Below are 72,089 nucleotides of genomic sequence, written 5' to 3'. Positions count from 1 at the left end.
TACCACAAAAGTCCACCCACTAAAGTGAGAGTTCTGAGCCCCACGTCAGGCTTCCCAACCTGGGGGTCTGGCAATGGGAGGAGGAATCCCCAGAGAATCAGACTTTGAAAGCCAGTGGGATTGATTGCAGGACCTCCATAGGACTGGGGAAAACAGAGACTCCACACTTGGAGGGCACACAAAAAATAGTGTTCTCACCAAGACCCAGGCGGAAGGAGCAGTGACCTCACTGGAGACAGAACCAGACCTACCTGCTGCTGTTGGAGGGTTGCCTGCAGAGGTGGAGGGCAACTGTGGCTAACTGAGGAGACAGGGACACTGGCAGCAGGGGTTCTGAGAAGTGCTCATTGGCGTGAGCCCTCCCAGAGTCCACCATTAGCCCCACCAAAGAGCCTGTAAGCTCCAGTGCTGGGTAGCCTCAGGCCAAACAATGAACAGGGTGGGAACACAGCCCCACCCATTGGCAGAGAAGCAGATTAAAGTTTTACTGAGCTCCACCCACCAAATGAGATTAAAGTCTTAATGAGCTCTGCCCACCCAGCCCTACCCACCATCAGTCCCTCCCATCAGGAAGCACACATGAGCCTCCTAGATAGCTTCCTCCATAAGAGGGCAGACAGCAATATCAAGCAGTATCAGCAGTATTTTGTTCTGTGGAACTGAAAACCACAGCCACAGAAAGATAGAGAAAATGAAAAGGCAGAATTTGTACCAGATAAAGGGACAGGATAAAACCCCAGAAAAACAACTAAATGAAGAGGAGATAGGCACCCTTCCAGAAAAAGAATTCAGAATAATGATGGTGAAGATAATCCGGGATGTTGAAAAAAGACTGGGAGCAAAGATCGAAAAGTTGCAAGAAAAGTTTACCAAAGACCTAGAAGAATTAAAGAACAAACAAACAGAGGTATGCAACCCAATAACGGAAATGAAAAATACACTAGAAGGAACCAATAGTAGATTAACTGAGGCAGAAGGATGAATAAGTGACCTGGAAGACAGAATGGTGAAAATCACTGATGCGGAAAAGAATAAAGAAAAAAGAATGAAAAGAACTGAAGACAGCCTACGATACCTCTGGGACAATGTTAAACACACCAACATTCACATTATAGGGGTCTCAGAAGGAGAAGAGAGAGAGAAAGAACCCAAGAAAATATTGGAAGAAATTATAGTTGAAAGCTTCCCTAACATGGGAAAGAAAAGAGCCACCCAAGTCCAGGAAGCTCAGAGAGTCCCAGGAAGGGTAAACCTAAGGAGAAACATGCCAAGACATTTAGTAGTCAAATTGACAAAAACCAAAGACAGAGAAAAGTTATTGAAAGCAACAAGGGAAAAATGACAAATAACATAGAAGGGAACTCCCATCATGTTAACAGCTGATTTCTCATCAGAAACTCTGCAAGCCAGAAGGGAGTGGCATGATATATTTCAAGTGATGAAAGGGAAGAACCTACAACCAAGAATACTCTACCCAGCAAGGATCTCATTCAGAGTCAACAGAGAAATGAAAAGTTTCACAGACAAGCAACAGCTAAGAGAATTCAGCACCACCAAACCAGCCTTACAACAAATGCTAAAGGAACTTCTCTAAGTGGGAAACATAAGAGAAGAAAAGGACCTACAAAAACAAACCAATTAAGAAAATGATAATAGAAACATACATATCGATAATTACCTTGAATGTAAATGGACTAAATGCACCAACCAAAAGACACAGACTGGCTGAATGGATACAAAAATGAGACCCATATATATGCTGTCTACAAGAGACCCACTTCAGCCCTAGGGACACATACAGACTGAAAGTGAGGGGATGGAAAAAGATATTCTATGCAAATGGAAATCAAAAGAAAGCTGAGTAGTGATACTATATCAGGTAAAATAGACTTTAAAATAAAAAATGTCACAATAGACAAGAAAAGACACTACATAAAGATCAAAGAATCAATCCAAGAAAAACAAATAACAATTATAAATATATATGCACCCAATACAGGAGCACCTCAATACATAAGGCAAATGCTGACAACTATGAAAGAGGAAATCGACAGTAACACAATCGTAGTGGGGGACTTTAACACCCCAGTTACAACAATGGACAGATCATCCAGACAGAAAATTAATAAGGAAACACAAGCTTTAAATGACACAATAAATCAGCTTGATTTAATAGATATCTATAGGACATTGCATCCAAAAACAGCAGATTACACGTTCTTCTCCGTGCACATGAACATGCTCCAGGATAGATCACATTTTAGGTAATAAATCAAGCCTTGGTAAATTCAAGAAAATTGAAATTGTATCCAGCATCTTTTTTGACCACAACGCTATGAGATTAGAAATCAATTACAGGGAAAAAAAACTGTAAAATACACAAACACATGGTAGCTAAACAATACACTACTAAATAACCAAGAGATCACTGAAGAAATCCAACAGGAAATCAAAAAATACCTAGAGACAAATGACAATGAAAACACAATGATCCAATACCTATGGGATGCAGCAAAGGCAGTTCTAAGAGGGAAGTTTATAGTGATACAATCCTACCTCAAGCAACAAGAAAAATCCCAAATAAACATCTAACCTTACACCTAAAGAAACTAGATAAAGAAACAAAACCCCAAGTTAGTAGACGGAGAGAAATCATAGAGATCAGAGCAGAGATAAATGAAATAGAAACAAAGAAAACAATAGCAAAAATCAATAAAACAAAAAGCTAATTCTTTGAGAAGATAAATAAAATTGATGAACCTCTAGCAAGACTCATCAAGAAAAAGAGGGAGAGGACTCAAATCAATAAAATTAGAAAGGAAACAGGAGAAGTTACAACAGACACCACAGAAATAAAAAGCACCATAAGAGACTACTACAAGCACCTATATGCCAATAAAATGCACAACCTGGCTAAAATGAACAGATTCTTAGAAAGGTATAACCTTCCAAGACTGAATCAGGAAGAAACAGAAAATATGAACAGACCAATCACAAGGAATGAACTTAAAACTGTGATTAAAAATCTCCCAACAAACAAAAGTCCAGGACCAGATGGCTTCACAGGTGAATTTTATCAAACATTTAGAGAAGAGCTAACACCCATCCCTCTCAAACTCTTCCAAAACATTGCAGAGGAAGGAACACTCCCAAACTCATTTTATGAGGCCACCATTACCCTGATACCAAAACCAGACAAAGACAGTATAAAAAAAGAAAATTACAGACCAATATCACTGATGAATTTAGATGAAAAATTCCTCAACAAAATACCAACGGCAGAATCCAACAACACATTAAAAGGATCATACACCATGATCAAGTGGGGTTTATTCCTGGAATGCAAGGATTCTTCAATACATGCAAATCAATCAATGTGATACACCATATTAACAAATTGAAGGATAAAAACCACATGATCCTCTCAATGGATGCAGAAAAAGCTTTTGACACAATTTAACACCTATTTATGATAAAAACTCTCCAGAAGGTGGGCAAAGAGGGAAGCTACCTCAACGTAATAAAGGCCATATTCAACAAACCCACAGCAAACATCATTCTGAGTGGTGAAAAACTGAAAGCATTCCCTCTAAGATCAGGAACAAGATAAGGATGTCCACTCTCACCACTACTATTTAATATAGTTTTGGAATCCTTGCCACAGCAATCAGAGAAGAAAAAGAAATAAAAGGAATCCACATTGGAAAAGAAGAAGTAAAACTGTCACTGTTCACAGATGATATGATACTATACATAGTAAATCCTAAAGATGCCACCATAAAACTACTTGAGCTAATCAATGAATTTGGTAAAGTTGCAGGATACAAAATTAACACACAGAAATCTCTTGCATTTCTATACACTAACAATGAAAGATCATAAAGAGAAATTAAGGCAACAATCCCATTCACCATTGCAACAAAAAGAATAAAATACCTAGAATAAACCTAACCAAGGAGGTAAAAGACCTGTACTCAGAAAACTGTAAGACACTAATGAAAGAAATCAAAGATGACACAAACAGTTGGAGAAATATACCATGTTCCTGGATTGGAAGAATCAACATTATGAAAATGACTATACCACCCAAAGCAATTTACGGATTCAATGTAATCCCAATCAAATTTCCAATGGCATTTTTCACAGAACTAGAACAAGAAAGTTTACAATTTGTATGGAAATGCAAAAGACCCCAAATAGCCAAAGCAATCTTGAGAAGGAAAGATGGAGTTGGTGGAATCAGGCTTCCAAACTTCAAACTATACTACAAGGCTACAGCGATCAAGACAAGATAGTATGGTTCTGGCACAAAAACAGAAATATAGATCAATGGAACAGAATAGAGAACCTAGAGATAAACTATGGTCAACTAATCTATGACAAAGGAGGCAAGGGTATACAATGGAGAAAAGGCAGCCTCTTCAATAAGTGCTCCTGGGAAAACTGGACAGCTACATGTCAAAGAATGAAATTAGAACACTCCCTATCACCATACACAAAAATAAACTCAAAATGGATTAAAGAGCTAAATGTAAGTCCATACACTATAAAACTCCTAGAAGAAAACATAGGAAGAACACTCTTTGACATAAATCACAGTAAGATCTTTTTTGATCCACACCCTAGAGTAATGGAAATAAAAACAAAAATAAATAAGTGGGACCTAATGAAACTTCATTGCTTCTGTACAGCAAAGGAAACTATAAGCAAGACGAAAAGACAACCCTCAGAATGGGAGAAAATATTTGCAAATGAATCAACAGACAAAGGATTAATCTCCAAAATATATAAACAGTTCATCCAACTCAATATGAAAAAACAACCCAATCAAAAAATGGGCAGAAGACCTAAATAGGCATTTCTCCAAAGAAGACATACAGTTGGCCAAGAGGCACATGAGAACCTGCTCAACATACTAATTATTAGAGAAATCCAAATCAAAACAACAGTGAGGTATCACCTCACACTGGTTAGAATGGGCATCATCAGAAAATCTACAAAGAGTAAATGCTGGGAGAGGGTGTGGAGAAAAGGGAATGCTCTTGCACTGTTGGTGGAAATGTAAATTGATGCAGCCACTATGGAGAACAGTATGGAAGTTCCTTGTAAAACTAAAAATAGAGTTACCATATGACCCAGCAATCCTACTACTGGCCATATACCCAAAGAACACCATAATTCAAAAAGACACATGCACTCCAATGTTCACTGCAGCACTATTTACAATAGCCAGGACATGGAAGCAACCTAAATGTCCATCAGCAGATGAATGGATAAAGAAGATGTGGTACATATATACAATGGAATATTACTCAGCCGTAAAAAGCAATGAAACTGGGACATTTTTAGAGACATGGATGGACCTAGAGGCTGTCATACAGAGTGAAGTGAGTCAGAAAGTGAAAAACAAATACTGTATATTAACACATATATGTAGACTATAGAAAAATGGTACAAATCAACTGGTTTGCAAGGCAGAAATAGAGACCCAGATGTAGAGAACAAACATATGGACACCAAGTGAGGAAAGCAGGGTGGGTTGGGGGGGAGTGAATTGGGAGATTGGGATACTAAATTTTGTGTTCAAAATATATGCAGTTTATTATGTTAACTATATCTCAATAAAAGTTCCTTAAAATAAAAGAGAAAATACTGTCCTTTTTCCATTTAATTGCCTTTGTGTCTTTGTCAAAAATAATTTGACAATATTTGTCCTAGTTTATTTCTGGGCACTATTCTGTTCCACAGATCTATGTTTCTGTTCTTTCACAAATAGCATACTATCTTGGTTACTGTAGATTGTAATAAGCCTTGAAATTGGATATTGTTTTGAAACTGTTCTTCAGTACTATGTTGACTATTCTAGGTCTGTTGGCTTTCCATGTGAAGTTTATTTTTTTAAGATTTTATTTTAATTTTAGTCAATTAATTAATTATTTGGCTGCATTGGGTCTTCATTGCTGCAAGTGGGCTTTCTATAGTTGCGGAGAATGGGGGCTACTCTTTGTTGTGGTACATGGGCTTCTCATTGCTATGGCTTCTATTGCTGTGGCTCACGAGCTCTAGAGCACAGGTTCAGTAGTTGTGGTGCACAGGCTTAGTTTTTCTGCAGCTATGGGATCTTCCCAGACCAGGGCTTGATTGGCAGGCAGATTCTTAACCACTGAGCCACTAGGGAAGCCCCCCCCCCCCCGCCCCCACCATGTGAACTTTAGAATTAATTTGTTGACATCTACAAAATAGCTTGCATAATTATGTTTTTTTTAAAGTCACAGGGCTTCTCAGAACCATTAGTATACTCATGTGAATTATGAGTATCTAGGAAGAATATATACTTTGCAGCATTTCTCAGATATATTTGGCTTCAATATTCTTTGTTTCTTCTGGACCTGTACTGCATGACCCCAGAGAGAATTCCTTTCTTTTAACCGAAGAAAGCACTGAAGTTCACAGAAGAGGAGGTATCTTGTTCTTGGCTAGGTTGATAATTTTATTAGGGTGGAGCCCTGGGCTAGAAACCTATTTATTTTGTGGCTATAAATATATCTTGGTCACTTTTGTACATGACATATATCTCCACTTTCCGATAATTTTATAGTTAGTATAAACACTCAGAGAAGCATAATGTAGAGATTCTCCATCTTGAAAGAATTCACTGATCATGGTAGATGAATGCCTTTTATCCAGTGTATTCTCTCAAATAATAATGAGTGATTTAATGGGATAATGTATTTGATATAATAATTTTTATTCATATTTTGATGTAAAATTGTACGACTTAATATTAGGGATAACAATAACATAATTATTAAATAGCATAATTATTATTATATTATTATATACTTCCAATGTCCATTGATACCCATTCAATAAACATTGTTGACAGCTAGAAATGACAGTGGGTTGAAAATACTCAAGTGGGTCTGAAGCTTATCAACCTTACTGAGACTTTGCTGGCTTTAAAATTCGTTCCCCTGACTCTTCTCACTCTCCTCTACATAATGGGGCTATGGTTTATTCCCCTCTTCACTTAAACAGAGCTCTACTAATGAGTGATTCTGAGAAGTTTTCCCTAAGAGGGTTAACATTATTGACCCCTCAATTAAATGCTGCTTTTCTGAAGCTCCTTCAGTTTATTTAAGCACTACTGATGGGCCACTGAAGTCATCCTCAAGGGCCTCGGGTTGAGTGGTTTTTATAGAAATGGTAAGGTGTGTGTCTCTCTAATACCTCAGCTCTCTGCTTGGGTTAGGTCTTTTTACTCAAGTTGGGGCGACTTGGGGGATAGTACTGAAGGTTGGTTCTCTTGGTGGACTTGCAGCTTTATTTATATAACCAAATTAACAGTACCTAAATATTTTATGAGCATGCTGTCTTTATTGGGTTGAATGGTAGCTCCCCCAGAAAGATGTGTCCAAGTCCAAACACTTGGTACATGTGAATGTGACCTTATTTAGAAAAAGGGTCTTTGCAGATGTAATTAAGTGAAGAATCTTAAGATGAGATCATCCTGGGTTTTCCAGGAAGGCCCTAAGTCCAATGACAAGTGTCCTTATAAGAGACAGAAGAGGAGAAGGCACAGGAAGAAGAGGAGAGAGCCATGTGAAGGTGAAGGCAGAGGTTGAACTTACATTGGCACAGACGGAGGAATGTCTGGAGCCAACAGAAACTGGAAGAGCCAAGGAAGGATTCTTCCCTTGAGACTTCAGACTTCACACCTTGCTGACACCTTGATTTGGACTCTGGTTTCTAGAACTGTGAGAAAATAGTTTTTTGCTGTTTTGTTTGTTTGTTTGTTTATTTTTTATTTTTTTGGGGGTACACCAGGTTCAATCATCTGTTTTTATACACATATCCCTGTATTCCCTCCCTTCCTTGACTCCCCCCCCCCCCCGAGTTCCCCCCACCCTCCCCGCCCCAGTCCTCTAAGGCATCTTCCATCCTGGAGTTGGACTCCCCTTTTTTTTTTTTGCTGTTTTAAACCACTAAATTTGTAACAATTTGTTACAGCAGTCACAGTAGACTACTATACTGTCTCTTGCAGGTTTTCCAACTTAAGCTTTGAAATACTCAGGTATCTTTCTGTCAATGTAAGGTTTGTCTATCCAGAAGGATAGTAAAATTAGACTCAGAGCTCTGTGAGGGCACCAACCACATCTGCTTTAACTCACCATCATGTCTACGTGCCTGGATAGCTACTTGGGTTAATCATAGGTGTCATACAAAATATATTTCTCACATACATTTAGTCTATCCAGAATTTCTGGCTTATATCTCCTGAAACTCTTGGAATTTCCTGTGATAAGAGAGATAAAGGTATCAGTTGTTATGTTAATGAGGTGACTTTTGGAAAGCCCTTAGGTAACCTAAGGATGGGGCTGGTTGCCAGGAGAACCAACCACTTGGAACTTTCTGTCCCACTGCCCCTCCCCTCCCCCTCTGGGAAGTGGGGGGTGGAGCTGGAGATTTTATTGGCCAATGATTTAGTTACTCATGGGTCTGTAATGAAGCCTACATTACAAACTGTAAAAGACAGGATTTGGAAAGCTTTTGGGTTAGTAAACATGTGAAACTGGTGGTAGAATGGCTAATGATATGTCTGGAAAAGGCACGGAAGCTGCTATCCCTTTCCCTATGCCTTCCTCTAAGTATCTCTTCTGTCTGGTTGCTCCCGAGTTATATCCTTTTACAACAGACCAGTGATCTAGTAACTAAAATGTTTCTTTGAGATCTGTGAGCTGCTCTAGTGAATCAGTCAGACCCAAGGAAGGGGTCTTGGAAATCTCTGATTTATAGCTAGTTGTGCAGAAGTATACAGGTAACAACCTGGGCTTGTGGCTGGCGTCTTAAGTGTGTTGGTGGTGGTGGGAGCAGTCCTGTAGGACTAAACCCTTAACCTGTGGAATCTGATGCTGCTTCTGGGTAGAGGGTGTCAGAATTGAGTTGAATTGTAGAATACCCAGCTGATGTGCTGAGAATTGCTTGTTGGTATGGGACCGCTCCTCCCTCCCCGCGTACACACATTGGCACTGGTACCAGAACCTATTTAATAGGTTCTCAGTAAGTATTTACTGAATGAATGGATACCATTGAATGGTTGAATTCTAGAATATCAGAGTTTAACATCTCTTAGGAGATTAATCTACCTATCATAATTAGCTGATGGGAAGAGAGAGAAAAGGGTAGTGACTTACCTATATGTTTTAAATTTATTCATGGTGCCCAATGCATGCATTTATTTATTTATTTTTAAAACTTGATCATTTTGGCAATGGAGAGCAATCCCTAGATCATAAAATACCCATGTCTGTAAATGGCTGATGATAGGTTTTTACTTATGTCAACTACCAATTGGCACTTGCCATGGGCACTTGCGATCTACCTCTACAAGGATTAAATCACACGTGCTGCTGCAGCTGCTGACCTTCCACATCCCCTGAAGGGAATGCAGGGTGGAGACCAGGAATGAGGCACTCTGTGCTTTGGAAAATGGGTGGAACAGGTCATCAGATAGTTAGATGTTTTCAGGAGCTGATTTTATGAGTCCAACCCTTGCATCTCCTCATATCTAGAAAAGCACTAAATCCCTACATGGTGATGTCTGCTCTTTGTGACTAGCAAAAACCCCTACAAAAATATGTGTTTGATTGCATGTACTTCTCCTTCACCAAGATTACATATACTAATTTCCCGCCCCTGCCTCTTTGGAACAGTTTCTCAGAGCTATCTGGGATGCTGTCTCCCAGGCTGTAGTCCTCATTTTGCCCCAAATAAAACTTAACTCATAACTCTCACATGTGCAGTTTTTTAAGTCAACACATATTTGTGAAATACATACACACACACATATAAATTTATATATATAACTATATATTATTACATATAATAATATGTAAAATTATATGTAAATATGTGGATATATTTCACATTTACAAGTAAAATATATATATATATGTATGTGTATATATATGTGTATGTGTGTGTGTGTGTATATATATATATATATATATATTACATATTGCTGTCATTTAAAATTTTTACCCCTAGCAATTTGGAAAGAGACTTAAAATCCCTTAGTTGATCTTCAGTGTCTCAGAGGCTGAAAACAAGCTCTAAAATCATAGGAAAATCTTGTGGTTTTTTTATGTGTGCCATTGAAATACAAAATAACATTAGGTTTGTTTTTTTTTTTAAGCTCTTTATTAGAATATATTTGCTTTACACTCTTGTACCAATTTTTGAGGTACACCAAAGTGAATAAACTGTATTTGTACATATATCCCCATATCCCCTCCCTCCTGCGACTCCTTCCCCTCCTCCCTGTCCTGGCCCTCTAAGGCATCTCCCATCATCAAGTTGATCTCCTTTTGTTATACAGCAACTTCCCACTAGCTATCTATTTTACAGTTGGTAGTGTAAATTGTCTATGCTACTCTCTCACTTCGTCCCAGCTTCCCCTTCGCCCCCGACCCCAGCCCCATGTCCTCAAGTCCATTCTCTACATCTGTATCTCCACTCTTGCCTTTCACTGGGTTCATCAGTACCATTTCTTCAGATTCCATATATATGTGTTAGCATATGGTATTTGTTTTTCTCTTTCTGGCTTACTTCACTCTGTATGACAGACTCTAGGTCTATCCACCTCATGACATATAGAACATTAGGTTTTATTCATTACTTTTTCTTTATTTTATCTTTGTGATACTGTAATGGGGAAGAGCTGAATCAGACTCCATGTTAGATCTGTTTCTTTGACTTTAACCTTTGCTTTCTGTTGCTTTTGTTATTATAATCATACATGATGGCCTGCCTCAGGGAACACTGCCCCTCTGCCTGAATGTTAAACTAAAGTGCCTCTGTTCAGCTCACTGGCAGACAATCTGTCCTCCCCACCTGTGTGAATGGCTGGAATTAACATATCTCCTCACCAAGGCTGGTCATTCCCGGATGTGTTTTGCAAGACTGATGGCCCTTTCACTTTACTTCCACACAGCCTCTCCCTCTCTGATTCTATAAAACAAACTGGCATCCAGACCCTGATAAGGTGGTTTTTAGGAGACACTAGTTTGCCATCTTCTCGGTCTGCTGGCTTTCCGAATAACGTTGTATTCCTTGCCTCAACACCTCGTCTCCAATTCATTAGCCTGTCTTGCAGTGAGCAGAATGAGCTTGGACTCAGCAACAATACCATTACCTGCATTGAGGCAATAGCCTAGTAACTGTCTCCCTTTTTCTAGTTACTTTCCACAATCTTTTCTACATATGGACAATTGAATCTTCCTAAATCTCAGCTTTGATTATGTGTTTCACCCACTTAAATGCTTTGTCCTGTCTTCAAATATCTACAAAGGGAAGCCCAAAGTGCTTAACTTGGTGCTAGCTAATCTTTACAGCTTTATTTCCACCTCCTGCTTATTAAAAGGATATGAATATCCTCCTGACCCCCTAGACCCGTGCTCCTCAAAATTTAATGAACATATGAATCACTTGGGGGATCTTGATACAATGTAGATTCTGATTCAATAAGCCTTTTTAACAAGTAAGGCTGACGAAGCTGGTCTAAGAACCATACTTTGATATTATGGCCTTCTCCTACATGCACTCATCACCCCTCATTGTTATGTGTTTAGGAACTGTCTTCCCGTCATTGGAGAGTTTGGCTTAGAGGACCATATCAGATCTGTCAGTTTCACTGTTAAATCTATTAGTACCTGTCAAAATGAATCTGAGGTTCTTAATACTCTAGCTTTGGACAGAACCTAGTTTGTCCCTCCCCTTCAAGCTTCAGGCAGTGAATTGAATCCAGAGAGGTAAAGTGACCTCTCCATGGTGACATGGTGAGTTAGTGGCAGAGCTGGGACTGGAAACTGGTCTCTGAAATAAATACCTACTTTTACACAAAACATCAAGTAAAATTCTTGGGACAAATGGCACTTTTTTCAGAACTTGCTCCCCAGGTGTTGGATACCTAACATAGAACTCCCTTTGCGAGCCCTTTGGCAAATTGCAAATATCTGAGAGAAGGCAAGAAATACCTCTGGGGTAATCCTCAAGAGTCCAGGGAGGCTCCACAATTAGACTAACGGCTTATAGGATAACTAGAGTGTGGCAAATTGAGAAGGATTGACCTAATTCTTCCTTTTTAATTACCTTAATTTTATGCATCATGTAATTAATTGAATGACTTAGTGATTATGGATGCTTTCTCTATATCTAGCCAGGAATGAGAACAAGTTGCATAAGAAGTATCAGTGGGAAGGGGAGGAGAGATTAGGGCAAGGACCACTTGATAGCCTACATGAACCCCATGCTCTGATACAAAAATCACCTTGGCCTTTTATATCTGAGCAATGTATTTGTCTGCCCAGTAGAAGAAAAATACAGGAAATGCCCCAAAACATCTTCTAGGACTAGAGTAGGGTTCCTCAACTTTGGCACTATTACATTTTGAGCCAGATAATTCTTTATTGTAGAGAGCCATCATGTCCATTATAGGATGTTTAACATCATCCTTGGCTGCTACTCACCAGTGGAATCCACACTCCTGAAGTTATGACAACCCAAAGTGTCTCCAGACACTGCCAATTATCCCCTGGGGAGAAAGGGAGCAAATCATCTTCAGATGATTCCTCAGTTAAGAACAATTTGACTAGACCATTTGTCAGGCTCAGTATATCCACATGGTTGTGCTATAGCTATAGAAGTTGTACATCAACAATTCCATGGAGTACCATTCTCGTAGATTTCAATAATGCTTGGGACAACTTATTTCAGATTTTGATAATATTTGCAACCCACAGCTTTGGTCTTTAATAATGAACTTTTGTAGGCTAAGAGCCTCCCCCACTTCAATATAAAGTGAAGAATTTGCAAAAACTTACTGCTTATCAATAAGAATATCTGGTGACTTCAATGTCTAAATGATCCATTGGTAACCTTCATCTCCACTAATGTTATTTTCTTTTCTTCCATCCCACCTCATCCTAGACCTTGATATCATCCTTCACTATCACTCTGAAATCTTCATTTCAAGTATCTTTCTCCCTGGTCACCAACCGCTGTGCTTCTGACTTGATTATTAATTTCTTCCTCCCCAAAATATTTTGATCCTGACTAGGTCATCAGTGCATTGACCTACCATTTTGTACCACTGACCACTCTTCCCTTATCTATATTTGCCTCTTCATCCAGTTCAGGGTCTCTTGTCCAGCATGAAAATCGTTCCCTTACAGAAACCCTCAATAACCTTGCCTTACTAACCCTATGATGTGTTTGCCTAGCAAAATCCAAGGCAGCAGATTGAATCTTATTATCTATCGTCCTTCACAGTAAATCCTGAAAGATTGGTCTACACTCCCTGGCTCTGGGTCCTTATCTTCCAGTATTTCTTTAATCTACTTCATTCTGGCTTTCACCACCATAACATCTCTAAAACCTTTCCTATCCATGTTAGCAAAACTAATGGACATGTCTTTGAAATTCTTATTCATCATTTACTGTTGACCACACTTTCCTTCTTAAAACTCTTGGTATCTGGGATACACCCTCTCATAATATTTTACTTGCTTCTTTATATCCTCCTTTATTCCCCTGATTTTTCCTTCTCAACCCTACCTTTAATTGTTTGAGTTCTCCACTAATTGGTCCCAGACTAGTTCTCTGTCTGCACATTTTTGTGCAGTGATCTCATCTGTCTCATGACTTTGAATACCAAATAGATGAAAATGGCTCCCAAATGTGTATCTGCATCCTGTACTCTTTCCTGTATTCCAGATTTATAGTATCCATTTGACTCTTTACTATTTATAATTGGATATATGATAGGCATGTCAAATTAGCATTTTCAAAACAGAATTTAAAAATTTTCCTTCCTCTTCTTACATACTCTCCACCCCTCCAAGACAATTTCATATCATTAAACGGCACCGTCATCTACCTAAGAACCCATTTAGAGATTATTCAGGCTGAAATTCCAGGAGTCAACCTTGGTCTGTTCCTTACATTCATTCCCTACTTGTATCCTTCATCATGATATTTAATTCTAGTTCTGAAATATATTTTCTCTGCCTGGTCGAAGAGTAGTAGCATCAAAAACTTGTTAAAGGTGGCACAACAGATTTTATTCAGACTGATGCAGTAAGGGAGAGAGACTAGTATAAATGGAACTCAACTCCAACTAAAACAAAGGTAACTGAGATTTTTAAAGGGAAAACAGAGATCACAAAGGCGCTATGGGGAAGTAAAAATCGGGGAGCAAAAAGGATTTGGGGGCTGTAGGAAAGTGGAAAACTACAGAAAAGAATAAATGGAGAATTACCGAAAATAGTTTGGCAGTGTGAATTGGAACAATGCACATTTTGCGGTTTGGCAGCATTGCATTTTCTTGAGCAAAGACTCAGCACAGGGCTGGGGTCACCTTTAGGGACATGGCCTAGTGCAAGTGGAAGCCAGTCTGTAGTTTAATCAAGTCCCTCAGCACAGTGTTTGTGCTGTGGGGGTTTACAGTTTATACTCTCCTCACTATTACCACCTTTCCCATGATTTATTACTGGACTTCTGAAAGGGCCTCTTTAGTGGTCTCCTTGCATAATTTCTTGCATGGTGTCAATTAAATCACGTGTTCATTAGTCATTAGGGAAATGCAGGTCCAAACCACAACATACCACTTCATACCCACTAGAATGGCTATAATTAAAAAGACAGACAGTAACAAGTGTCAGTGAGGGTGCAGAGGAATTGGAACCCTCATACACTGCTGTTAGAAATGCAAAATGGTACAGCCACTTTGAAAAACAGTTGGGCAGCTTCTTAAAATAGTAAATATTGAGTTATCATATGACCGAGCAATTTCATTCCTAGATATCTACCCAAGAGCAATGAAAACATATGTCCACACACAAAAAAATGAACCTAAATGCTATCATATGTTCATTATAGATCAGCAGAGGGGCTCTGCTTATTGCAGTTACTCAGGGACCTAGGATGATGAAGTGGCCACCATTCCTACCAACAATTGTTATTTGCTATCCCAGAGGGAAAACATAACTCTGGCAGATCTCACATCAGCAATTAAGTGATACATATTACTTCTGCTCACAATTTAGGGGTAGAATTAATCACAAGGCCTGATATAATAAGAAAATGCAATTCTGCATGTGCCTGGGAGGTGGAGAACCAGAAATGGCCAGCAAGCATACTAATGACTCCTTTGCCTGTGCCCTTGCTGTTTCCTTGGCCTGGTATGATTTTCCTCTATCTCTGTGTTAAGCCAGCTCCTTCTCACCCTTTAATTTCCAGGACTTCCCTGAGAGAACTTCTGTGCCAGGTCTGTCCCAAGCAGTGCCTCTGCACAATCCTTTTAAACTCTTTATCCCATCCTCCAGTATGGTATGACCCTGTTTATTTCATGGTCTGAAATTGGTATATTTCTTTGCTAATTTTCTTATTGACTAACTCTTCCCACTTGAACATAAACTTTTTGAGGCTGTAATTTGTATTCTTTTCTGCTTTATTCATTCCCAAATCCCTAGAATTTAGAACAGTGCTCTGCAAACTCACAATAGAAAATCAATAAATATTCATTAAACAAGTGAATGAATATCCTTTCTTACCTCCCTAGCACTTTTCATGCTATTCCTTATTCCTCTTCTTTCAAGCAAAACACTATGCATTCACTAACATTCAGCTTAATGTCATCTGCTCTGTAAAGTCTTCCCCTAATAAGAGGTAATGCCTAATCAACCATGCTTTTATAAAATTTCACTTATTCTTTTATTTATAGCTATAACTCTGCCTTGTATCTGTCCAGTTGTATGCATGATTCTCCATTGCTTCCTATTCCATACTTTGAATTAGATTTACAGAGCCTTTTTAAGGCCAAGTATTATAAGTATTTTATATCTCAGTGCCCAGCCCATTCAAAAGATATTTACTGAACATCTATATTCCAGGCAATATTTTAGGTGCTGTAAATCGAGTCATGAATAACATTGAGTCTCTGCTCTTATGGGGCTCATTTTCTATTGGGGCAGACAGACCAACCAAGAAATAAATACATGACGTGATTAAGATGTGATAAGTATTTCAAATAAAATTGAAGTAAGATAAGGAGGATAGACAGTGAAGAGGGAGAATTGGTCAGGGAAAGGTTTTCTTAGATGTGATATTTGAATAGAGATCTGCATGAAATAAGATGCAAGCCAGCAAAACATCTAGAAGAAATATGTTACAAGGAGATAGGACAACAAGTGTACAGGCCATGAGATGGGAATGAGCTGAAACAAGGCCATTGTCATTGTGGCTGGAGTGCGATTGGGAGAAAGTCAGAGAGCTTTTGGGACCACATTCTATGCAGGGCCTCTGTAGGCCATGCAGTAGTTTTGGGTTTTGTTCTAAGTGTACTGGCATGTTGTTAGTAGATTTTGAACAGGTCGAGACTTTTTAAAGCATTAAATCATCTATCACTCCATCTCTTGTGTAGAGAATAGTCTATGGGGGACAAAAGTGGAATCAAGAAAACTAAGAAGCTATTTGATAGATAAGGTAAGGGAGGAAGGTTTGGATTAGAGTGGTAGTGAAGAAATGTTTGAGAAGCAGCTGGAAAGTGAGTGTAGTGTCCAGGGAATCAAGTGAAGAAAGTATTTCAACAAGGAAGAGGATCAAATCAATCCTCCTCCTGTGCAGAGGATGAACAAAAAGAGGTTTGATTAACTGATACCTGGAGTCATTGGTGAGCATACAAAAATGTGGTTTCCCTGAAGTAGTGGGAAAAAAAAACTTGACTCAAGTGATTTCAATTAAAGGTGGAAGATGAGGAGGAGGTAGAAGCAGAGAATATAGACTCTGATGGAATTTTGCTATAAAAGAGAAGGAGATAAATGGAGACAAAGTGTGTACTGTCCATAAAAAGATTGTTTAATGGATCAAAATTTTCAAAAATAACACTCAAGGAAGGGAATGGATTTATTTATAATTATTGGTCGCTTACTCCAATCTTAAGTGGACCCTGAGACTGTCTTCTTTCTCTACTCTCTTAACCTCTTTCTATCCCCATGGAAGACAAAAACCTTCCCTGTGGATCAGGGATGAAATGGACTCCGAGGACCAGCCAGGCCACCTTGCTAATGGTAAAGTTTCTAGAGGAAAGCATAAAGGGAGAGACTGCAGCTATGTACTGGGCAAAGGCTCTCTTGTCCTGTTTAGGATCTGTCCCTCTTGTTTTCATCCTTTCTTGGCCATGATACTCTTTTCTCCCTATTTTGGGTTTCTGCCCAGTGCTTTTGAATTTCACTTTCCAGAAAGCCAGTTGTCCTGGCCAGAACTCTTAATTATATATTAAAAGAGAGAGAGAAATCAAAACAATAAAATTCAAAGCAAAAACTAAGTCTAATTGGTTTAGGTCAAAATGATGAATCAATTCTTTCTTTTTCTTCCAACATTTTTCCCTATCAAAGAAATATGACCTTAAAAAACAGGATTAGGTTGTGAACCTAGGAGAAAATGCAAAAAAAAAAGTCTTGACTTTTTTAAAGTCCAAACCAGGGGTCAGCAAACCATAATATATAGACCAAATCTGGCTTACTACTTGTTTTTTGTAAATAAAGTTTTATTGGAATACAGCCATGCTAATTAATTTACATATTGTCAATAGTTTCTTTTATGCTACAATGACAATATTAAGTAGTTGTGAAAGAGAGTGTATGGCTATAAAAACAGATATTTCTGCAGCCAGGATAGGTTTATTCGAGATCAGCAGAGAATCGAAATTTGAGATCTGCAACCATGGTGAGCCACATGCAAGTCCCCACACAGCAAGGGAAACAAGGGTAGGAGGGAGGAAAGGAATTTGGCAGGGCTATATACTAAATGACGAGTCCGTGGCTTTCCACTGGCTGAGTCCTTGCCAGAAAAGAAGAGGGGTCTTTTTTCTTCCTGTGGTCTCAGCTATCATCACAGAGCTTGAGAACTTTACCTTCTGGTCTCCCAACTGTATTTAATTAATGTTTCTGTGTGTTTTGGATTTTATACACCTCCTCCCCCCGCCCCGCCACCTGCCCCGTGTTTAGGTCAAGCTCTTTCTCTGAAAGCATCATTGATCAAGAGTCAGGCCTTTCCGTTTCAGTGACTTTTTGTCCCTCAATGGTAGAAAGAACTTTTCCTGGGTGTAGTGTTTGAGGGAAAGTATACAGATTGGAAACCTATTGAGGTCACATGTGAGTAACAAAAAGGGATAGGAGGGAGAATTTTCAGGTACTTTTTATCTAAAGTCCATATATTATTAATATCATAGATATTGGTGAATATCTAAAGCATTATGTCATCATCAGAGGTTTGGCAACAAACTTCCAACAGACTTAGTCTGGATATTTTGGGAAAGCTGTCTCATCAGGTGTTGTCTGATTCAATTCTGGGAAATCTCTGCTTTCAGATAACCAGATAATATGTAGATCCAGTTAGGGTTTGATGCCTTCTTTAGTTGTGAATCCAAGAGTCTATTCCCCGGAGTTTGGCTGCACAAAGGTTGGTTAGCAATACCTGATAGGGGCCTTTCCAACAAGGGTGAAGAGAGTGCTTCTGGAGATGTCTTTTCCAATAGATGAAATCTACAGGTTGCAGAGTGTGATGCTTCAGGTCTTTGTCTTCTGAGAGTGCACTGTGAAAAGATTTCTCTATCAAAATATGATTATTTTTAATAGAAGCAATCACTCCTTTTCATACTGAAGTATCTTTCCTTTTATCAGCTGTGGGTCAAAGAAGCAGGAGGCAAGTGTATTGGGCATCCTGTGACCATCTCAAAGGGTGGGAGGTTATGAATTCCAAAAGGGGCAGATGTGAGACTTAGAAGGACCAAGGGCAATGCTTTTGGCTAAGGTATTTGGAGGGTCTCTGCAAATTCTGCCAATTAAGTCTTAATTAGATGCTATTTTAATTAATAGCATATCTTAGTTAAATGCTTAATTAAATGCTATTAATGCATTTAACTAAGCCAGAGGATTGAGGGTAGTAAGCACAGTGAAAGTGTAAAACCAACCAAACAACACACACTTGTCAAAGTTCCTGACCAGTAAAATGGGCTCCCTGGTCACTGTGAAGTTTGACAGGAGTTCCCCAGCCCAAGGCAATCTTTCCCAAAAGGACTTTAGCCATAGAAGAGAGAGTAGCCCATCTGTAAGTGAAGGATTCAGTCCAGTGAGAAAACATGCAGTCCGTGACTAAAACTCATTTGTATCCATCAGATGGAAGAAGTTTTATGAAATCTATTCTCCATATCTCAAATGGTTCATGAGGCAGTTTTAAATGTCCAATACCAGTTCAAACAGACTTGCCTGGGTCGTAATTTAGACAAGTGGGCAGGTGAGGAAGGCACTTTTTTCTAGTCTTGCTCATATTTCCTCACCAATATCGATTCATGGATGCTATCGTTTTGTGAGTAGACCAATAGTTTAGTGCATGCACAGTGGTGAGGAGTGGAAATTTTAGAATTTACAGTAGGACTGGGTTGTTTTTTCATCCAAACCAGAGCTTTCTCTTCTTATCAAAATGACAATTATTGAATTTCCAATCTTGTTTTTCCTTTTCTGAGGCTAATTGTGGGTTTCTCTTGCCAGGTTTTCTAAATTATCATTTGGGGCAATATCCCTTTGGACCATGACAAAGGTTTGACTTCTATTGATCCCTTTAAGGGCAGATATTTATTTATTTTTTTTATTTTTTTTTTTTATTTTTTTTTTTTTTTATTTTTTTGGGGGTACACCAGGTTCAATCATCTGTTTTTATACACATATCCCCGTATTCCCTCCCTTCCTTGACTCCCCCTCCCCTCGAGTCCCCCCCACCCTCCCCGCCCCAGTCCTCTAAGGCATCTTCCATCCTCGAGTTGGACTCCCTTTGTTATACAACAACTTCCCACTAAGGGCAGATATTTGTTGCAGAAAAAGCAGCAAGATGATTTCGTTTAACTTACAGAAAGTCAAGTTGAGACTGTCCCAGAATCTAATAATATCTAAAGTGGCAGGTAAAAGTATTGCATCCAATAATTCCTGAACATAGGGGTCATTTAAAATTTTATTTTTGCTGGAAGCAAGGAAGCCACATTGCTTTCACAACGTTCCAAAATTAGAAGATACTCTGAAAACATAATTACTATCAGTTAAATATTGGCAGTTTTGCCCCGGCTGAAGTACAAGTCTACGTAAGAGTGTATAATTCAGCCTGTTGGGCTGACGTAATCATAGATAAAGATGCTGCCTCAACAACATCAAAATGAGTTGCACTAGCATACCCAGCACAATATTTGCTATTGTCATCTTTTAAATAAGAGCCATCATTGAATCATGAGAAGTCAATGTTACCCAGGGGAATTTCCCATCCATCATCATGAGGAATCAGGGGGTCATGTGTTGGCATTAAGTAGTCATAAGGGACTTCCTCAGTGATGGAGGGCAGAAGAGTAGCATGGTTAAGGTTATTACAACATGAAAGAGTTATGTGAGAGGCAGTTAACAAAAGAACTTCATAGGAGGTGAGGTGGATGAATAAGACATGTTGAGTGTGATAAGAATTCAAGAGAGCTTCTACTGCATGAGGTACAGAAATGGTTAAAGGGGATCCCACAGTAAATTTCTTGGTGATCTTAACCAAAAGTGCAGTGGCTGTGATGGCTCTCAGGCAAGGGGCACATCCCTGTGCCACAGGATCCAGTTGCTGGTTACGTATAGTACCCTGTGAATCGATGGTGGTCCCCATGTTTTTGGGTGAGTATCCCAAGGGCAATCTCTTTCTTTTCATACATAAAAAAGGAAAAAGAGAATCTGATAAAAGGGCAGGTAGGTTCATCAAACTCTCCTTTCAGGGCTTAAAAACTGTGTTCTGTTCTTCCCATAAAATTGGGTTGGGGCTGTTATTGGTTTCTAAAACATACAGAGATTTGGCCATAAGAGAGAAATTTGGAATCCAGTTTCGGCAATAACAACCAGCCCAAGAAAGCTGCATGGTTGGTGCTTAGTTTTGGGTTTGGGGAAACTTAGGACACCGTGAAGCTTATCTGGATCTAGGAGTAGCTGTTGTTCTGATATCAGATACTCTAAATTTCAATCCTAGATTGGGGCAAACTGCAATTTTTCTTTGGTGACCCTTATGTTCTTTTAAGGTTAAAAGCTTTAGCAAGTGGATGCTGTCTTCCTGTGAAGAGGTTTGAGAAGGAGTGCAAAGAAGCAAATCATCCACATATTGCAGCAAAGTAGAACCCCTCAGGAACTTCATATCATTCAGATAGATCAGGCTTCAGCTTTGTGAGAAATAAGGACTCTCAGTAAAATCCTGAGGCATTACTGTCCTGGTGGATTGTTTTGCTTCCCAAGTGAAGGCAAAAAGGCATTGGCTAGCTTCATCAACTGGAGTATTAAAGAAGGCACTGCATACATCAATTATGGTAAACAATTTACTTCCGGTGGGAATGGATGTTAGTAGCATATGATGATTGAGAACAACAGGGTGTGGAGGGATGACAGTGTTTTTTGTGTGGAGGTCCTGGGAACATCTCTACCCTTAGCCCTTAGCTTTTCTCACCAGCAAAATGGGAGTGTTACAGGGACTAATACAGGGAATAATGAGGCCTTGTGCCTTGTAATATTCTATTACGGGCTTTATGCCTTGAAGGGCCTCTTTACTTATAGGGTATTGATTAATTCTAGAGAGAGGTTTTGAGAGATGTATTTGAATCTTGATTGGAGGTACACTGTGAATTTTGCTCAGTTGGAGCTTTTGCTCATAAGGAGGATAGTAGCTGATTCAACAGGGATAAATGATCAGTGTTTCCAGAATCAGCTCTAGTGCCATCAGAGATGGGACAAATAAAAGATGTCAAATGGTCATTTAATTCCCTGGTTTGTTACTTTGATAACTACTGTCAATTTCTAGAATTATTTCCCCCTTTTGTGAATAAGAAATTCTGGCATGATATTGGTCTAAGAAGTCTTGACTAATAAATGGATAGGGGTGGAAGGAGAAAAGGGCGAATCTCTCTCAAAGGGCCTAAACAAAGGGGAATAAGTTCAGAGACCGAAACCTCTTGAGGTTCATTAAAGGTCTCTGTTTGAGTACTCTGAGCAGAGGCTGCTTTATTTTTAGAGGAGTTGAGCACCGAGAGGGTGGTTCTGGTGCCAATTAGGACTGGAAGATATTCTTTTCCAGTCTGGAAAAATGTTTTTAAGCTGATTAAGAGGGAAGAATGGGATGAGCCCCTTGTAGTTCCTTGGAGCCCCATTACTGAGAATTGGTAGGTGTTAGAGGGCTGAAGCCACCTGAGATGCTTAAATTTGTAACAATATTGTTTCCAATATCCTGAATTTGCAATAATAGCGGGAACTAGATGGCTTTGTTTTTGTTTAGGAGTCTTTACCTGCTGGAATTGAAGATTAAGAATTTTGGATGTCTTTCTTTGAGATGACTCATCTGTAAGGTGAGAGGGCTGGTTTGCCAGGTTAACTAAATCTGGAGTGGATTTAGCTTCTCATTCCATCCTGGTCCTTTTTACTAGAAGGGAAAGGTTCCAGTTCAGTCCATTAATAAACAAGAGTTCAGAGCTACTTGGGTGGAATTAACATCTGCAGGAAGACTAGAATTTTCTTTAAAAATAATCTGAAGTCAACTGTAATAATCATGAACAGGTTCATCAGATTTTTGTGTGCAAATCTGAATTTTGTTTCAGTGCACAGGCTTTGGAAAAGCCCTAAGACTTGCTCAATGAAGTTGCCTAGCCTGATCATATAATAAGTTAGCGGGCTGGTTTCCCAGTTGTAATTCTAGAGACCTTTTAGGATTTTCCCAATCAGCAGTTTTCACCGACAAGCATACGAACTAGCTGATATAAGTCAGAGGAACCAGGTTGATAAGTTTGAATGACTGTATTAAATTCTTCAGCCAATCTGTGAGGATCTTTGGTTACTTTGGGAAAGCCTTTGAGTGTGGCTCACATATCAGCTGTAGTCCAGGGAATATAAGAAATTAAGGGTTTAGACTCTGGATCCTTAGAAAGCTTAATTTTAAAGGGAAAGCTTCTGACATGTTCAGAGGAAAAGGGAGTGGGGAGAGTTTCAGAGGAAAGGGGAAGTTCAGTAAGAAAGTTAGTACAGGGGAACTGAAGGCCTAGAAGAAGCATAGGTGGCACAGAAGGGAAAGGAAAGGATTGTTGCAGAACTGGAGTCTCATTGTGAGGCGCCAAGGGAGAGAAACAAGAGGGTGCCAGAGGCAAGCTTGAAACCAAGGAGCCGAGGAAGACTAGACTGAGGCTTCAAGAGCCATTTTTTCTTTCTCGAATGATTTGTTTGTTTCAGTTAATTTAAAATCTTATTTTGCAGAGAGGCAATTTAGGCTCCTGAAGAGCTTAGAAAGCCTCAAAATACCAGTTGAAATAGGCATTCCATTCAGTTCTGGAATTTTTGAACTACTGTAATCCAGTTGGGTTTTAAGAAATTTAAGTTTGAGGATTTCAAAAGTTCCCCATAATGGCCATTGCTATTCTAAATTACCTTTGGTCAAGTTGGTCCATTTAGTTAAAAATGCACCTGAGGAATGAACACAGTTTTTAAACATAAAATCTTCCAAAGTCCCTGAAGGGGGGTACCCTCAAAATATTTAGATAACTGGGACCCCATTTCTCAGAGGTTTTTCTCTAGAGTAAAATACCAGTTTTCACATAGCTCAAAGAGCTTGCAACTCATACAGCCTGCAGGCCTAACACCAACCAATTCTAAGGAGACAGCTAAGTCACTGACAGCCCCTATTCCTAAGGAACAGGTCAGTGGCTGAACTGGCACAGTTTCAGTGAAGCAGCCCTTGTTCCTGAAGGAATGGAACGAAGGCATCTCAGTCAGCTTCAAGTGAAACAGTCTGATCTCAAATTCAGACTGAAGTGTCAAATGAATACTTGAATACAGAAGAAGGCTTTAACCAGAAAGATGAAACCTTAAAATAGATCTCTGATAGAGCCTGCAGAGCTTCAGATACAAAGAGGGTATGAGCTTGGATCCAAGAGAAATATATACCTTTAAACTCAGGGATCAGCAAGAAAAGCAATGAGCTCAATGGGCTCAATCTTGGATACAACACCTGGTTGCTCACCTGCCCTGGAGCCTTCGGGAGGTCTTCTCTTGTCCCTGTATGGGGCATCAAAATGTTGACCTAAAACAGACTGCCAGATATTTCTCCAGTCAAGATGGCTTTATCCAGGATCAGCAGGGAATTTCAATTCAGGGTCTGCAACCATGGTGGGACATGTGTGAGCTGCACAGAGCAAAGGAAGAACACTTTCATAGAGGTGGAAATAAAGTTGGGAGGGCTGTAGTTAACACAGTCCATGGCCTTTCATTGGCTGAATCCTTGCCAGAAAAGAAGAGCAATCTTCTTCCTGTAGGAGGGTATGAGAACTCCCCCTTCTGGTATCTCAAGTCTATTTAAGATTTCTGTTTAATTTTTTACAGGGATTCTTTGTATATTAGGGGCAGTTGAGTCATTTTCACAAAGGAAACAATATTTGGAAGGATTTTTTAGGGTAAGACCCCAGAAATGTTAAAACCCAGTTCTCTACATTATTTGGATATGTTTTCTAGAGAGTTGTAGCATCTCCTTTTCTGGAAATCACTAAGAACATTCAGAATAGTGTAGGTGACATGAGCGATCTTTGCATGGTTTGCAGACAGTTCACAAGAGAAATGAAGACTTACTAGAATAACTAAATGGAGCTGTCTGCAAAGAGAATGAGCTGCCTTGGTAGATGGCAAACTTATATAACTAAGAATGTACAAGCATAAGATAAATTGTAGAGGGAATTCAAATATCTCACCCATGCTAGGATTCTGAATTTTAAAGCTCTAAGTTTTAAAGTCCCAACCAGCTCTGAGATTCTGAGTGTGATATATAATCATTGCATACCATTTTGTTGTTGTTTTTGAAGACAATGCCAATTTTGCATTTTATTTCTGTAAAAATATCTTTTATGTCCACTTGGGGGTAGTAAAGTATTTTTTCAGTATCTCCAGGGAGTTTTCAGTGTTTTCTCTGGGAATACATTAGATATGAGTGAAAATAGTACCAACTATAGGTTGTGTTATTTCTTTTATTTTGTGACAGTTTCTCCTAGTGCATAAACAAACACAATAGGAATTATGGGCAAACACAGATTTCATTTCCTTTTTTTCCCCTGTAATACCCAGAGATTTAAAAACATACAAATTCAAACTGTTTTATCAGCAACAAATATGTCCAGAAGCTGAATGATATTTGAGTTAATTCTATAATGGTGGTTTCATTATATCCAATTCAATTCGATTCAATGAGATGGTCCTGAGATGGTTTGAAAATTCGTGAGTTGTAAAGATATGCCAACACTTGAATTATTCTCCTCCTCGTAAACTAGTTCAGGAATTTTACATTTTTTTACTGTAATAATGTAACAAATTACTACAAAACTTGGTGGCTTAAAATAATGAATCTTTATTGTTTCATAGTTTCTGTGGGTCATGAATCTGGGTACAGTTTAGCTGGGCACCCCTGGCTCAGGATTTCTCTGGAGGCTGCAATCCAGGTGTCCACAGGCCTGTGGTCATTTAAGGGCTTGCCTGGCAGAGAGTCTGCTTCCAAGCTCACTGCCAGCTGGCTCCTCCAGAGAAAGCTAGCTAAGAGAGAGGCAAGGGAGAACACACCAGGAGAGAAGCAGGGTGTTTCTGTAACCTAATCTTGGAAATGACATTGTGTCATACTCTATTAGTTAGAAGCTAGTACCACACTCAAGGGGAGGGGATTAAATAGGATATGAGTTCCAAGGGTTGGAGATCATTGCAGGGGTTCATTTTGCAGGCTGCCCGACACTAGACAGATTTTACAACCATATGATTTTAAATTATTGCTGTTTTGAAAAATGACTGAAACAGCATTCAGTACTTAACCAGATTTGCATTTTAATGGCAGAGTAACCAGAACCTCTCTTGCCCTGGTGTCAATAAACAGGGGTTCTGGTACTTCCTCTGTGCTGGCCAGCTGCAGGTTCTCAGGCACTTAAGTCTTGGATGTTGGTTTTCTTGTCAACAAAGAGAGACAATTTGATAGTACTCTTTTTTAAATATAATTTTTATTTTATATTAGAGTATAGTTGATTTACAATGTTGTGTTAGTTTCAGGTGTACAGCAGAGTGATTCAGTTATATATATATACACATATATCCATTCTTTTTCAGATTCTTTTCCCATATAAGTTATTACAGAATAAATAGAAATCCCCATGCTGTACAGTTGGTCCTTGTTGATTATCTATTTCATATATAGTAGTGTATATATGTTAATGCCAAATTAGGAGTTTGGGATTATACTTTTTAAGATCCCTTCTAGTTTGGATATTCTTTTCAAACAAACAAAGTTCTGTTCTAAGGAGGTCCAACTCTCTTTCCTTTAGACAAGAATTTCTCAGCCTCAGTACTATTGATATTTGGGGCTGATAATTCTTTGTAGTTGTTGGAGGGGGAAGCTGGCTTGGACGTTGTAGCTATACTTAATCTAGCATACAGACATGATTTACTTTTCTATAATATTTTGATTTTTTCCATTAAGGAAAAAAGTATATAAATTAATACACAAGAGCTAATAACTTAGAAGAATTTGTAATTTAAAAGAGAAGGGGAGAGAGGATCAAGATGGCAGAGTAGGAGGACGTGCGCTAACTCCCTCTTGCAAGAGCACCGGAATTACAGTTAACTGCTGAACAATCATCGACAGAAAGACACTGGAATTCATCAAAAAAGACATCCCACATCCCGAAACAAAGGAGAAGCTGCAATGAGACAGGAAGAGGGGCACAATCGCGTTAAAATCAAATTCCATAAATGCTGTGTGGGTGACTCACAAACTGCAGAACAGTTATACCACAGAAGTCCACACACTAAAGTGAGGGTTCTGAGCCCCACATCAGGCTCCCCAACCTGGGAGTCCAGCAACGGGAGGAGGAATCCCCTCAGAATCAGACTTTGAAAGCCAGCAGGATTTGATTGCAGAACCTCCACAGGACTGGGGGAAACAGAGACTCCACACTTGGAGGGCACACAAAAAATAGTGTGCTCACCAGGACCCAGGGGGAGGAGCAGTGACCACACAGGATACGGAACCAGACCTACTTGCTGGTGTTGGAGGGTTGCTTGCAGAGGTAGGGGGTAGCTGTGGCTCACTGAGGAGACAGGGTCACTGGCAGCAAGGGTTCTGGGAAGTGCTGATTGGTATGAGCCCTCCCAGAGTCCACCATTAGCTCCACCAAAGAGCCTGTAAGCTCCAGTGCTAGGTAGCCTCAGGCCAAACAACCAACAAGGTGGGAACACAGCCCCACCCAATGGCAGACAAGCAGATTAAAGTTTTACTGAGCTCCACCCACCCAGCTCTACCCACCATCAGTCCCTCCCATCAGGAAGCACACATGAGTCTCCTAGATAGCTTCCTCCACAAGAGGGCAGACAGCAGTATCAAGCAGCATCAGCAGTATTTCGTTCTGTGGAACTGAAAACCACAGCCACAGAAAGATAGAGAAAATGAAAAGGCAGAAGATTTTGTACCAGATGAAGGAACAAGATAAAACCCCAGAAAAACAACTAAATGAAGAGGAGATAGGCACCCTTCCAGAAAAAGAATTCAGAATAATGATGGTGAAGATAATCTGGGATGTTGAAAAAAGACTGGATGCAAAGATCGAAAAGTTGCAAGAAAAGTTTACCAAAGACCTAGAAGAATTAAAGAACAAACAAACAGAGGTATGCAACCCAATAACGGAAATGAAAAATACACTAGAAGGAACCAATAGCAGATTAACTGAGGCAGAAGGATGAATAAGTGACCTGGAAGACAGAATGGTGAAAATCACTGATGCGGAAAAGAATAAAGAAAAAAGAATGAAAAGAACTGAAGACAGCCTACGATACCTCTGGGACAATGTTAAACACACCAACATTCACATTATAGGGGTCTCAGAAGGAGAAGAGAGAGAGAAAGGACCTGAGAAAATATTGGAAGAAATTATAGTTGAAAGCTTCCCTAACATGGGAAAGAAAAGAGCCACCCAAGTCCAGGAAGTGCAGAGAGTCCCAGGAAGGGTAAACCTAAGGAGAAACATACCAAGACATTTAGTAGTCAAATTGACAAAAACCAAAGACAGAGAAAAGTTATTAAAAGCAACAAGGGAAAAATGACAAAAAACATAGAAGGGAACTCCCATAATGTTAACAGCTGATTTCTCATCAGAAACTCTGCAAGCCAGAAGGGAGTGGCATGATATATTTCAAGTGATGAAAGGGAAGAACCTACAGCCAAGAATATTCTACCCAGCAGGGATCTCATTCGGAGTCGACAGAGAAATGAAAAGCTTCACAGACAAGCAACAACTAAGAGAATTCAGCACCACCAAACCAGCCCTACAACAAATGCTAAAGGAACTTCTCTAAGTGGGAAACATAAGAGAAGAAATGAACCTACAGAGACAAAAACAAACCAATTAAGAAAATGGTAATAGGAACATACATATTGATAATTACCTTGAATGTGAATGGACTAAATGCACCAACCAAAAGACACAGACTGGCTGAATGGATACAAAAATGAGACCCATGTATATGCTGTCTCCAAGAGACCCACTTCAGCCCTAGGGGCACATACAGACTGAAGGTGAGGGGATGAAAAAGATATTCTCTGCAAATGGAAATCAAAAGAAAGCTGGAATGGTGATATTCATATTAGATAAAATAGACTTTAAAATAAAAAATGTCACAATAGACAATAAAGGACACTGCATAAAGAACAAGGGATCAATTTAAGAAGAAGAAATAACAATTATAAATATATATGCACCCAATATAGGAGCACCTCAATACATAAGGCAAATGCTAACAACTATGAAAGAGGAAATCGACAGAAACACAATCATAGTGGGGGACTTTAACACCCCACTTACAGCAATGGACAGATCATCCAGACAGAAAATTAATAAGGAAACACAAGCTTAAATTACACAATAAATCAGCTTGATTTAATAGATATCTATAGGACATTACATCCAAAAACAGCATTACACGTTCTTCTCAAGTGCACATGGAACATTCTCCAGGATAGATCACATTTTAGGTAATAAATCAAGCCTTGGTAAATTCAAGAAAATTGAAATCATATGAAGCATCTCTTCTGACCTCAACACTATGAGATTAGAAATCAATTACAGGAAAAAAAACTAAAAACCACAAACACGTGGTGGCTAAACAATACACTACTAAATAGCCAAGAGATCACTGAAGAAATCCAACAGGAAATCAAAAAATACCTAGAGACAAATGACAATGAAAACACAATGATCTAATACCTTTGGGATGCAGCAAAGGCAGTTCTAAGAGGGAAGTTTATAGTGATACAATCCTACCTCAAGCAACAAGAAAATTCCCAAATAAACATCTAACCTTACACCTAAAGAAACTAGAGAAAGAAGCACAAACAAAACCCCAAGTTAGTAGATGGAGAGAAATCAGAGAGATCAGAGCAGAAATAAATGAAATAGAAACAAAGAAAACAATAGCAAAAATCAATAAAACAAAAAGCTAATTCTTTGAGAAGATAAATAAAATTGATGAACCTCTAGCAAGACTCATCAAGAAAGAGAGAGAGGACTCAAATCAATAAAATTAGAAAGGAAACAGGAGAAGTTACAACAGACACCACAGAAATAAAAAGCACCATAAGAGACTACTACAAGCAACTATATGCCAATAAAATGGACAACCTGGATGAAATGGACAGATTCTTAGAAAGGTATAACCTTCCAAGACTGAATCAGGAAGACATAGAAACTACGAACAGACCAATCACGAGTAATGAAATTGAAACTGTGATTAAAAATCTCCCAACAAACAAAAGTCCAGGACCAGATGGCTTCACAGGTGAATGTTATCAAACATTTAGAGAAGAGCTAATACCCATCCCTCTCAAACTCTTCCAAAACATTGCAGAGGAAGGAACACTCCCAAACTCATTTTATGAGGCCTCCATCACCCTGATATGGAAACCAGACAAAGACAGTATAAAAAAAGAAAATTACAGACCAATATCACTGACGAATTTAGATACAAAACTACTCAACAATATACTAGCCAACAGAATCCAACAACACATTAAAAGGATCATACACTACGATCAAGTGGGGTTTATTCCTGGAATGCAGGGATTCTTCAATACATGCAAATCAATCAATGTGATACACCATATTAACAAATTGAAGGATAAAAACCACATGATCCTCTCAATGGATGCAGAAAGAGCTTTTGACACAATTTAACATCCATTTATGATAACAACTCTCCAGAAGGTGGGCAAAGAGGGAACCTACCTCAACATAATAAAGGCTGTATACAAGAAACCCACAGCAAACATCATTCTGAGTGGTGAAAAACTGAAAGCATTCCCTCTAAGATCAGGAACAAGATAAGGATGTCCACTCTTGCCACTACTATTCAACATAGTTTTGGAAGTCCTTGCCACAGCAATCAGAGAAGAAAAAGAAATAAAAGGAATCCACATTGGAAAAGAAGAAGTAAAACTGTCACTGTTCACAGATGATATGATACTATACATAGTAAATCCTAAAGATGCCACCATAAAACTACTTGAGCTAATCAATGAATTTGGTAAAGTTGCAGGATACAAAATTAACACACAGAAATCTCTTGCATTTCTATACACTAACAATGAAAGATCATAAAGAGAAATTAAGGCAACAATCCCATTCACCATTGCAACAAAAAGAATAAAATACCTAGAATAAACCTAACCAAGGAGGTAAAAGACCTGTGCTCAGCAAACTATAAGACACTAATGAAGGAAATCAAAGATGACACAAACAGATGGAGGGACATACCATGTTCTTGGATTGGAAGAATCAACATTGTGGAAATGACTATATTACTGAAAGCAATTTACAGATTCAATACAATCCCCATCAAATTACCAATGGCATTTTTCACAGAACTAGGACAAGCAATTTTATGATTTGTATGGAAATACAAAAGACCCCAAATAGCCAAAGCAGTCTTGAGAAGGAAAGACAGAGTTGGTGGAATCAGGCTTCCTGATTTCAGACTATTTTATAAGGCTACAGTGATTAAGACAGTATGGTACTGGCACAATAATAGAAATATAGACCAATGGAACAGAATAGAAAGCCCAGAGATAAACTTTGGTTAATTAATCTATGACAAAGGAGGCAAGGATATACAGTGCAGAAAATGCAGCCTCTTCAGTAGGTGGTACTGGGAAAACTGGACAGCTACATGTCAAAGAATGAAATTAGAACACTCCCTAACACCATACACAAAAATAAACTCAAAATGGATTAAAGAGCTAAATGTAAGTCCAGACACTATAAAACTCCTAGAGGAAAACAAAGGAAGAACACTCTTCGATGTAAATAACGGCAAGATATTTTTTGATACACGCCCTACAGTAATGGAAATAAAAACAAAAATAAATAAGTGGGACCTAATGAAACTTCAGTGCTTCTGTACAGCAAAGGAAACTATAAGCAAGACGAAAAGACAACCCTCAGAATGGGAGAAAATATTTGCAAATGAATCAGCAGACAAAGGATTAATCTCTGAGATATAAAAACAGGTCATCCAGCTCAATATTGAAAAATACAAACAATGCAATCAAACAATGGGCAGAAGAGCTAAATAGGCATTTCTCCAGAGAAGACATATAGATGGCCAAGAGGCGTATGAAAACCTGCTCAACATCACTAATTATTAGAGAAATGCAAATCAAAACTATAATGAGGTTTCACCTCACACTGGTTAGAATGGGCATCATCAGAAAATCTACAAACAGTAAATGCTGGAGAGGGTGTGGAGAAAAGGGAACGTTCTTGTGCTGTTGGTGGGAACATAAATTGATACAGCCACTATGGAGAACAGTATGGAGGTTCCTTTTAAAACTAAAAATAGAGTTGCCATATGACCCAGCAATCCTACTGCTGGGCATATACCCAGAGAACACCATAATTCAAAAAGACACATGAACTCCAATGTTCATTGTAGCACTCTTTACAATAGCCAGGACATGGAAGCAACCTAAATGTCCATCAACAGATGAATGGATAAAGAAGATGTGGTACATATATACAATGGAATATTACTCAGCTGTAAAAAGCAATGAAACTGGGACATTTTTAGAGACGTGGATGGACCTAGAGATTATCATACAGAGTGAAGTGAGTCAGAAAGAGAAATACAAATATTGCATATTAATACATATATGTGGACTATCCAAAAATGGTACAAATCAATCGGTTTGCAAGGCAGAAATAGAGACACAGATGTAGAAAACAAACATACGGACACCAAGTGAGGAAAGCGGGGAGGGTTGGGGGAATGAACTGGGAGATATGGATACCAAATTGTACACTCTAAATATATGCAGTTTATTGTATATTAACTCTATCTCAATAAAAGTTCTTTAACAAAAAAAAAAAAAAAAAAGCGAGAGAGAAGGGATTTTTTGAGGCAGAAATTAATTCAAGGCCTAGAGATGAGTGGCTGTTTCCAGTGACACCGTCAGGGAGTGGAGTGGAAGTGAGACACTATTCATATTAAAGATGAAAAGGACTTAATCCACTGAAGAAAGTGAAACCACTGGAGAAAAATTTCCTGGCTCCACAGAAGTGAGTGTGTGAAAGTACGCATGAGTCCTGTGATGGTTAATTTTATGTCACCTTGACTGGATCATGGAGGGGTCCAAACATTTGGTCAAACTGTATTCTGGGTGTTTCTATGAGGGTATTTCTAAATGTGATTAACATATGAATTTGTTTGAATTAGTAGATTGAGTAAAGCATATTGCCCTCTCTAATGTGAGTGGGCCACATCCAATCAATTGAAGACCTGAATAGAACAAAAAGGCTGAGTTAAGAGGGAACTTTGCCTGCTTGACTGATTGAGCTGTCCTTGGGCTGGGAATTATACCATGGTCCTGCCTCTGCTGGTTCTCGGGCTTTCACTCCCAGACTCTGTGACCACACTACAAGCTCTCCTGGGTCTTCTCCGCCTTCATAAACACATGAACTAATTTCTTGTGATAAATATCTTTCCATCTTTGTCTCTCTCAAGAAGATGAATGGAAGAATTTCAGAGAAGTCACAACTTTTCTGAGCATCACATTCCAGGGCCCAGCACATGTAACACTTGAGACCTTTCTCTATCTGCCACAGGGTCCTCCCGTTGCCATTGTTAACCCCTGAAAGCCATTGACAAGGTTGCTCTCCTTGACCAAACTTTCATCAGCCTCCTTTGAGCCCTCTTTTTGATATGGCCTGTCCTTGGCCCCCATCTTTGTCCGAGTCTAGTTGTAGCAAAGAATCCCGCTAAGTCAGTTTATAGATCATCCTTCTTACTATGGGGTATCAATCAAGCTCTTTTCCTCTATCCTTTATCTATTCAATTTGCTCTTCCCCTCCCGTCTCGTTGATACCTAACCATGTTCTCCTTAGTAATTTTATATCCAATTCCTCACCCTGGTCTTTGTCCATAAATCCCCACATGATCGTCTTATATTTGAGTTGAGTGCAGTCTCTCCCCTCCATTGCAATAGCCTCTGTCCCTTATTTCACTAGTCTTGAAAAAAGTTTTTCTTGCTATTTTTAACAAGTGACTGGTGCAATTTTTATTTCATTTTACACCACAGTGTAATGACAGCTCCAGTAAACAAAAATTACAGGGGACAGATTTAACCTAGATTCTTAGAAATTTCTTCAGTTTGAGTCAAAATGTGATTTAGATGATTCTTCTCCTTCTCCCTCTCCTTCTTTTTAAATCTTACCATGAGCCATGTAACAGTTACCTAGGTATGTTTTAAAACTATAAGCTGCTGTCAAGAATTGATCTGTATGTAGAGAATACACACTAATTTTATAGCTAATCAAACAGACATAAACCTATTGTTGAAATCCTCTTTAATGAGATTGAAAGACCAATATTATAAGTGTAAGAATTATACTGCTTTTAGATTATGCTTTATTTTCTGAATTATCCAAGCTGTGGGTTCTCCCCATTCATTCAAATACAGTGAGATATGGGAGGAACCATGAACTAGAGTGAGAGGAAGTCAGTTCTGATATCAGCCTTGTCACTCACTATTTTATCTCAGACAACCACCTTTTTTTTGTGTGCTTTAGGTAGGTGATATAGATTTGTAGCTCAGAGCTGGAGTTAAACCTCATTTTCAACAATTATTAGCTGTGTGTCCCTGGGCACGTCACTTAACTTCTCTGTTTCAATGTATTTTTCTTCTATGAATGAAGATTGTAATAATACTCATCTCTTAGTATTGTTGGAAAGGTTAAATCAGATGAGAAATATAAAGCTCTTAGTACGGTAGCTGGAAAACATCTCAATAAGTATTATGGGTATATGAAAGAAATGTTGGGCCAGGTGATCTTGAAGGCTCCATTTTCTAAATTTCTATAAATTTCATAAGTTATACAGGAGTTTAAAACAGGCTATGTGGCTTTATTCAGTCAGGGTCATAGTTAAGAATATATAATGAAAAAATGAATATAAATTTCCTTTCAGTCAGTAAATTTGAATAACCAAAGATTCAGTTGAGGATAAGGACTTATTTGTTATTCATTCTCTGTGATTTTAGATCTAGCTCACTGTCTGCCACTTGACGTGTATTTAGTATTTACTGGGTGAGGCACTGAATAGAGTATAGATGTATAGCAGTTAATAAGTTTCTAGATCAGAAAAGGCCTTTGATTCCAGGCCTTTTCATTTATTTGTTTGTATGAATGGCAGCTCAGTTATCGTCAAGCCTCAGTTATCTCATCTGTCAAATGGGGATTGTTATGAGATTTACTTGATGAAGATGTCAAGCACATGGTCCAGTAGCTGCCTCCTAGTAAGTGTTCAATAAAATAGTCACACATGATGTAAATTTGATATTGAGATTCAAGGATGCAGCTACACATCCTTTTCTACATGTACCGGAAATAGTGTAACAGTTAATACTCCAGTGTCGTCTCCTTGTTATTCATCTCCGAGCTTGGTATTTATGCTAGAATGATCACATTAGTTGGAGCCTTAGCCCTGTCCTCTAATTCTGAAAGCCAAAAATCAGACATTTAATTCCCTAGATGAAGACAGGCTGAAGGCCTTCAGAAAAAATTAATATGCATGGCACTCCTTAGCAGCCAGGGTACCTTGTGGTTTTGCTGACTGCCCTATCGTAATACTGATTCATCTTTCATATAACACAGAAACAGTCTTTAATACATATTTATACCTTCATTATTAATGAAATCTTAGGAGTTGGTGATGGTATCTTGGGCAGTTTGTTTATCTGGTGGAAATGTCTATAATAAATAAATAAATGAATGAATGCCTGACACATTTCTTGGTGTAGAGCTCATTTAAATCATCTTACATTTGAATGCTGCCAAAGAGAGTAACAGTTTCTAAAAAGTGCAAACAAAATGAGATAGTGTTAAAAAATGTATATCTTCATGAAACAAATGTTCTCATTCCTCTGTATCATTTTCCCACACTTATTATAGCACTTCCTAGGTGTTAGACACTGTCCTAAGAGTGTTACAAATCATATATTAACTTATTTAATCCTTATGTCACCAGTCTGATATAGATACTGTCATTATGTCCATTTTATAGACAGGGAGACTGGGCCACAGAGAGATTAGGTAACCTGCCCAAGGTCACACCACTAATCATCTTACAGCCAGGATGTAAGATTTCAACACAGGCATCCGGCTCCAGTGTTCATGCCCTTGACTTCTGTGTTTGCTCTCCCATCTGTATTAGTAATTTAGTGGGAAGCAATGAAGAGGTAATATTTGGGGATGACATTAAACTGAGAGGCTTTTTCAGTAATGGCAATGAAATAGAGTTCCATGTGGAATCAGTGTAGTGAAATGGGGGAACTCAGACATTGGAGTCAGGTAGTTCTGGGTTCACACTGACTGTACTGGTTACTAGTTGTGTGTCCCTAGCCCCAACGTTTCACTCCCTCTGGTAGTGTTATACCTCCCACCCTTGGTGGGGCCAGGACCTCATGGCAATTGGGGTATCCTGCTGGGCCCCCTAACTTTGGGATTGGCCATGTGACTTGTTTGCCATGAGGAGCACATACTCCAGGTGGTCACTGGGTCTGTCAGTGCCTCAGCCTGGACTGGAGTGGAAGCAGTCCAGCTAACTTGCAGATATGTGAGTGAGACATAAACACTGCTGTCCGTCTCACTCAGACTTGGTGCTTACTTGTCTATTTTCCCAAGTGTAAAGTGAGGCTAAGTCTTATTTAACCATCAAGGGGGAATAACAGCAATACCTCCCTCTTAGTGAAGCTGTGAGAACGTACCGAGCTAAGAGTACAAATGAATGTTATGAAGTAAAACTTGTTTCCATTTCTATTGTTGAAGAATTGGTAATCAAGTTAGGATCAGTATTAAAATGTTCAGTGTTTACAGAGGGAAGAATGAAATTATGATATTCCTTCCATTGATATAAAATTCAAATGGGCAAGCTTTACCCAAGCCTTATTAAGGCATATTTTCAAAATATCTTTTTACTAACAAAACATTCTTATCTATGCATTAACGTGGCCTTCTTAACATACAAGTAATTTCATGTTTTTGAAATTAGTCTCTTTTTTTTTAAACAAGCTCAGTCTAACCATTCTAGCCTACTCAATTCATGTTATGTATTTTTTCACAGTGTATATATTTCACGGGCAGTAGTATAATTTGGGTATATGCAACAATTTCTAGGCCATGTTAGATTAGTTGAAACTTTCAAATGATGACATTACCTAGAAAATATTTCCAAAGTATAACATATATGTAAATCTAATGTAGAGTTTAAATGTGGTGTAATCATTTAAAGAGATGAAAAAAAGGGAAGGAATAGATTGTTTAGGTGAGCTGAAACTTCACTTGGCTCGCATAAACCTGGACAAGATTAAGCTTCCTTATAATGTTTATATGGCACCTTTCCACATATTTAAAAAATGAGGTCTCTAGTCAAGCAGAGAGAATGTAGAAATTTTGCATCTTTTTACAATGAATCCTGTGGGATATTTAAAAACAGATGTATAGGGAAGAAAAGTAGATCTGTTGCTATTTTCTGCACTAATATTAATGGACAGCAGCCAAGGGTAATTCTTCCACTCTAGGTTAATTATAAAATGCTGATGAGGCTTTCATGTCATAATTAGTATGCTTTAGCTTATTTTATCTCTTACCTCTGGGCCAAAATCTGGTCCATTGACTATTTTTTTTCAATGAGTTAACTGCAACTTTAAGTGGTCACCCAAATGGTGCTATTGGGGATCTATTCTGCAAACAAATCACATATATTCCAGCAAGGTGACAGATTGCCAGCATATTGATAGTTGGGGTGTGGTGATAAGCTAGCTCTCTAATGGGCAGCATTTGCCAATTTCTATGGTATAAATATTTCTACTCTGGCTGATTTCAAGCCACCAATCATTGGATGACATCCTCTCAAAATTCCTAAATATGTAAGAATAAACTTTTGCAAGCCAATCCAAGGCAGCACACCACTAAACAGCTAATTCTTATACATACTGGACTATTACATCAGAATAATGATGCTTTTTAATTATCCTGCAGTGCCTTTCATTCAACTGTAGTTCATGCATTAAGAGAGTGTCTTTATGTAAGACTGTTAAGGGCCCTTTAGAATAGTGATTATAATAATTTAAGTCATAGACTACTTTGAAGCACTAATCAAAGCTATAAACCTTCTCTACAAGAAAAAAAAAGTACACACTAAGAATTATGAATACAATTTCAGGGGATTCCTGTACCTTCTGAAACTTGTCCATGGGTCTCAGATTAATAATCTCTGTTGTCCCTTGGGCCAAACTAATTTGGCAAGCAACATTTTGAATGTCATTGCTTCAGTTCACTAACTTTGTGAATTACTAGAGAGCTCAAAAGTTGCAGAAAAGTTAATTACCAATACTTTATGAATCATGTTTACTATGTGGCCTCTTCTGTCATTATTCTGAAATTCAGCAATTACAAGGAATTCACGAGGAGATGATGAGGTCCGTTATTGAGTGACATTGAACAATTCAGTTTTAGTTTCTCCCTTTATTCTACTAATTTTTTGTGAACTATTATATACGCTAACTCTAGGACTTGTGGTATTTCAATTTTCATTTTAAATACAAGCTTCCTATATGTATATATGTGCATGTGTATGTATGTCTATATAGATAAAACCTTAATTAACACTTTTTCCCCCCGTTTTTAGTGCTAGGCTTAATTAAACCTCTTTCCCTCTGACTTGGTCAAACAACTTTTTTGTATAGCCCCATAGTATTTGTATTTGGATTTTGTGGCACACTTCACAATTAGATTTAAACCATTAATTTTGTAATGATTTTAAAAAGTAATCATTTCTTCTATTATATGTATAATTTAAAGGCCAGGTGGTGCCACAATGCACATTACCTGATGGGTTCTGAAAGTTTGTTGAATGAAAGAATTAATTATAATGTTTTTGGATATAAATTTTTGAGAGAAAAAAGACAAGGAGAAAGAAAAGAGACCAACGTTTTAATGAAGCAACCAAATTACTAGCTTCTGTTTTAGTGTTGTTTCATTTTCTATCCATCCAGCTACAACAGCATCAATTTTACTTCTGGTCATTTGGAGTTGATGTTCACCATAACAATCATACTAGACCTTCAAAAGGCAAGAAGGAAACTCACTTCTCCTCCATTTTTTGAGGCTTTTGTTTTGTTGAGTCTTTTCAACTTAATCCTTAAATGGCCAGAGAATTTCTGCTCACCAGCATAAACCACTAAGAATTCAGATTCATTAAAGTTGACTTATAATTAGCGAAGAGATTTTAAAAATGTATTGAATCACTTTGAAGATGACTGTTCAGTTAGGGAATGATGTCAGAGACCAATATTCTCATTTATTAGTGGAAAGGTTCATTCAGCTTGAGGAAAATTCAGAGACTAAAAGCTAGAGCTTGCATGTTTCAGTAAAGCCTGGGGCTGAGAAGAGCCTTCTCACATGGCAGGCACAGCAGGCATGCCGTTATAATCACGGCTGATTAAATGGCCAACTGAAGGTCAGATGTCCCTGTCAGAAACAGACTCTTAGTCTTTCAGCTCTTTAACATGGTTTCATTTGGAGCTGTTTTTTGGCTCAGTACATTGTAATGTGAGGTCAACTCACTTACCACATGTTTATTGAACATCTACCATTGTGATCAATATATTGTTAGGATTCCAGTAATAGCAACAAGGAACACAGGATAGTTCATGCCTTTGACAAATTTATGTTCTGGCAAAACAAGAATATAAATCATGGAAATACAAAGCAGTGTGAAGAAAGAGCTTAAGAGACATAAATTGATAGAAAAGTCAGATACCACTTCTATTTGAATAAATCAAGCACAGTTTCATAGAAGAGGTACCACTTTGAGCTGGACATTGAAGAATGGGTAGGATTGTGTTGGATGGAGGTTGGAGATTTAGAGGGCATTCCATAAGCAAAAATAAGCAGCTGGGGAAACTGGGGTGTGTTTTCATAAGAGGAAGTAATTCAATTTAAGTAGAAATATATAGTATTTGTGATGACACAATGGAAGATGAGTCTGGAAGGTAGATTTTACCCATATTATATGAGTGACAAGTGTTATAGAGGTAATGAAGGATTAAGTAGGGAAGTCATGGATTTGAGACCGGTAATTACCATTTGACTGGTCTCTGTTCTGAGACAGTAGATGTACCTCTGTCTACTTATGACATAAGTCATTAGAAATCCAAGTCTAGACCAGAATTATGAAACAACAAAGTTTATGTTTGGTATGGTTTGACTCTTTGGACCTTCCATCATAGCCTTCTTCCTCTTCCATTCTTCTCTAAGTGCAGCTTGCATCTGATTCCACCCCTGGTGAGGAATGTCTGATAATGACTTAGGGATTGGGATGGTGGAAATAATAGTTCTGAGGAGCTTTCCTATGTTATCAAGAGGACTCTTAAAGTCAAAGGCTTCAGGACTCCAAGGAATCACATTACAATGGCACAATATGAGGCAGGAGGGTAAAGAGCTTGCTGTTGAAGAACTGGCATGGACCCCTCAAATCATATAAACAGCATCTCCAAGTCTCCCTCTGTGTCTCACAGGAACCACTGGTTGTAAGAATGACAGCCTGACTCAGAGTGTGAATAACAGGACAAACCACTCCCAATTGTGGAAATGACTCAAAGCATAGGTGCCATGATTTGCTAGTCATGTTCTTTCCATGAGCTAGTAAAGGGACATGAAGCAGTTAAGATAGTGGGACGTTAACTAAAAATCAAGAGGTTCTGGGTTTTAGATCCAGATTTAAGTAGCAATTTTCACATTTGTTAAAAAAAAAAAAAACTAGAATTGAATATATAAGTTCTAAGAATCACTTTACCTCCTTAATATCATATAAGAAGGCATAAGTTATGGGATGTCCCTCCCTGCTGCGTGGAGCCATAGAGGAATGTCAACTCTTTGAGAGTTCTCTTTTCGGTGCCTGTCCTGTACAGAGAGCTCTGGGGAGGTGAGAGCTGCAGATGGACAGCTGACAAGGGAACTGGGGACCCACATCTTCAGTCAGCTCCACAAGGTGACATTCTGTCAGGAAGGTGTTCCGCTGTGCAGATGGCCCATGTGGGTGGTTCTGGGAGAGCCGCTGTTTGCAGGAAGGAGAGGTCACGTTCCGGAATGCTGCTCGGAAGCGGCGAGAGAATAGGTTGTAGATAATGGGGTTGACAGCTGAGCTCAGGTAGAAGAAGACACCTGGAACACAGGAGATTAAGAGACATGTCGAGGAAAATTGAGGGAGAAGTATGACAGGTATGACACGAATATTTAACAAAGGTCTCAAATCCCTCTGATTGCCTCTTTTGGAAGTGATAATATATACAAGACTCTAATTGAGAATACAAAATGCTCTGAACAGATCTACCACCTGTGTACTTAGGAATCAAACTCAGAAAGATTAAAGAGTCTTGGAAAAATTGAGGCTGGCATGGGATCTCTCTGAGATGTTTGGCACTTCCTTTGATCCCCACTTGTTTAATTAAAGAACATGTCCCCATAGCATTAACAAAAGATGCTTAAGTATCAAAGGAAAGAGAAATGTTTTTATCTCATTGGAGGTTTGTTTAAATCTATAATTTGAAACTGTACATAATGGAGGAATAGTAAGTCAGTCAAGTCACAGTCTCTGGTGAGACTACTTCTAATGCTAATAGCTCTTCAAAGAAGCATCCCCAGTGTCCTCTCCCTACCTAGCTTTCTCCTCAATGAATCTTCCCACCTTGTTTCCAGTCTTATTGAATATTTGTATTTTTCCATTTGTTTTCTCCACCAAATGCCTTGCACACTGCCATTTTCTTGGTTGATATACACATTTCCTTTATTATCAATATACTATTTTATTTTCTCAAGGCTCAAGGGAAGCTTAAGGTTGAGAATCAGAGGGCTTATTATCTGATCTTGACCTTTGCTTATTCTGTGATCCTGGATAGAAGTGACACTTCAATTTCTTTTTCTCTGTGAAATGGGAATGATAATATTGTTTTAACCCACCTCCCTGGATTATTGTAAGGATAAAGCTGAGATACTGTCCACAGGAGGGCTGAGAATAATTAAGAATGTAAAACAAGTGATAGGTGCTGTCCTCAGCATAGTCATTGTTGTCCTCTTATATAGTTCAGGATATTCAGAGTGCCATGTGCCCTGTGGACAGAATCGGGCAGGGAGGAATGTAGAAGGGGAATATTTCTATAGACTGTTAATTTGTTCAATAAAGAAATGCCAATTGAATTCATTATATGACTTTGAGGCATATTGGAAGGTAGTGGATTTAGACTTTGTTCTCCAAGGACTTGGAATAGTATTACAGAGATAAGATTTATGCCTAAATTTTGTAATGTACAAAAGAATGAAACCAAACCGTATCTGTTCAGAAAAGAGCAAATATGTGATGTCAACAGTCATGCTGTGGAAGTTGACAGAATGGCATAAACACAAGAACTCTAGTGGTCATGACATATTTAATGGGGGTGATTGGACTCTAGTCATACCATGAAATGGGTTTTAGATATTGGGGAAGAGAGGAGAGAGTACTGCAAGTAGAAGGCATCGCATGCACCAGTGTGCCACAGCAGGAATGATTATTGTGCAGGAATAATGCAGAATGTGCGGAAATCCCCAATTCACCATTTTGACAAATATATGGTTTATGAATGAAAATTCTATAACTTGAGGGTCAGAAGCTAGTTGGGGCCACTTGGGGGATAGTATTTAAGAGGTTTAGACATCATCTGGTTGGCAAGGTGGGGGAGGGAGAAATTATATCTTAACATGAAAATGTTATTGTAAATGCACAACTTGAGAATCTTAAAATGGTTGTCTTGATGCCACTGGAGAAGTGTATTCAGCTAGTCAAGCCTCATGTGATCTTGTGTGTTTTCCAATTTTCTTTAAGAATATTTTATTTTTAAAAATTTTTTATTAGAGTATGGTTGATTTACAATGTTAGCAAAGTGAATCTGTTATACATATATCCACCCTTTTTAAGATTCTTGCAAAACTAAAAATAGAGTTACCATATGACCCAGCAATCCCACTGCTAGGCATATACCCAGAGGAAACCATAATTCAAAAAGACACATGCACTCCAATGTTCATTGCAGCACTATTTACAATAGCCAGGACATGGAAGCAACCTAAATATCCATCAACAGATGAATGGATAAAAAAGATGTGGTACATATATACAATGGAATATTACTCAGCTGTAAAAAGGGATGAAACTGGGACATTTTTAGAGACATGGATGGACCTAGAAGCTGTCATACAGAGTGAAGTGAGTCAGAAAGAGAAAAACAAATATTGTATATTAACACATACACGCAGACTATAGAAAAATGGTACAAATCAACTGGTTTACAAGGCAGAAATAAAGACACGGATGTAGAGAACAAACATATGAACACCAAGTGGGGAAAGTGGGGAGGGTTGGGGGGGAATGAACTGGGAGATTGGGATATGAAATAGTATGCTCTAAATACATGCAGTTTATTGTATGTTAACTGTATCTCAATAAAAGTTCTTAATATATATATATATATATATATAAAGAATACTATGCATCTATAACAAAGTTTGATATATGTGGATATTACAAAATTGGAATCATTATTATATATAATTTGTACCCTGTGTTTTTAACATTAATATTTTGTCATAAACATTTACCTATGCTGTTAAATATTCTTCAAAAATATGAAAAAAAAAAAGATTCTATTCCCATATAGACCATTACAGACTATTGAGTAGAGTTCCCTGTGCTATATAGCAGGTCCTAATAAGGACTAATAAGTTATCTATTTTATATATAGTAGTGTATATATTGTTTAAACACTCCCATTTTCTCAGACTAACCACAAAGATCAGTGCTATAAACATTTTTGAGTTTTTGCCCAGAATAATAAATAGTTTAACATGGAGGGAAGTCCTAATGTCCAGGTATAAGCTGTACACAAGCCCTGCTGAGTACAGAAAAGATGGTTGTAGAAAATAGATCATATATATGGTATTCAGTATACATATGAGTGCTCTTGTTTTTGCTCAGTGCACATCAAGAGCTTAACATGCACAAACTGATTTATCATTCTTCCCTAATGATGTCTTTGATAAGGAGCTCGCAGAACCAGCCAGTGACTAGCAGAGGCAGAGGAACAGAAGTGGTCTGAACCTAAGGCTAATAGTTTCGCTGACCGAGAAAGAAAGACTCAGGTGGCCATTCTTTGCTCCATTTTAGAGGAAAGGACCCTAGACTTAAGTTAGATGACTTGGGCTTGAATCTTCTTTTTACTTTTTGCCAATTGAGTATCTTTGGACAAGTCATTTCTTCTTTGTAGAACTGTAATCAAAAAATGTGGATGATAATATCTACTTTACAAACTTGTGATGGTTGTAGGAAGATAGACAGACTATAGCATTTTACAGCTTAAAAAGTTCTTTGATAGCTATTATTTTATTTGCTTCTTACCATCAGCCTGTGGTGTATATAGAGCAGGCATTATGGGCACTTTACAGTTGAGGAAACTTTGGCAAGAAGGAATCCATATTCTGCATGTCACTCAGAATATTCATGGTGGTATTGAGATGCAAACCCAGGTCCTCTGATTTAGCAACCTTTCCACCACTCTCCCCCATATTCTATGGTGTCCCTAACAAGCAGCATTGAAGTAGCCTAAAAGCAGACCTTGATGCTCCATGAATACCCTTTGGCTGGCTTTCTTGAGGATCTAATACTTGATGAAGACAATACAGGATTTCAAGGACATGGATGTTTAATAAATAAGAACCAATTAGATCACATGGCCATTGGAAGGAAAACCAAAGAAATCATTCCTTAGACCATTTTCCTGCTGTAATCATCAAGCTTACAGTTGAGGTCTTTCATAAAGTAGTGTCTCAAATAGTAATATGGTGTTTTTCTTTTGAACCAGTAACATACCTAATCAGTACTTAAATAAAATAAAAATCAAATGTCTTCATTATAGTACAGTAGGTCCCCATGATAAATTGGTAAATACAGATAGAACCTACTGCTCTAAGCAAGATGAAGAAGCTGCAATTACCTGGACACCTGTGATGCACCCAAACGAGCTAAACATTTACCTGATACCACATGGATGAGATTGAACACAGCAGCCAGGGATTCAGTCCACTCCTCCACAAAGCTGAAGAAGAGCCGATCAATGTGGAATGGGGCCCAACAGATGGCAAACACTAAGACCAAGACAACTGGAAAGGTATGACAAAGGGGAGAGTAAAAGGCAGTCAAAAGCAAGAACAGGTATACAGTGCCCAATCTGAGTTCATCCATTCCTTCTAGCATTTTCCCTCCATTTTTGTTGTTATAATTGCTAAAGGCCAACTAGAGCCTAAAAAGCCTCTACATAGAATATGTAAACATAGGAATGAATTTTATAGAATTGAGAATCAGTTTTCCGTATGGTTGTACAAGATTCCTTATATAATGTAAGTTTCCTTTAGGATATTTAAAATAGTACTGAATGTATTCAAAGTGCTGAAAACATTCTACTGTGGACAGTAAATTATGTTGCAAGTAGACTGTTGGAACCACATAAACTGGATATATAAGTAAAATGATTGTGTTTAAGCAATTCGGTGTTCTTTACAGTTATAGATTGATAACAAACTATGAAGTGTCGTATGAATTTATCTTGTTATTCTAGAAAAAGAATTAGAAGTTTCTATGATTTTAATCATTTAAAAGTCTATACAGAGTCAGGGGAAAGAGAAAGATCGAACAACGATGAGAGTAATGCAAGCATCTTTGGATTGGGATGGGATGTGTCTATCATATTATAAATTGCTAGAGCACAGAATCCCTTCCAGTTTCTTTATGTTTGTTTGTACTTTTCTATTTTGAAATGATTACAGATTTGCAGGAAGTTGCACCTTCCAGTTTCTTATTTTCAGCTCCCACAACAGAGATTTGTGCTACCATAGTTTCTCTATGGGGCATTTAATCTCCACAAATATAAATATGTATGTTTTTTTCTCTCCTGAAGTTGTAAAATACTTTCCTTTCCTTTCCCTTTGAGGCTTGAGATTTACCTCAAAATAATCTCATAGGGGCTAAAGGAGAGATAGGGATATAGAGGAAACAAGATTAGCTATGAGCTGTTAACTTTTAAAGCTGGGTGATGGGTACTCTGGTGTTCATTTTACAATTCTCTGTACTCATGAGCACATTTGATGTTTTCCATAGTAAGTAGTACATACGTTTCCTGTTGGCATTAAACATAATCAGAGTAAGTTGTCTGCCTGCATGATGTGGTTTTTCGGAATATCTGGAAGAGTCTTCTGGATTTACCCCCCAAGAAAAAGTGTCTAAACTGCTTACTACAGCCTACAATTTCCTCTAGTTAAAATTTTAATTTGTGTTAAAATTAAACTCTCTGCCCCCAAAGGCAAATAGTTCACAGTATATTTTATCATTGTGACTTTAATGTGAGTAGACTTCAAGTCCTTTTGTGAGAGATTATGCTCAAAGAGAAAGGGGCAGGTCAGGTGCAAACAGGGGCTAAAAAATTTCCAAGATGATCAGCAGAGTTGAAAAAACATACTTTAGTGACTTCACAGGTTTTTGTTTTTGTTTTTGGTTCATAGACATCACATAGTTACAGTGAGTGTTTCATACGCATATTAGCCTGGAGGATTTGTTTCTTCCAAACTTCACGTTTTGACTTAGAAAGTATATTATAAACCGACTTTCTCTAACTGATTGGTATCTCATTAGACCAGTTCTGATCATATATTCTTATAACATTCTTTTGGGAGAGTGTGGATCAGTGCCTGGATGTGTTTTAAAAATATCTTATCTATATAAAAGAGTGTACTGTTTATATAAAATCATACAATGTCATGGAAGGAATGACTACTTAGAAGTATTCTTAGCCAGATGTTTGCATTCTGGAAGTAAAAGATCCCGTGGAGTCCAAGCATGGGTATCAGGGCATTCATGATCCCCCTGAAATGGATTGTGAAACATTTGATGTATTTTCATTTGTACGTTTTCTGAGTGGAGAATTCACTATTTCCATAATATTTTTAAAGAAACCCATAACACAAAATATGTTAAGAACCACCTGCTCATTTTAGAGGGGGAAAGAGACACTTAAAGTCTCTGAGAGTGGATATGATTTACCAAATACTGAACAGAGTGTGTTACAGTGGATGCAATTTAGTATGTTATTCTGAGATTTAAAAACCAAATAGAGCAAAATAGGTCCTGGATGCTTGAGTAAGCCAAGGAAGACCAGAACATGATACTACGTTTCAGGAGAATTTCCATCCCAATCCCAGCAGCACTTGATCAGTACCAAATATAACTCCTTTTCTTAAACAAACAAACAAACAAAATACAAACTGGAGGACTCACACAGCATTTTAGTGACTGATTTTCTGGATGGTCTTTGAATATTTGCAGTTACTTCATCTGCCTCAAGGGGTTGGTCTTTCTTCAGCTGCAAGCGAAATGCAAACAGATGCAGAGAAAGGGAAATATTTTTTCCTCCCATTAAGACCTGAGAAGTGTGACTCTAACACTCATTTTGCAGGCAAAAAACTGGACTTAAAGAAATTTAAGAATTTGTTAAATGTTTAACAATACGTTGGAAGTGGAGTTGGAGCCAGGTCACCTAACTCAACTGGGTAGATGGTTGTGGCCAAGTTACAGGCAACCATTTATCCTATGCTATTCTGTAGAACTCTAGTTTTGTAGTATATTAATAGATATTCCATGAAAAATAAGAAATTCTGAAGTTAAAAAATGTTAGGGTTTTCCATTCATTCATTTATTCATAATTATTAGACATCCATTAGAATGAAATCCCTCTGTTATGTGGTAGGTGGGCAATAGAAAACAAAAACAGGTATTGTTTTGCTTCATAAAGTTTATCGTCTTTATTGTGGGTCTTCTCAGAGCCTTAAAATGCTAATGGACATTACACATTTTCATGGGGGACAGTGTATCACCTTTCCTCCATCCCTACCTTCCACATCCCATATCTCCTACGCTCAAAGGGGATAGCGCTTCTTTGACTAAACAATACCCTTCCCAACCTGTTTCAGGGGAATGACTGGTACCATCTTGAAAAGCACAATTTGGGAAACTCTGCTTTACAAATATTACCCATAAGGCTGCATGTGTTTCTGAGTTTAGATATTAAAATACACTCCTCCTTGTTGGAAAATACAGTGATCCTTAAAGTAGCATTTGAAAATGTCAAATATTAACATTTCTTGTACATGCAGTCTCTCCCAGTTCAAGTCCCACCTACGCCTGGAAGACTTTTGTGGCCACTGTAGCCCGTTGTCCTCTCCTTCCTCTGAACTCACGTAGCACTGAAGATCTACATCACTCATCTAGTTGTGAATTTTTTTGCTTTTGTTTATGTATTTCTAATTTCTGGGGGTAGTCCGCCAGATAAGAAAAGCTTTAAGGTCTCATGATAAACCACTATCAAATATCGAAAAGATAATATATTATATATTTGCTGATTGGTTCTCTAGCATTTATTCTCCTCTTGTCTTACTGATCATGCCCTGATTTTCCTAGTGGATTTGCTCCTTCTCCATTTCATGCTTATTAATTTGGGTGGGAATGATCCCATCTCCAGATCCAGGTTTAGTCCCTAAATAACTTGGCTGCTATCCTTCTGTCACAGTGATTGGATAATTGAGACCAATGAGATTTCAGATATTTGCTTATACATTTAGGAATAAAAGTTCCATTTCTCTTTTATTGGAACTGACAGAGGGAGCTTTTTATTTTTTTCCTTACCATAAGGAATGTGCTTGGAACCACCCGTGGACTGCTGTACAGATTTTGAGGTTGAAACCAATACCGTAGAAAGAAGAGCAAAGAAACAGAAATAAAGCTAGGTCCTCGCTGACACCGTGCGTCTTACTGGGTTAATCTTCCACAAGAGCCAGCTCTCCCTCTGGATTTTTCAGGTCTATGCTCCCTTTCATATTTTGTCAGATTGAGTTGGAGTTCCCTCATTAGCAACGTAGAAAGTCCTGACAAACTAAGGCCATTAGTGGAAGGAAAATTCAACCTGTTTTATATAGTCTCAGGGTAGATTAGGATCAATTTATTGAGTTGTAAGGAGGCATATTTCAATTCAAGATAAAGGAGAAATTAGTGTGCTTATGTGCAACAATGGAACAGACTGCTCTAGGACTCAGTGAACTTCCTGGGCTAGATGGCATTTTTACAGAATATTTTAGAGAAGATATTTAAAATTAAATAAGATGTGGAAGAAAGGATCATTAAAAGTTGCCTCCAAAGTTCAACACATCCATATCCTGTCTCCCTAACAAATATGTAACCTAGAAGTCAGGTTGCTTTCAGCATTGCACTGCCCTGCAGTATCCATGTGGATGATGAACGAACCTGGACACCTGTCTCTTGAATATACTGGTGCTCTCTACATATACCTGTGTCTTCAGAAAGTGAGGGATTAAAGTTCTGTGAGATCTGAGCCTTCGGAGTCACCTAGAACTTGGAAAGACATAGGGGAAAATATTGTGCAGTTATTAGGAATAAATGGGAGGGAACTAAAGGTGATATTATTAATATAATAGTAAAACAAAATAATGCAGGTAGTTCTTAACTCAATGGCTGGCACATGACACTCAAGAAGTTATATATTGTGATTCTGGGAGTCCCCTGGTTGCCTCGTGGTTAGGATTCTGGGCTCACACAGCATGGCCAAAAAAAAAAAAGAAAATGTTTTGTATTTTGTGATTCTGATTATTGTCCTTTATTGTCCTGAGTTTACTTGAAAGACATTTTTTTGAAATACTTATTTATAGCTGTCAGCCCACTCATGGGTATTATTGAGCCCCTTCTAGAAATTCTCCTTCTCATGGCACCACTCACCCACAAGCTATACTTGCACTGATACAAAGAGGCATCCAGATACACTGAGAAGAAAACCACTGTGTTAAGGTTAGAGCAACACATCAGACTACAAATCTTCCTAACTCATCTTCGGTTAAATCTACTCAGGGTTCTAATGATTTTATACCATTTAAAAATTTTGTCTTTATTACAAGATAGTTATTCCATTATTTGCTTCCAGTCCATAAGCAAGAACAATGAAAGATTATTAAGCTCTATTAGTCACTTCTTTGGTGGGTTTAACAGTTCTCATGGGGAATTTCTCCACCCCAAGGAACAATTTCCTTACTTCAAACAGCAAGCAAATGGTTCACACAATGCTTTTATGAACCGGCTTCTTGTGCAGAGTAGTTTGCACTGAAAAGAAAAAGTATGTATCTATTAATCATCACTTACATTTTAGCTTCCTTAGCTTACAGTGACACAACTAGTCAACTAGGAGAAGAGTAAGAAACAGAATATTTACGCGTGTTATACATTGTTCCAACAGAATTTGTAGGGGTTGACATAGTAGAATAGAATCGAAACAGTTTGTCTAGCCAGTATTAAATGCTGCTTTATTTCTTGTTGAATAATTTCATTTCCCTTCAGATGTTTGGCCAATTAGATATTTATCTATTAATTATTCCTATTCACCCCTAAACATTTAAAAGTCAGCTTACAAAAAATAGGAGAGGAAAATTGTCATCACTCTATAGGAAGTTCAGAACCCTTCCTACCTCACTCCTTTTAGCTATTTTTATGTAAAATAAAATGTGAAGGGGAGATGTGAGGTTGATATATAATCCTGATCAGTTGTTTATATTGATTAAAATCATTTCACCAGCTCTTCATTCATATAGTTTGTGATTCATTTATATAGCTTTAGCATTCTAAGATATAATCATAGATTTTCTGTAAATACCTGTACAATCTGAACAAAATCTGTTTATTAAAAAAAAAAAATCAGTCTAAGCCTGTTCAGCCTGGCTGAATTCTGCTATAATTCTTAATCCATCCTCTTCAGCTCAAGCATTAATGCTGCATATGGGAGATACAAGGACTAGGTGAGAGCTTCCCACATGGGAAGGGCTTGCCCTGGGATTGCCTGTTTCCCATCTCCCTTAAGTTCAAACCCTGGAGAGTAGCTTAGTGGAGACTTGTGTCCTGTAATGAGGATGCGGCTCCGATTGCTCAGCTTTGAGCACACATCTGGCTCCCCTCCTTTTTCCCTGGTCCTGGGAGTTCATCAGTCTTGGTTTCCTGTCTTGTGAAGGCAGTGGGGCTCAATCATTAGACTTGCCATGAGAATCCATACTCATGAGAGTTGATTGAATCTCTAAAATCTTTTAGATCAAAAAGACTCTTTGAGACAATGTTTCCAAGTCTCCTATTTTGAAGGTAGAGAAGCTGAAGTCCAGCAATAAAGGAAATAATTTAGTCTAATTCACTCATTCATTGAGCTTACAGTCTAGTTGGAGAGGAAGAAGTTAAGGAACCCACGAATATAGAATTATAAGTTGTGACAAATGCCATGATGGGAAGTTGCTAGGAATCATGAACACATACAGAGGGACCAGGTAGTTAGGGAATCAGGGAGAGCTTCCTGGAGGAAGTGTGAGTGAAGTATGATTTAAAGGATAAGTGAGAGTTAGAAAGGCAAAAGGATTGTGGTGGTAGACAGAAGGAACTTTTCCTGCAAAAATACAGCAAAAGGTGCAAAGGCCTTGAGACCAGTGCCATAGACTAGGGCCTATTTCTGACTTCCAATCTAAAGATCTTTAAATTCCTATAGAAGTGACATTCTAAGCAGATAGTTCCTTTCCTGATGTCCTCTGGGTAACACCTCATCCTTACTGAGAATAGGATGCTGTAAGTTGCACTTCACACACAAAGCAAACTAGGGTGGTTTCTAAGCTGTTGTTTGAGCTGTCACTTAGCTCCTGATACAAAGTAGCCGTAGATTCAGGATAGCAGAACAAAGTGATGTTTAAAGTAATTGCTCAGAGCAGGAAACATGTGTTTCCTATTCAATGTTAAGTATCTCCTCCAAATTGACCTGCGACAAGTGATTGTTTGCTGTTTGAAGAGATGGTATTGATAAATTTGGGATGGATATTTCTCACAGGGCTCATGATATTTGGAGTTATGCAGAAGTACTTTCCCCCACAGTGGGATGCACAGGGCTTTCTAAAGACATGATGATTGTGAGCTAGTCTGGGTTGACATATCTCTGGGAATTACAGAGGCCAGCCCTCCAGGAAGAGACTGGCACACTCTACCTGATTAGATTTACTCCTATGTCCAGATATCTGTTGTACTTAAAAATCTATTCTTCTTCCTTAGACTTTGTCACTCTGCTTAGGCACAGTACTTATTTGAAAGGACCACCTGTGGGACACTCATTTCTGACACACACCTTTCTCAGAGATGCACTGAGATGGGAGTATATTAATTATCACGTAATACACGGTATGAGAGCTATCTTGGTGCATATGATGTGAATGTGATGTCTGCTTTGTTTTCCTTTCATTTATAATTCACAATGCTCCCACTCACAGATTTCCTTTTCCTTTTTTTTTTTTTTTTTTTAAGGAATCACAGACTGTTAGAGCTATCAGGAGCCTTAGATATGACCTGATGTAACCTTTTGATTTTATAAATGTAAAACCTAACTCCAGGAGAGAATTGTGTGGCTTTGCCTAAACACAAACGCATGTTATATGTGAGCTTCAGACCTGGGAGTCTACACGGTCTCATGACTAGTTCCTACACAACCTACCTCCTTAAATGGGTATAAAACCCTCAAAGTTAGATTTCACCTCTATGAATCTGGATGCAGAATATACCAGGAAAGGAATCATATAGACTCCTACCTTCATCAAAAACAAACCAAAACAACAGTTTTAGGTAATTTAGATCCAGAAAAAAACAAAGAAAGAAATTAGTTTATCACCATGAGCTCAGGAAAGGAACCTCTAATTATAAGATATTGCAAACTAGGTGATACTTTTCTATTAATTCCAGCTATCTCTTATTCACACTGTCTTCTACTCCATCTCATGTGCTCTGTTTATCTCCTCATCCCTCAATCTCCACCTGTTCAAAAGAAGTCAAGGGTGATCTCACTCAGGTCATATTTTTGCATTTTAGTCTGATATTTAAATCAAAGGATCAAAGCAACCACAAGGAAGGGTCTGACTTTAAAACTGTGTATCTGCCTTGGAGTATAAAATAGGCAGGGATAGTTTATTTTCTTCTCAGACCAAGTTGGTACAGAGGAAAATTTCAATGCAGGCAAAGCAGGCAAGGGCAGGAAAGAGACAGCAGGGTGTGAAACAGTCTCTCCACAGGCAGGCACCTTGTGCTATTTAAAATGAGGCTCCACCTCAGACCTACTGAGTCGGATTTTCCTGGAGGGAGGGACCTGCACATGGGTACCATAGTGAGGTTTCCAGGTGATTTGTAGGAACACCTAGGTTTGAGAATCACAGATACAGAGGGAAGAATAACGGAAGGTAAGTTAAAGGGAATGATTTATAGTTGTGGTTACTATTTAATTTGTCCAGTTGGAAGCCAGTCCTTTAACTTCTGAGTTTCCCCTCTGAGCTCATCCTATATTTCTCTATGCTGCCTTCCAATTCTGAATTTATCCAGTTCTAAATGTTTCTTTGAACTTTGAGTCAGAGAAAAAAGAAGGGATGCTGCCCTAAGGGTTGCAGCCAGCTTGGATACTCACTTTGAGCCCCATCAGGTAGTAGAGGACACTGATGACCGTCATGGGGAGGACATAGAAGAGGAAGGAGGTGACCTGGATAATGAAATTGTAGATCCACATGGGCTTGATGACCGTACAGATGGCAGAGCCCGGGACGAAGGACCCATTGGGGAAGTAGTGGAGCTTGATGCCGTGGATGCTGGTATTGGGCAGAGAGAATAGAACAGAGAAGCCCCAGACGATGCCGAGGATCCGGAGGGCCCGCCGCCGGGTGCTCTCCAGCTTGGCGCGGAACGGGTAGAGGATGGCCACGTAGCGCTCCACGCTAACCGTGGTGACGCTGAGGATGGAAGCGAAGCACACGGTCTCAAAGAGGGCCGTCTTGAAGTAGCAGCCCACGGGCCCAAACAGGAAGGGGTAGTTGCACCACATCTCATAGACTTCCAGGGGCATCCCGAGAAGCAGGACCAGGAGATCGGAGACAGCCAAGCTGAAGAGGTAGTAATTGGTGGGTGTCTTCATAGTCTGGTGTCGAAGAATCACCAGGCACACCAGGAGATTGCCAGCGATCCCCACCACAAAAATCAGAGCATACACCACAGTCACCGGGAGGAAGAGGTGGCTGCGCCGAGGCCCGCAGAGCAAAGCTAGGTAGTCATCGGTGTTGTTCAGGTATTTCTTGAATGGATCTTCCACTTCCTGTTGGTAGATCCAGGAAACATTCTCATGTTTTTCCATCACTGCCGCTAAAATCCAAGACCTGAGCCTCCTTTGGAATGAGCCTCTGTCCCAAGCTGAGCCAGAAAGGAAAGAGAAAGCAGGCAGGAAAGCACAGGCTCAGTGAAGGAGGCTGGGAGAGGGCTAGTGCTTCAGCAACGTTGTGCTGCTCAGACCTCAGATCCCTTTTGAAGAGCCCCCGAGACAGAAGCCCCGCCCCTCCGCGGGCTGTGGGCCAATGTGTGTGTCAGACGCTCAGTGAGAGGACAGCTGGGTGGGACGTGCTGGCTTCCTGTGCAGGGAGCAGGAGGCGGAAGGGGAGACGTTTCTCTGAATTGGAAGGAGCTGGGAAAGCAGAGCTGTCACAGACGGTGACACTAAGTTAAATAAGGTGTGGGCATTCAGAGCAGTGCATCTTGCAAAGCTGTGGAAATCTGGGCGAAAATACAAATTTAGGTTGCAAGGTCATGGGTAGAAGAGTACAAATCCCCATTGATCCTTGCCACCTGTACAGCATAACAAAAATGGGAGATCAATAGATTTCTCAAGTTATCTTGTTCCATTGGAAATTCAGGGCTCTCCGGGGAAAGTGTGATCTATACGCCTTTTTGGTTTTGATTGCATCCACGATAAAATCCAAAACTTGGACATCATCTAGCCCTGCCTGCTGTCTGACACTTCAATCTCTTTGGACAGTACCTTGCTGTAGCAAAAGGCAGTAGGATTTAGAATCAGGCACATCTGTAGAAACCCTGTAAAACTTTGGGAAAGTTACTCCAACTCCCAGAGCCGCATTTCCTTATCTGTAAATTGGAGATTCATTCATTGTATTTTATTCAACAAATACTCCTTGAAGATTTACTGTGTATCAGGTAGTGTTCTAGACTTTGTAGAAACATCAGTGAACAAGCAAGACAAAGTCTCTGCATACATGGAACTTTTCTTATAATAGGTAATTCTGAAAATGTATAAGCAAACTAATGAAATAATACAACTTCAAATCATAATTTTTGCTGTAAAGAAAAAGATGGATAAGGGACTGTACAAACTTAAGATTGGTGACATTCTTTGATCAGGAATTGTCAAAGACTTATCTCAGGAGATGTCATTTGGGCTGAGTTCTGTTTGATGAAAAGTCAATCATCAAAGAGCGGAGGGAAGTGTATTCCCAGCAAAAGTAATAACAAGTGCAAAGGTCCTGAGGCAGTAATAAGTTTGATGTGTTTCAGAAACATCAAGAGGGCCAGAATAGCTGGAATTTAATGAGTGGACAGGAGAGTATGAGTGTTTAGATTTAAATGACTGGAAGGGACTGGATTATTTAAGTTTTTCTAGGACTTGATAAAAAGTTTGGATTTTATTCAAAATGTAGGGACTTTGGATCTGATTCAAGCTGCAGAGACTCTTTGGAGGGTTTTGAACAGGATGGTTGCTCCTGGGGGCAATAACTCCCCTGTGTCTCTGGATTGCTTTTGCCATAGATTGAACAGGTTTCCTGATTATGGGGTAGAAAATAGAAATGCAACATGAATTTATCAGCAGAGGTAAGTCTGAACAAGCACAGGGCTACACTCTGTAGCTGTGGCTGAAATCAGGTAGGCCAATGGGAATGTGATGTGGAGGTACCAGTGTCATCTATGAAAATCTTTCAAATAAAAAAAATAATAGCTGATATTTATTAAGCACTTATTCTTCCTAGATACTATTGTAAACATTTTATATATAGCACATGCAGTCTTTACAATAATTCTATGAGGTAGATTCTTTTTTTATGTCTGCATCACAGGTGAGGAAACAGAGGCACACACTAATGGGGCTTGTTGAAGCTCACATAGTGTATCAGTCATTTGGGTTGTTATATTTCAGTAGCAAAAATTCCCAAATGTTAGTGTATTAAAATAAGCAAAGGTTTATTTCCTGCTCATTCTACCTATCCACTGAGGGTTGCCTGGTAGCCTCTGTTATACGTTGTTCTCACATTGGGATGCAGGTTCCAACCTTTGCTTCCATAATCCCCAAAAGAAGATGTCCAAAGAGGACCTTGGGTCTTGAATTTTCTGCCTGGAAATGACAAACATCACCTCCAATCACATTTCATAGGCCAAATCAAATTACATGGCCACTCCTAACCCCAAAAAGGATATGAGGAGAACAATTTTTACCATGTGTTTAGGAAGAGAAAACAAACAATATTTGGTAAACAGAATTAGTGACTCTACATTCTGCCCCTCTGAATACCAAATATTTAGTTTTTATTCTTTCTTGCAGGAAAAATACACTTCTACCTGCCCCAACAGAGATGCCTGAATACTCCTATCCAGGCACGGCTTTAAGTTACAAGTCCAGGAATTCTGGGCGGTACATGGTTTTCTCTCCATCAGATCTACACGTGACTCCTCTTGTTCCAGAGACCTAGAAACTACCGGACAAGTTATCAGCTCCCCATATGGATCCTCCCATCCTCTAATAACAGTTTTCTCATAGCTCACCATCTCACGCCTGGACTAATGCAATGTTTTCTTTAAATTGAAGTATAGTTAAATTACAATGTTGTGTTAATTACTGCTGTACAGCAAAGTGACTCAGTTGTACACATGTATACATTCTTTTTTTAATAATCTTTATCATGGTTTATCATGGGATATTGAATATAGTTCTCTGTGCTGTATAGTAGGGCCTTGTTTATCCATTCTATATAGAAAAAGCTTACATCTGCTAACTCCAACCTCCCACTCCATCGCTTCCCTAACTGCCTTCCCCTTGGCAACCAGCAGTCTATTCTCTATGTCCATGATTCTGTTTCTGTTTCATAGATAGGTTCATTTGTCTCATATTTTAGATTCCACATATAAGTGATATATGGTGTTTGTCTTTCTCTTTCTGACTTACTTCACTTAGTATGATAATCTCTAGTTGCATCCATGTTGTTGCAAATGGCATGATTTCATTCTTTTTTGTGACTGAGTAGTATTCCATTGTGTGTGTGTATGTGTATGCACCACATCTTCTTTATCCATTCATCTGTCAATGGACATTTAGCTTGTTTCCATGTCTTGGCTATTGTGGATAGTGCTGCTATGAACATAGAGGTGCATGTATCTTTTTGAATTATAGTTTTTTCAGTTATATGCCCAGGAATGGGATTGTTGGATCATATGGTAATTCTATTTTTAGTTTTTTGAGGAACCTCCATACTGTTCTTCACAGTGGCTGTACCAATTTACATTCCCATCAAGAGTGTAGGAGGGTTCCCTTTTCTCCACACCCTCTCCAGAATTTGCTATTTTTGCATAATGGTGTACTGTTTAATGGTGGCCAGTGTGAGGTGGTACCTCATTGTAGTTTTGATTTAATGCCATGTATTTTAGCGTTTTTGTTATAGCAATGATCTACTTCCATATCCAGTCTTGAGTCAATAAATGGAACTACATTATGCTGAAGTAACAAACAACATCAAACTCTCAGTGACTTTTAAATGACAAAAGCTTATTTTTTTCTGTGCTGTGTATGTATTGTGACTGGGGAAAGAAAGCTTTGTGCAGCGTTATCTTTCTCCTGGTTAATATGGAAAATTCTACCATTCAAAACACAGTGATAAAACTATTAGGAAGACCTGACATGGCAGTGTAGCTTCTCAGTCACAGCCTTCTGGAGGACTTTTTCCCATCCTTTAACATCTAGTATCATTCTGGGTATTGAGAATGTGCTCAATAAATGGATCATAAATAAAGAGACATTGTAGGAACTAGATTGGCTATGAAGCAATAATATTTGTTGAAGGAGTAATTAGGAAAATTGTTGCCATCTTAAGTAAAAGTGTTTCTTTAACAGACGTGAGCAATTTTTCCCAGAGACTCTGGAGTGGGAACAGAAGCTCAGTTAAGAGGCATAACTTTCCCAATTTTTAACTTTGGCATCCTCAGGAAACACTCTTGTGACCTTGGATAACATCAACAAAGGTATAGTGTCTAAAACAAGGAAGATTATCATCGGTCCTATTATACAGTAGTTAGGCCAGTCCAAGAGTATTGGCTCCAGTTTTGACTCTTGCACTTAAAGAGGGACTTGATAAGTTGACATAGTCTATTGAGGACAAATGGGATAGTGAAGGGAGTTGGAGTTATTGTCCCAGGAAAGAGGAAACCTGGCTTAGACATGATCCCTGCCTTCAACTATTTAAAAGTATATAGTTTTAATGGAAGAAGAATTTAATTTATTCTAATTCATTTCCTAGGGAAGAACTTAGAGCAATGGTTTGTCAATATAAAGAGGAAGATTTTGAATATTTGGAGCAGACAGAAATAGAAATGGGTCACCCATGTCACTAAAGGTACTCAACTAAGGCTGAGTGGCCATCTCTTAATATTATATCAAGTTATGGAAACTAGGATTAGTTTACCTTTGAGGTTCCTGTGAACAGTCATATTTGTGTTGCATGTATTCTATTGTGTATTCAGTATCTCCTCTTAGTGTCCAATGTGCATCTCAAAGTTAACATATCTAAAGCCAAGTTCATGCATCATCTTCCCCCTAAAGCTGCACTTCTCCTATGTTCTCTCTTCAGTGTGTGAATTACCATGTGCTCAGTTGTCTAAGCTAGAGAGCTCTCTATCATACTGACTCCGCCCTCTCATTTACCCACTATCATCTGATCAATAGGCAAATCCTTCCTGTCCATTAACCATTATATCTCAAATATATATATTTCATCCACTATTCTCTATCCTCACTACCTCCTCCCTCTTCCAGGCCACCATCGTCTCTTAACTGACTTCTAGCTGGTCCCCTACTTCTAGTTTGCTCCCTCTCCAATACCATCTTATCTTGTAGCTGGAATAAAGTTTCAAAAATGCATATATGATCATATATCTCTTCTACATCAAGTCCTTTAAGGCTGTCTTGGTTGCCTTAATATGACTCATAAGGTCCTTCATGATTTTTTTTCTCTTTTGTATCTTTAGTTCCTAAGTCTCCTTTATATCTCATGCTCTTGCCAGACTATGTTGCTGGCAATTCCCTCACAAAGATCATCAGACCTTTGTGTGTATTGTTCCCTCTGCTTGAGGCAGTCTTCCCTCCTCCATCTCCCTTCACTCTCTTAGCATGTGTTCATCATCCAGAATTCAGTTTGTTCAACACATTTTATGAGAAGACACCCCCTATATTTCCAGACTGGATGAGGTGTCCCTCTTGAGTACTACTGTCTTACCTTTTACATGCCTCCATCTTAACACTTTATAGCAGGGGTCATCAAAGCAGTCCATAGGCCAAATACATCTTGTCACATGTTTTGGTAAATAAAGTATTATTAGGATACCACAGTTATTTGTTTATGCTTTGTCTATGGCTGCTTTTGTGTTACAGTGGCAGAGCTGAGTAGTTGTGACAGAGACCAAATGGCCCACCAAACCTAAAATGTTTACTATTGGGCTCTATGTTAGTTTACTAGGGCTGTCATATCAGAGAACCACAGGCTGTGAGGCTTCAGCAACAGAAATGTATTGTTTCCCGGTTCTGGAGGCTAGAGGTCAAGATCAAGGTATTGGCAGAGTTGGTTCCTTCCGAAGGCTGTGACAATGAATCCGTCCAGTACCTTTTCCTCCTCTGTTGGTTTGCCAGCAATACTCAGCATTCATTGGCTTATAGGCACATCACCCCAGTCCCTGCCTTGATGGCCACGTGGTGTTTTCCCTGTGTCCCTGTCTGTCTCCAAATGCTACCTTTTTATAAGGACAGCAATCATGTTGAATTAGGGCCCATCTTGTTGACCTCATTTTAAGTTGATTACCTCTATAAGAAACTCATTTCTAAACAAGATGACACTGAGAGGTTCTGGGGGTTAGGAATTCAACATATGGGTTTTGGAGGGGACAAAACTCAGCCCACAACAGGCTCTTTACAGAAAAGCTCTGATTTATAGTATTATACTCAACCGTGTATCCCAGAGCACAAGACTCATGTCCTGCTAATGATAGTATTGCCAGTATTTAGCAAGATACTTTGGGTAGACTAATCACTCAGTAAATATTTGCTTAGTTAATAAATGATTTTGAGGCACCACCTGGTGACCTGACATCTCATTTTTTACCATATCTATGCTGCCTTATATAATTGTAATCCATTTCATGATTACTTCTAGATGTCTGAATGTTTTCATTATGGTCTTGACTCTGTCTTGGGTTATCTGTAAGCCCTAAATAAGTTACTAAATCTCTCAAGGTGTGAGTTTCCTCATCACCAAGGTCAAGGTTCCTAAAATACTGACATTCCATAATATTGATGGCATTTGGCTAATATGGTAATCCTTCCACTTTGATGACTAGTCTAGTCCTTTACAAAGCCCAGTGGGTCTGCTCCCTGGCAGGTTTATGGGAGAGAAAGAAGAAGGGGACCTTGATTTAGCCTAATTTTCACAGACGCTTCTCTGGATTCACAATTTCCCAGAAAGCCAGTGGGGGCTTCGGTGGCAGGAGATGTCACGTATCCAGGAAGAGAATCATGGTAGCTGTTGATTTCTTTCTAAACTATTTGATAGAAATAAAGTTAGTTTCAGCTCTAGTCTCAATGAACTTTTATTGATTGGAAACAGAAAATGACTAAGAGTGCTTAAACCACTAACAAATGGAGGGTTTAGTAATTACGTCTTTATGAAGGTGAATACCTGAGCGGCACCCAGAACAGTTTTCTCTGCAGATCAGAAGGGGACTCAGTGAAAGTCAACACCAGATTATGTGGTATGATTTACAAGTAGAGAAAAGCCCCTACTGGCTAAAAGTCTTGCCCTGATAGTGTTTAAAATCTTATCATTTCTTTAAGCTTCTCATCACTTTGAGGGAAAATATCCTCATCCTCATCCTCACCCTCATCCTCATCCTCATCCTCATTCTCATCATTGGGAGCAGTAGCAGTAGCATCAGCTGCAGTGCCAGCTTCCATGAAAGAGTGTTAACTATGTGCCAGGAACTGAGCTAAGAGCTTTACTTGAATTCTCTAGTATAATCCTTGAGACAACCCAGTGAGGAGGTATTCTTATTACTCCCATTTTACAGATGAGAAAATCCAGTATTTAGAGAGGTTAAATGCCTCATGAACTCACGTAGTTAGTTATCATCAGTGCCAGGACCTGAACAGGACCTAACCGTTGCCTTTGCCCTGATTCATGAGTCAGAATTATCATGCAACAAATGCTGTTTTATACTTATGTGAACTGGTGAGCCATGCATTAGTGGGATATCCATCTTTAAAGAGAGTGTTCCTGTGGACACAACATACTCATGCAGAGATCAGTCCATAGCTGACACGCACTCAACTCTGGGGTTCACATTTTAAAGGACCTCTTGATCTAAGTTAAAAATAAAAATTTATGCACTCAAGTTAATAGAAACTGTCAAACTTTCACACAGAAGCATATCCAGACTGTTCTGATATAAACTGGCCCACAGAATAAAGTAAATGGCAATTTTCCATAATAGTGCTATTTACAGGGTTACTTGTGGATAACACCATTCAGTGTGCTTGTCACCATGGAAAGTATTTTGAATAAAAGTACGCAGGGTTTTTTGGTGATCCAGTTGAAGAGACAGACTAATCAACTAATCTCATAAATAATGTAAAATTATGGCAGGGTTACATAAAAGAGGTACTTTATTAACAAAACTACAAGATATAATTTAGATCTGAGATCTGAGAGATGAGAAGCAACTGAAAGGAAGTTTTGGGGGTGGGGGTTGGGAGAAGAGCATTCCAAGCCAAGCAAAGAGCATGTGCAAATGTCCTCTGGTGGGAGATGCGGAGTCTAGTATATGCGGAGAAGGTGTAGGGGCCACTGAATCGGGGGCTATGCTGGGGACCATGCATGGACCTATAGGTCATGACGAGCACTTTCTCTGGTTTTGTTTCAGTTTGCTATTAAAGAAGGCAATGACACTTTTAAGCAGGAGAATGATATGATCTTCAGAAACATTTCTTTTGGCTACAGTAAGGAAATGGGTGGAGATGGGGAAGATGAGGGGACACAGACTATTCTGGTAGTTCAAGTGAGAGATAGTAGTCACTTGGACTTAGACGGTGGCAGTGGAGATGATGGAAGGAGACAGAAATAGAAAAAAATGTCAGCAGGACTGCTGTGTCCAAGCCTACCATTCTTGACTGTGTGACCTTGAGAAAATTCTTAACCTCTCTGAGTCACTATTTCCACTGCAGTAGAAATTGGAAACATAACAGTATCTACTTCAACGTTATTGTGAGTTTACATATGTACCTGGCACGTAGTAAGTGCCAAGTAAATGTTAGCTATTGTTAGCATTAGTTGTAAAAGAAGTCATTATAGTAGCAATAGTCATATTATGAAATTTAGGAGGAAGGAGAGTCAACTGAAATGAAAACATTTTCAAAAACTGGACTCATATAAGTAGAATTCCTGGGTCAAAAAGACATGATTAAAAATAATTAACCCTAAATAAACATTTTTGTAATTTCCCTTTGTAACTTCTTTTGTAAACCTGTGTTAGAGAGACTAAAAAAAAAGTTAATTTATCTTTCACATTTTAGTCCTCCCAAAAGGCTGTTTAAATTTATAGTTCCGCTAAGATGACTGGAAGTCCATGTGCCCCCCCAAACCTTGCCAGCACTAGACATCATCAGAGTTTCCTTTGTGAAGTACAATATTGTTTAATTTTTAGTTTAAAGTTGACTATCTTTGAATGTTTAATGGTCCCCATTTTTTTCTTTGAAATGCCTTTTCACACAACATGCCCAACATAGGTAATAAATAGCAAAGCAGACTTTTGAAAACATCACGGAAACAAACACTAAAAAGCAACATTCCAGTAAATAATTAGAATTTTGAGAAGAGTCAAATGAGGGCAACCAAGGTGATAAGGGGCTTAGAAATCATAAAAGTGATAGTACAACACCCCAGGGAGGATTTGGCCTGGAGGAAAGAGCGCTTTGGAAGGGTGCAATGGTAAAAATGGTTTGCACACCTCTAAAAGGTTGTCATGTGGGAGATGAATTAAACATTTTCTGTGCTGCTTCTTTGATCCAAATAATGATGCTACAAATAGGTACATATTAAGTTAAAGTAAGGAAGAGATTTCTAATGGTTCTCTGAATTCTGTGAATACAAATAAAGGAAGCTCTCTGAGAGGCAGGGACTTTTCTAGCAGGGAACATATTTAAGGGGGCCTGGAGACTGCTCAGAGCTGCTGGAAAGGATTATAAATCAGACAAGGATGAATGAGCTTCTTACTTTTCAAAGTGTCCTCCACAGACCAGCAGCATGAGCGTCACATGGGAGCTCATTAGACTTGCAGAATTTGGGGTTCAGCTCAGACTTTCTGAATCAGAGTGTGCAGTTCAACAGGACTCCCAGGAGATTTGTTGGTACATTAAAATGTAAGGAACACTGGACTAAATAACTTCTAAAGTTCTTTCTTAATTGGAATGGTTCTGTGAGGCTAGGCATGACCTCTAGAGGAGGGAACTTGGAGGTGGTGTGAGGATGGTGGAGAAGGTCCTGCTGAGCTGGCAGGGCTTATAGGGTGTTTCAAAATTCTCTACTCATGTCTGCACCAAGCTCTCAGAAGTGCCTGCGGTGACACAGGAAGAAGTGGGTGTTGTTTCTTACAGAATGAATTTTGAACTGTTGACTCTCAGAGTGGAAGACACCCAGGATTTATCTGGTTTACAGCTTTATTTTATGCAGAAAGAACTGAAGGTCAGAAAGGGATAATGATTTGCCCAGGTTAAAATGAAAAATTGATACTTTTCTTATACTTCAACTTCTAACCAAGTTTGTTCTCTCCCTAGCTTTGTCTCTCTGCCTCTCCATCTCTTTCTCCCCTTCCCCACCTCTAATACACACACACACACACACACACACAATTCTTAAGTTAATCTGCTTTTTAAATTGATCTGATGGCTGTCCTCAGGGCCAGACACCAAAACCGAGGAGAGAGAGGATTATAAATATTTCAGAAGGAGTCTTTTCCAGGTTTAGCAAAGCAGGAAGTGAAGAGCGGTATGAACAGCAGTTGAAGTGGAAAAAAATAGAAACTAAGAATGCCAGCCCTTTTCAGCATAATATATGCTCTTCATTAGTTGGCCCTCAGACTCTCCAGCTGAGGTTTGTCATTGGTTTCAATAAAGAGTCTAGCATCATGATTTAGACTGGAGAAGAAAACGGGGAGGAGTCAAATAGCAGTCCTAATTCCAGCCGTCAGAGGACCTGTATATAGACTCCAGTTTCACCATCTAAGGGATGTTCAGCGTAATGGGTCCTTGGCCAAATTATTTTATATGTATGTACTTCCGTGTCCTTATGCAGAAAAATATGGATTATTCTTATATCACCTATTCACAGGGTTTTTGGTGAGTTCTAATAATATTTTAGGAAAATACTTTGTAGCTTCCAAGAGATTTTGTAGTTTCCACTTTAAACTGTCAGTCTTCCCAATAAAGACATTAATAACAGCAGGGCACTCTTTCTTACTCACTATTCTACATCCATGGCTAGGACAGTGCTGCCACAGAAAAGCATAAAGAGCACTCAGTCAAGCTTGGTTAAATGATAGGTATATACATGAATGAAAGAAGAAGGAGGGAAGAAAGATGGAAGGACAGCAGTTTGGCAGCTTGTGTGGCATTAGAGTCTTATTTGTGATAATCAGGTTTTCTACAAGTTTCTTTCTGGTCTTCTGGTCTGATGTTGCTTTCATAGGTTTTGCTATTTCGTTGATGATACCAAACCTGTCAACAGTGTAGTGAGAAGAACTAGGGCTCTGTGGTCAGGAAGACCTAGGTTTAATTTTACTGCTTGAATCTATATTACCTTGGGCAAGTTACGTACTCTATCTAAACATCAATTTTCTCATCAGTAAAATGGGAATAGTAATTTCTAACTCATTAGCACTGTTGTGAGGATTAAATGGCGAAATGGGTATAAATAGTTAAACATGGTGTTTGGTATACAGTAAGCATTCAATAAAAGCTATTTTTCTGCACTAACAGTTCTAGGAGTTTGATCTACTCCCAGATAAAAAGATTTAATCAGTGACCATTATACTGGTACCTGGTAGGCATCCAATAAATGGTTTGAAGTAGAGTGCATAAATATAATATTGGTTTTTGTCCTCAATCACGTTTTAGTCAAAGGCAATTTATAAGTCTTGTGCTTTTGTTTACATGATTGAATTATTTAGTCTTTTATGTTAAAATGTTGATTCAACTTCTGCCTTTTGAAATTACTGAGATTTTTTTCTTTGCTGATCTATGATTCATTTTTATAAATGTCATATGAAAACTTGAAAAGATGTGTTTTTGATATAAGAAAATCTGATCTATATTAATTTCATCTTATAAACTACATCAGGTAATTTTCTTTGATGGAGAGCACTAATAATGCTGTAGAAGCAAAGAAGTAAATAAACACAACTTGTTTAGCTGTAGCCTACTCCATAATTCACAAAATTAAAGGTAATTCACAGAATTAAACAGCCTAGCCTCAAGCAAGAAAGGAACCAGGTTAACTTTGAAGAGCTAAGCAGTAGATGCTCATGAGCAGCATCTTTGGGATGCTGTTGTCTGATGCTTAATTCCAAATATATTCTCTTCCTTTGGATCTCTGCTTAAGAATAACATTCCCCAAAGAATGAATGAGGTTGGCTTAGTTTATATTTCTTGCCTAATTCTGCGAATCACAGAAGTGGTCCGGTGCCTTCCTAAAAGATGGGAGGAGGGAACCAGATAGGCAATAACGACAGAAATCCACTACCTGACCTGTGAAGGTCACATTTTTATGTCTTCATTTTTATGTCACTGTTTCTCTTTGGTCTGCCATATTAAGCCATGGATGTATTTAGGACTCAGAAAAATAAGAACATGGTTAGCTACATAAAACAATATGGCTGGGCTTGGGTTCACAGTATTCTCTTTCCCTAGATTTGCCTGTCTACATAGAAAGAGTGTTATGGCTCAACTTTTTTTTTTTTTTTTTTCAGTTCTTTGTTGGAATATAATTGCTTTACACTGTTGTGCCAGTTTTTGCTGTACAACAAAGTGAGTCAGCTGTATTCATACATATATCCCCATATCCCCTCCTTCCCACAACTCCTTCCCACCCTCCCTATCCCAACCCTCTAAGTCATCACCCATCTTAGAGTTGATCTTCCTGTGTTATGCAGCAGCTTCCCACTAGCTATTTCACATTTGGTAGTGTATATGTGTCAATGCTACTCTTTCACTTTGTCCCAGCTTCCACTTCAGCCTCCCATCCCATGTCCTCAAGTCTTTTCTCTACATCTGCATCTTTATTCTTGCCCTGTCACTGGGTTCATCAGTACCATTTTTTTAGATTCCATATATATGAGTTAGCATACAGTATTGGTTTTTCTCTTTCTGGCTTACTTTGCTCTGTGTGACAGACTTTAGGTCCATCCACCTCACTACAAATAACTCAATTTCATTCCTTTTTATGGCTGAGTAACATTCCATTGTATATATATACACCACATCTTCTTTATCCATTCATCTGTTGATGGGCATTTAGATTGCTTCCATGTCCTGGCTATTGTAAATAGTGCTGCAATGAATATTACGGTACATATTTCTTTTTGGATTATGGTTCTCTCTGGTTATATGCCCAGTAGTGGGATTGCTGGGTCACGTGGTAGTTCTATTTTTAGTTTTTTAAGGAACCTCCATACTGTTTTCCATAGTAGCTGTACCAATTTGCATTCCCACAAACAATGCAGGAGGGTTCCCTTTTCTCCACACCCTCTCCAGCATTTATTGTTTCTAGATTTTTTGATGATGGCCATTCTGACCTGTGTGAAGTGATACTTCATTGTGATTTTGACTTACATTTCTCTAATGATTAGTGATGTTGAGCATCTTTTCATGTGTTTGTTAGCCACATGCATGTCTTTTTTGGAGCAGTGTCTATTTAGGTCTTCCATTCATTTTTGGGTTGGGTTGTTTGCTTTTTTGATATTAAGCTGCATGAGATGCTTGTATATTTTGGAGATCAATTCTTTGTCAGTTGCTTCATTGGCAAATATTTTCTCTCATTCTGAGGGTTGTCTTCTTGTCTTATTTATGGTTTCTTTCGCTGTGCAAAAGCTTTTAACTTTCATTAGGTCCCATTTGTTTTTTTTTTATTTTATTTCCATGATTCTAGGAGGTGGGTCACAAAGGATCGTGCTTTGATGTATGTCATAGAGTGTTCTGCCTGTTTTCCTCTAAGAGTTTTATAGTGTCTGGCCTTACATTTAGGTCTGTGATCCATTTTGAGTTTATTTTTGTGTATGGTGTTAGGAAGTTCTCTAATTTCATTCTTTTATGTGTAGCTGTCCAATTTTCCCAGCACCACTTATTGAAGAGGCTATATTTTCTCCATTGTATAATTCTTGCCTCCTTTGTCAAAGATAAGGTGCCTATGTGTGTGTGGGTTTACCTCTGGGTTCTCTATTCTGTTCCATTGATCTATATTTCTGTTTTTGTGCCAGGACCATACTATCTTGTCTTGATCACTTGTAGCCTTGTAGTATAGTTCGAAGTCAGGGAACCTGATCCTCCAGCTCTGTCTTTCCTTTTCAAGATTGCTTTGGCTATTTGGGGTCTCCTGTGTTTCCATACAAATCATAAAATTTCTTGTTCTACTTCTGTGAAACTCCCATTAGTAATTTGATAGGGATTGTGTTGAATCTGTAAATTGCTTTGGGTCATATAGTCATTTTCACAATGTTGATTCTTCCAATCCAAGAACATGGGATATCCCTCTATCTGTTTGTATTGTCCTTGATTTCTTTCATCAGTGTTTTATTGTTTTCTGCATACACATCTTTTGCCTCCTTAGGCAGATTTATTCCTAGGTATTTTATTCTTTTGTTGCAATGGTAAATGGAGTTGTTTCCTTAATTTCTCTTTCTGATCTTTCATTGTTAGTGTATAGGAATGCAAGAGATTTTTTTGCATTAATTTTGTATCCTGCTAGTTTACTAAACTCATCAATTAGTGCTAGCAGTTTTCTGGTAGCATCTTTAGGGTTTTCTATGTATAATATCATGTCATCTGCAAAGAGTGACAACTTTACTTCTTCTTTACCAATTTGGATTCCTTTTATTTTGTTTTCTTCTCTGATTGCTGTGACTAAAACTTCCAAAACAGTGATGAATAATAGTGGTGAGAGTGGGCACCTTGTCTTGTTCCTCTTCTTAGAGGGAATGCTTTCAGTTTTTCACCATTTAGAATGATGTTGGCTGTTGGTTTCTCATATGTGGCTTTTATTATGTTGAGGTAATTTCCTTCTATGTCCAGTTTCTGGAGAGTTTTTATTGTAAATGGATGTTGAATTTTGTCAAAAGCTTTTTCTGCATCTATTGAGATGATCATATGATTTTTATCCTTCAATTTGTTAATATCACATTGATTTGCATATATTGAAGGATCCTTGCATCCCAGGGATAAACCCCACTTGATCGTGGTGTATGATTATTTTAATGTGCTGTTGGACTCTGTTTGCTAGTATTTTGTTGAGAATTTTTGCATTTATATTCATATGTGATATTGGCCTGTAATTTTTTTTTTTTTTTTTTTTTTTTTTTTTTGTCACTGAAAGTCCATAATGTAATTTTCTTTTTTTGTGACATCTTTGCCTGGTTTTGGTATCAGGTTGATGGTGGCCTCATAGAATGAGTTTGGGAGTGTTCCTCCTTCTGCTATATTTTGGAAGAGTTTGAGGAGGATAGGTGTTATCTCCTCTCTACATGTTTGATATAATTCGCCTGTGAAGCCATCTGGCCCTGGACTTTTGTTTGTTGGGAGATTTTTAATCACAGTCTCAATTTCCGTGCTTGTGATTGGTCTGTTCATAGTTTCTATTTCTTCCTGGTTCAGTCTTGGAAGATTGTCCTTTTCTAAGAATGTATCCATTTCCTCCAGGTTATCCAATTTATTGGCATATAGTTGCTTGTAGTAGTCTCTCATGATCTTTTGTATTTCTGCGGTGCTGGTTGTTACGTTGCCTTTTTCATTTCTAATTCTGTTGTTGTGCATCTTCTCCCTTTTTTTCCTGATGAGTCCGGCTAATGGTTTATAAATTTTATTTATCTTCTCAAAGAACCAGCTTTTAGTTTTATCAGTCTTTGCTATTGTTTCCTTCCTTTCTTTTTCATTTATTTCTGCTCTGATCTTTATGATTTCTTTCCTTCTGCTCACTTTGGGTTTTTTTGTTTGTTTGTTTTTCTGTCTCTAATTGTTTTAGGTGTAAGGTTAGGTGGTTTATTTGAGATTTTTCTTGTTTCTTGAGGTAGGATTGTATTGCTATACACTTCCCTCTTAGCATCCCATAGGTTTGCTGCATCCCATAGGTTTTGGGTCATTGTGTTTTCATTGTAATTTGTTTCTAGGTACTTTCTGATTTCCTCTTTGATTTCTTCAGTGATTTCTTGGTTGTTTAATAGCATATTGTCTAGCCTCCAGGTGTTTGTATTTTTTACAGTTTTTTTTTCCTGTAGTTGATATCTAGTCTCATGGCATTGTGGTCAGAGAAAATACTTGATATGATTTCAGTTTTCTTGAACTTACTGAGGCTTGATTTGTGACCCAATATGTGATCTATCCTGGAGAATATTCCATATGCACTTGAGAGGAAAGTGTATTCTGTAGTTTTTGGATGGCGTGTCCTATAAAGATCACTTAAGTCAAGATGGTCTAATGTGTCATTTAAAGCTTATGTTTCCTTATTTATTTTCTGTTTGGATGATCTGTCCATTGGTGTAAGTGGGATGTTAAAGTCTCCTACTCTTGTTGTGTTACTGTCGATGTCCCCTTTTATGGCTGTTAACATTTGCCTTATGTATTGAGGTGCTCCTATGTTGGGTGCATAGGTATTTACCATTGTGATATTTTCTTCTTGGATCGATACCTTGATCATTGTGTAGTGTCCTTCTTTGTCTCTTGTAATAGTCTTTACTTTAAGGTCTAATTTGTCTGATATGGGTATTGCTACTCCAGCTTTCTTTTGACTTCCATTTGCATGGAATATTTTTTTCCATCCCCTTACTTTCATGGTTCCACTGTTATAATTACTGTTACCACAACCACCACCAGGATTTATTAAGTAATTTATTCAGGTATTAATATTTAAAGTGTTTATCAAACACTATGCTAGGTATAATTCTACCCCCATGGAGCTTAGAATCTGGTGGCAGGACAGCCATTTAATGAAATAAACTCTTAAATTTTGAATTTTGGTTATAATTGGAATAACTGACAAAAGAGAAATTGATTGAGCATAGAGAGCATGTGATATGGAGATTTGGTCTTATCTGGCAGGACAAAGAAATCTCTTGAAGAGGTAGGGATATTGGAAGATGTGTAGGAATTAACCAGGTGAAGGGAGCTCAGGGATAAAATTGTAGGCTCAGGTGAGTGTGAAAAGAGTCCATGCCTAGCAGAAGCATGATTTATTTGAGAAAGCAAATGAAGGGTCATGTGACTGAAATGCAGAGAGCAAATGAGAATTGGGTAAAAAACCATCCTGGGGAGTGTGGTGCAGTCATGTGGGACTTAATGGGTCATTTTAAGTGTTCTGGTGTTTAACCTAAGAGTGATAAGAAGCTACTGGATCATAAGCATGGGAGTGACATGACCAAGTTTACATTTTGATACTGTACCTCCAGTTGTGATATGAATAGTTTGAGGGGCTAGGAGTGGTTGTAGGGTGTATCAGGAGATAATTGTAGGAGGCGATGAGATGAATGAGGAGGGCTTACACTAGGTTTGTGGAGTAAAGAGAATTAGATTTGGAAGATTTTTAAGGAGTAAAACAGACACACTTGGCAGTTTGGTTATAGAGTGTGTAGGAGAGCAGAGTGACCACTATGATTCCTAGGTTGGGGCTGGTGTAATTGAATGGATGGCAGTCTATTCAATTATACCAGCCAAAATATAGGTCCATTCACGTTAATAAAGAACATGAGAATAGGTCTGAATTAGGAAAATTATGTTTAATTTTAGACATGCTGGCTTTGATAAGTCTTGATGACAGCTATGTGTAAAAATCCAGAAAAAGTTGGATATAGGTAACTAGAACTCATAAAGAAGATTTTGACTGCAGATGTGAATGTGTGAGACTTGTTGGAAGAGGATAATTAAAGCTGTTGGTGTGGTGAGGTTGCCTAGGAAGAGAGTCCAGATGAGCAGGGGATCTAGTTTAGAGCTTTGAGAAACTCCAATATTTAACAGCAGGATAGAAGATGAACCTCGCCCAAGAGCCTAAGCCATCCTTTAAGAAGTCAAGACAGTCATTCATGACTCTATGAAAGGTATATAATCACCGTTATGGGGGGTGCGGATTGTACTGATCTTAGCAGTCAGAGGGAAATAAGGAAATGGGGACTTAGGCAGCAATTGTATAAGTTATTTTGAGAAGTTTGGCTATGAAGGGGGAGAAGGGAGGTGAGTTTGAGACTAGAGGATATTTTTCAGTTATGGGAATTATTCCTATTTTTAATGGAAGAGACTTAAAAGCAGAAAGGATCTCTTTGAAAGAGAAAGAAAAATGGAAAAAAGATGAGAGAGAGAGAGAACATAAAAAAAGCAAATGAACTCTGTGTGGGTGTAAGATTTCTGAGAAGGTGGGAAAGAGGGCATACACCTTATAGTTGGGAGAACTGACCCTGACCAAGAGGAAAAGACAGCTCCTCTATAGTGAGAGAAGGGAAGATGGTTTCTAGATTTTGTAACAAAGTTGAAGGACTCTGGCCTGTGTCTGGCAACTTCTGGTTTCTTTGTGAAGTACAAAGAAATGATTTCTGCTGAGAGTCATCAAAGAGATGACTGGGAGAGGGAGCTGGATTGGAGGAAAGTTCAGAGGTTAGGTGGAAGTTTGGAGAGGGGGGAGGGCAACTCAGTTAGGCTTATCAGCAAGCAGGAAACTGAGTAAATCAGTAGAAGCTGTAAGGTTGCTTGGTTAATGAAGGCCCACTTTAGGCTGGTCGGTCAGTCAGTCAACACACATTGGTTGAGCTGGACGTTGTTCTGCCCTCAGGATACAGTAGCAA

At 38.6% G+C, this 72,089-nt stretch overlaps 1 protein-coding gene across 1 annotated transcript; it reads right to left on the bottom strand.

Moving 5' to 3' along the window:
- Positions 1-39,808: 39,808 nt before the first annotated feature.
- NMUR2 (neuromedin U receptor 2) lies at positions 39,809-54,153 on the bottom strand. The gene is made up of 4 exons (XM_057749351.1): positions 53,329-54,153; positions 47,082-47,166; positions 44,789-44,914; positions 39,809-40,888 (listed from the first exon to the last, which is right to left on the bottom strand). Exons 1-4 carry the CDS (start codon positions 54,043-54,045, stop codon positions 40,593-40,595), a joined length of 1,224 nt encoding a protein of 407 aa, XP_057605334.1. The 5' UTR covers positions 54,046-54,153; the 3' UTR covers positions 39,809-40,592.
- Between the last annotated feature and the right edge of the window lie 17,936 nt (positions 54,154-72,089).

The sequence above is a fragment of the Hippopotamus amphibius genome, chromosome 1 (assembly GCF_030028045.1).
Source record: "Hippopotamus amphibius kiboko isolate mHipAmp2 chromosome 1, mHipAmp2.hap2, whole genome shotgun sequence".
In the NCBI taxonomy this organism is placed as follows: domain Eukaryota; kingdom Metazoa; phylum Chordata; class Mammalia; order Artiodactyla; family Hippopotamidae; genus Hippopotamus; species Hippopotamus amphibius.
The sequence above is the reverse complement of the archived record's forward strand: the minus strand, read 5'-3'. Positions and strand labels throughout refer to the sequence as shown.

Bases quoted from the DNA above. Each gene is read 5' to 3' on its own strand.
- NMUR2 (XM_057749351.1), bottom strand. From the start codon at position 54,045: ATGGAAAAACATGAGAATGTTTCCTGGATCTACCAACAGGAAGTGGAA. The intron at 44,915-47,081 runs GTGAGTCCTCCA...ATACCTTTCCAG, and splicing joins ATCAGTCACTAAAATGCTGT to TTGTCTTGGTCTTAGTGTTT. The intron at 40,889-44,788 runs GTAAATGTTTAG...CCTGTGTTCCAG, and splicing joins TCTCATCCATGTGGTATCAG to GTGTCTTCTTCTACCTGAGC.